This window comes from Leptodactylus fuscus, chromosome 8 (genome assembly GCF_031893055.1).
Source record: "Leptodactylus fuscus isolate aLepFus1 chromosome 8, aLepFus1.hap2, whole genome shotgun sequence".
Taxonomy (NCBI): Eukaryota; Metazoa; Chordata; class Amphibia; order Anura; family Leptodactylidae; genus Leptodactylus; species Leptodactylus fuscus.
This window is the reverse complement of record NC_134272.1, coordinates 22,204,599-22,276,687: the sequence shown is the minus strand read 5'-3', so window position 1 is coordinate 22,276,687 and position 72,089 is coordinate 22,204,599. Positions and strand designations below refer to the sequence as shown.

Sequence of the window (72,089 nt, the reverse complement as noted above, 5' to 3'; positions counted from 1 at the left end):
GTACGGAATTCGGCCAATCAGCGCTGGCTCTGCTGGAGGAGGCGGAGTCTAAGGTCGGACCTGAATGGAGACTGGTGTGGAGCGATCTTAGACTCCGCCTCCTCCAGCAGAGCCAGCGCTGATTGGCCGAATTCCGTACTCTGGCCAATCAGCGCTGGCCAATGCATTCTATTAGCTTGATGAAGCAGAGTGTGCACAAGGGTTCAAGCGCACCCTCGGCTCTGATGTAGCAGAGCCGAGGGTGCACAAGGGTTCAAGTGCACCCTCGGCTCTCCTACATCAGAGCCGAGGGTGCGCTTGAACCCTTGTGCAGCCTCAGCTCTGCTACATCAGAGCCGAGGGTGCGCTTGAACCCTTGTGCACACTCTGCTTCATCAAGCTAATAGAATGCATTGGCCAGCGCTGATTGGCCAGAGTACGGAATTCGGCCAATCAGCGCTGGCCAATGCATCCCTATGGGAAAAAGTTTATCTCACAAAAATCACAATTACACACCCGATAGAGCCCCAAAAAGTTATTTTTAATAACATTCCCCCCCTAAATAAAGGTTATCCCTAGCTATCCCTGCCTGTACAGCTATCCCTGTCTCATAGTCACAAAGTTCACATTCTCATATGACCCGGATTTGAAATCCACTATTCGTCTAAAATGGAGGTCACCTGATTTCGGCAGCCAATGACTTTTTCCAATTTTTTTCAATGCCCCCGGTGTCGTAGTTCCTGTCCCACCTCCCCTGCGCTGTTATTGGTGCAAAAAAGGCGCCAGGGAAGGTGGGAGGGGAATCGAATTTTGGCGCACTTTACCACGCGGTGTTCGATTCGATTCGAACATGGCGAACACCCTGATATCCGATCGAACATGTGTTCGATAGAACACTGTTCGCTCATCTCTAGTCACTACGCATGGGCCTAGAACATGTGATGTGGGTATGGGATATGTGACATCATGTCCCATTAATACATTGCTCAAAAAACTTAAAGGTCACTCTCATAGGAGAATTAGCAAAATTATATATGTGACTAGAGTTGGGCGAATCGGTTCATAAGGTGCCGGGTTTGTCGCAAATATCCAAAAAAATGGGAAATTGCTTTGGCTGAAAAAAACAAAATTGCCGCACTACAACAAAATAGTCACCGTCACATGTTCAGCCAGGAAATACAGAGCAGACATGACTCACACACATCTGTGACATGGTAGCAACATCTGATCTCTCAGCCAATAGAGAGTGGCAGGTTAACCTTACAGTGCTGATGTCATATATGGTGTATATAAAGCTTGTGCATTCATTTTCACCATTCAACCGATGTAAATGGTGGATATGCAAATAGATCTGTGATCCATCTGGCTATAGGCTATAATGTAAAAAAGAGAATTTTTGTTATTAAAGAATTTTATTTGTGTATTCAGTTCACCCAACATCTACATTCTACTAATAATAAGAAGAATGTGGGTGGCAACAGCAACACTTCTTCTGGTCTTGACAGCCCACAGTGTTGTTGCAATTTAGTGAGAATAAAGTGAATAAGAAATAAATATTAAGAGAGGACTCTGTGTGTTCCTGATCAACATGCAATTTACCATGCTGTCTTTCAGTACTGTCAACTATGTCTTCTCTTCTATCTTCACTCACACAGATCTCATTCTCTAGTAGTCATGTGGCATCTGCTAAGAAAGAAATTCCTCATAGACCAAGATTTCATCTTCTTCCTCCTTAGACCTTATCCTATTCAGGCATACATGTCCTACAGCCATACTCTTTCATATTATGCCCTGCCACATATGTTGCCAGATCTGTCTAGTGCATACCAATATTGCCACCACTCAGACAGCCATGTACTATGAGATCACTGAAGGAGTAATAACTCATGTAAAATATGTTCAAAGGGAACCATGAATGCACTCACCGCAGCTAAGGTCAGGACAACTAGTTTTTGGTAATTCCTGAATCCAACACAAGGGATCAGCTATTGTCTACACCCTGGGATATACTTGTAGAGCCTAGACCCTCAGATGACGCTGTAGGAGCCTTATTGTTGTTCCTCTCTCTCTGCTTCAGGGGGAATGTGGGGGGGAGGGGGGTCTTTTCTTACTGGAGAGTGAACAGATATACACTCACCGGCCACTTTATTAGGTACACCATGCTAGTAACGGGTTGGACCCCCTTTTGCCTTCAGAACTGCCTCAATTCTTCGTGGCATAGATTCAACAAGGTGCTGGAAGCATTCCTCAGAGATTTTGGTCCGTATTGACATGATGGCATCACACAGTTGCCGCAGATTTGTCGGCTGCACATCCATGATGCAAATCTCCCGTTCCACCACATCCCAAAGATGCTCTATTGGATTGAGATCTGGTGACTGTGGAGGCCATTGGAGTACAGTGAACTCATTGTCATGTTCAAGAAACCAGTCTGAGATGATTCCAGCTTTATGACATGGCGCATTATCCTGCTGAAAGTAGCCATCAGATGTTGGGTACATTGTGGTCATAAAGGGATGGACATGGTCAGCAACAATACTCAGGTAGGCTTTGGCGTTGCAACGATGCTCAATTGGTACCAAGGGGCCCAAAGAGTGCCAAGAAAATATTCCCCACACCATGACACCACCACCACCAGCCTGAACCGTTGATACAAGGATGGATCCATGCTTTCATGTTGTTGACGCCAAATTCTGACCCTACCATCCGAATGTCGCAGCAGAAATCGAGACTCATCAGACCAGGCAACGTTTTTCCAATCTTCAATTGTCCAATTTCGATGAGCTTGTGCAAATTGTAGCCTCAGTTTCCTGTTCTTAGCTGAAAGGAGTGGCACCCGGTGTGGTCTTCTGCTGCTGTAGCCCATCTGCCTCAAAGTTCGACGTACTGTGCGTTCAGAGATGCTCTTCTGGCTACCTTGGTTGTAACGGGTGGCTATTTGAGTCACTGTTGCCTTTCTATCAGCTCGAACCAGTCTGGCCATTCTCCTCTGACCTCTGGCATCAACAACGCATTTCCGCCCACAGAACTGCCGCTCAATGGATGTTTTTTCTTTTTCGGACCATTCTCTGTAAACCCTAGAGATGGTTGTGCGTGAAAATCCCAGTAGATCAGCAGTTTCTGAAATACTCAGACCAGCCCTTCTGGCACCATCAACCATGCCACGTTCAAAGGCACTCAAATCACCTTTCTTCCCCATACTGATGCTCGGTTTGAACTGCAGGAGATTGTCTTGACCATGTCTACATGCCTAAATACACTGAGTTGCCGCCATGTGATTGGCTGATTAGAAATTAAGTGTTAACGAGCAGTTGGACAGGTGTACCTAATAAAGTGGCCGGTGAGTGTATATCTAAGTAAGGGTTTCCAGATACAGAGAACAATATGAAAGGTGCCCTAACAGCCAGTCAGATAGTCCAAATAATGAACACAAGTACTAGCCTGAGAATGCTACACCATTGGTAGTGGATCTTCAGAAAGTCTTAGCTCCAAATGAAAGAGTGCCATACTGTCAGAGAGACTGCTGTGTCTATTAGTCCTACAGGCCGCTATAAAATGCAGTCAAAATTGTAGTTCCCAGGACCCTGAAGGTGGGCGCTGGCGCTTGGTATCCACGGATGAGCCTTATCTCTGGAATTGGTAGGCCAAAGGGATTCTAAATCATTGCATCACAGGTGAATTGGTTGATGATTTTGGTTTCCACTGACTGTTGAGTCATCATTTGTTCTCAAAAAAATTCCACATTTTCTCACAGTAAAGATTTGCATCTTGATCAAAAATGCATAATCTTTATTTTTCTATTTCATTGCTGTTTTTTTTTGTGAAGCAAGAACCTGGGCGTATGCCCAATTCCCATAAGGTCCATCATGAAGGATGAAATGAAGGATGTTTTCTTCCATCTTGAAGTTGTCCATCTATAGTAGACAGCTCTTTCTTCTCTCTCTGTCTTGCTTTCTAGTGTTATTGGCTTTATAAGTATCAAAACTTTTACCTATGCCCTGAGCGTTCTTCACTCTATTATCTACTGTAATACAAAGGCTCAAGATTAGATGTATAGAGTATAAGGAAATAGACAACGAACGTATTCTAGTAATTGCCCCGCTATATACCAGAGGAATCCAGAAAGTAATGAACCCAAAGTACAGTGTGATATCACTTATCTATATGAGATGGTTGCTGTTACAGTATTATGTATTGTACTATTATGTATGTTATGATATCCTGTAGATGTAGATTGCCTTCTCCCTTCTCTCTGAGAAGAGTGCAGAGCCCAGAGTGCAGGTGCGGCCCAAGAATGCAGGTGTGGCCCAAGAGTGCAGGTCTGGCCCAAGAGTGCGGATGTGGCCCAAGAATACAGATGTGGCCCAAGAGTGCAGATGTGGCCCAAGACTACAGTTATGGCCCAAGAGTGCAGATGTGGCCCAAGAGTACAGGTGCGGCCCAAGAGTGCATATGTGGCCCAAGAGTGCAGATGTGGCCCAAGAGTGCGGATGTGGCCCAAGAGTGCGGATGTGGCCCAAGAATACAGATGTGGCCCAAGAGTGCAGATGTGGCCCAAGAGTACAGTTATGGCCCAAGAGTGCAGATGTGGCCCAAAAGTGCGGATGTGGCCCAATCAGGGGAGATAGTTGTCAGCCAAACTATTGTTGTGACAACAGCTATCTATAGTGTTTGGTTGGCTATAAACATTAACCACTTCGCAATATCTGAGTGAATATTCAGGCCTCCTAGGGGCACTTAAAAAAAATATAAGAGAGAGGCCACACGGTGGCTCAGTGGTTAGCACTGTAGCCTTGCAGTGCTGGAGTCCTGGTGTTCAAATCCCACCAAGGGCAAAAAACCATCTGCAAGGAGTTTGTATGTTCTTCCTGTGTTTGCATGGATTTCCATCCCATGTTCCAAAAAAAGATATACTGATTGGGAAAAATGTACATTGTGTGCTCTATGTGGGGCTCATAATCTACATTTTTTTTAAAAAACAAAATTATATAAAAACGTATTAACTCTATATGTTTTTTATATTTGTTAAATCACCCCTATCTCCCCTGATTTCATATAAAAATAAATATAAAGATTCCCCCTTTCGGAAATTGTCCAAGTTACAAAAATCAGCATACCGTATATACTCGAGTATAAGCCGAATTTTTCAGCCCAGCTTTCGTGCTGAAAAAGCCCCCCCTCGGGGGGGGGGGTGTTTCCATGACTAGCCACAATATTAATGTATAGAATCTCCCATAAAATAGTGCAAAAAATAAAATAAACAAATAAATAAAAGTTGTAAATCCCTCCTTTCCCTAGAATACATATAAAAGTAGAAAATGACTGTGAAACACAAACACATTAGGTATCCCTGTGTCTGACAGTGCCCGGTCTACTGAATATAGGGGATCTGCAGTGCTCCTGTTCTCTCGGGAAGGGGTTAATAGGAGCACTGCAGATACCCTATACTCAGCCAGGCAGAATTCCAAGTGGGGGAAGAAAACAACAGTCCTCAAGCTCAGGGAAGGGGCAGACAGACAACCAAAACACCCCCTCCCCTTCCCCAGCAACTACTGCACCCAAAAACTCCGACCATTTTAATTTTTGAAATTTTCCAGCAGCTGCTGCATTTCCACCCCTAGGCTTATACTCGAGTCAATAAGTCTTACCAGTTTTTTGTGGTAAAATTAGGGGCCTCGGCTTATATTCGGGTCGGCTTATACTCGAGTATATACGGTAATTTTTAATTTTTTTTTCCCATACAGTGAACACCATTGTAACAAAATAAAATCAAAATGTCTGCCAACAGTAAGGAATAATTCATAATGAATTCTGCAAGAATTATATCGTCTATATTATCTATCGGAAGTCCTATTCTTCTTCTCGTTTCTCCTTCTCCTTTCTTCTTCTTCTCTCTTTACTTCCTCTTGTCTCCATTGTTCCTCTCTCTTCTCCTGGTCAGCCATGTGTATGTATTTCAGCAGGAACATCTTCCGCCGCACCCAATCTGTCTGGGCATTTCTTTGTTGCCCCAGGCGGAACTTGACTTCTTTTAGTGCATTGTGTATAATGGTCAGGATCTCTCTGGGCCTACCCTGGATGTTGATCCTGTTGATATGATCTTCCTTGGTGTAGTTCTCTAGAGATATAACTACCTCGGCTCCCATATTTCTGAATGAGTTTTCGATTGCAGTTACATCTCCACTGTTCTTTCTGGTGATGACAATGATGGGGATGACTCCTGTAATAGATAAAGATGTGAGCAGATGAGTGGAGTACAGTATGTGAGAAAAACCTGTTTTGCTTTTTTTTTTTTTGTCATCTCTTTGAACATTGAATAGTCTGACCTTGGGGTGAATTTGTTGGAACGTCCACTACAGAGTAGATTGTCGACTATCTTAAATGTCTTCTATTTTTGAATAATCTTGGACTTAGTATAGAAATGGTTTCATAATCCTTCTCAGATTGATGGGCAGCGATAATTGCTTCCCTTAAATCACTTCTGATTAGAGATGAGCAAGTAGTTAAATACTCGATATTCGTTTCGAGTAGCCCCTCAATATTCGACTACTCAAATCGAATATCGAACCCCATTATAGTCTATGGGGGGAAAATGCTCGTTTCAGGGGTAGGCAACGTTCGATCAAACTGAACTTACCAAGTCCACGAGTGAGGGTCGGGCTGGATTCTCTGAGAAGTCTTCTCCGCGCAGCGTCCCCGCGGCGTCTTCCGGCTCTGCATTCACTCTGCTAGGCATCGAGCCTGGGCAGAGACGACTGTGCATGCCCGCACTACAAGAAAATGGCCGCTTACAGTCAAAGCAGCAACTTTCTTGTAGCGCGGGCATGCGCAGTCGGCTCTGCCCAGGCCGGATGCCTGGCAGAGTGAATACAGAGCCGGAAGACGCTGTGGGGAAGCTGCGCGGAGAAGACTTCTAAAAGTAGGAGAAGAACCAGCATTGATTGGCCGACTGTATAGCATTCGGCTAATGAACGCTGGTTCTGCATCGAATATTTCCATTCGAATAGCGAGTGGTACTTGATCGAGTACGAGTATTTCGAATACCGTAGTATTCAATTGAATACCTACTCGATCGAATACTACTCGCTCATCTCTACTTCTGATGCCTTTCCTCCTTGGCATTGTATTAACACATTACTGAATGCTCCAGACCAGCAAACTGTCAAAACTTGTGTTTTAATAGTGTTAGTGACACTTGCTGATGATTAATCATCTATCAATCAAGTACCCTTCTAATATTGTGTTTACCTAATTTTTAGACTTTTTAAGATTTTAAGGACCAGGTTTTTTTTTTTTTTCAAAAATGGGGCATAAGACGTACCATTCTTTATACCTTGATCCAAATACTGGATGTAACTAAGGACACCAAAAAGTCAATTCTATCTATCTTTCTATCTATCTCTATATAAACATGCAGCTGATACAAGCCACACAGAAAGAAAGCAATGATGTTTTTGATTTTTTTGTTCCTTTATAACCCCTGCCTTCCTGATCCCTTTGTATACAGCCATAAGAATTGCCCTGATGTGGCTCCTCTTCTGGCCTGGAAGTTGCATGATCTGCCGGGGGCCAGGTACTATAGCGGCTGCTTTTTAGGTTAGGAGGCTGCATCTCTCTTGCAACTGGGATTAATGTATCAGCCCCAGTTACAATGAAAATCATCAGAAAAGTAAAAACATGGTGGAAGATAGTGTCCATTAGGTATCTTACATTGAGGTCCATGCAGATAGACACCAGATGAGGACAACAGACCTTAAGTAACTAGAGGGCAACACGGTGGCTCAGTGGTTAGCACTGCAGCCTTGAAGCGCTGGAGTCCTGGGTTCCAATCCTACCAGGAACAACATCTGCGAGGAGTTTGTATGTTCTCCCCAATTTCCTCCAATTCTACATAGACACACTGATAGGGAAAAATGTACATTGTGGGGGGCTTGGGGGGCTATATGGGGCTTGCAATCTACATTAACAAAAAAAACAAACTGATGTTAAATGACAGTAGTGGAAGCCTACAATAATACAATATTTTACCTGTCATTTTCACACAATCATACATAAATTCCTTCATTTTTGCATTTTCATCATCTGACAGGAGATTTCTGGCACTAGAAAAAAAAATCAGAAGGTTTAAAAAAATAAAAATAAATAAAAACAACACAAATATCCCCAAAATCACCAGTTTCATAGAAAAAATAATGTAGATTAATATTATTATATAATATTGTGGTGTGATATTACAAGAGTAATACTGTAGTGTGAGTGTAAGATTGCAATGTAATATTGTAGTGTAATATTGTAGCGTGATATTGTAGTGTGATAGTGTAGTGTGATAGTGTAGTGTGATATTGTAGTGTAATATTGTAGTGTGATATTGTAGTGTGATATTGTAGCGTGATATTGTAGTGTGATAGTGTAGTGTGATAGTGTAGTGTGATATTGTAGTGTAATATTGTAGTGTGATAGTGTAGTGTGATAGTGTAGTGTGATATTGTAGTGTGATAGTGTAGTGTGATAGTGTAGTGTGATAGTGTAGTGTAAAATTGTAGTGTGATATTGTAGTGTGATATTGTAGTATAATATTGTAGTGTAATATTGTAGTGTAATCACTGTAGTAATTAGTATAAAGTGTAGCGTCATCACTGAGCAGTAAGAAACGCCCCGCTCTCACTGTACAGCGCTATAGATGCTGCTGTGAGGAAGGGCGTTCCTGACTGACTGTCAGAAACGCCCTTCTGACAGTGAAGAGTTACAGTATCAGCACCGATAGCTCTTCACGGGGGGCACAGAACGGGAAAGTCAATTCTGCACACTGTCGGCTTTCTAGCGACGTATTAAACTGCATGTGCCCCAGATGGTGAAAGGTCTTGACCTGTACACTAGGATGGGGACAATGAAGTCAGAGTAATTTGGGTTCAGGGCAGCATCTTCCAATCTGTACATGATATCTGTATAGTTATCTGGCCACTCCACCTTCTCATCAATTGGGATGAAGCCTCCTGTAAAAAGCAGAAAAAAAGAGAATTATCTGCATATCAGAGTCATATAGAATTGTATACACAGCAGTGTCATCATAGCAGAGTCATATAGAGTTGTATACACAGCAGTGTCATCATAGCAGAGTCATATAGAGTTGTATACACAGTAGTGTCATCATAGCAGAGTCATATATCCTACTAATGTTATAAATGTGAAAGTTTGGATGCTTGTGTGTTTGTTACTCGATCATGCAAAAACGGCTGAATGGATTTGGATGAAATTTGGCACATAGTTTGTAACCTCAATTAACACATAGGATACTTTTAACCCGGTAACATGGCTTCACAACTGTTATGAATTTATGTTATTGGCAGGAACATTATCTCAGCTAATTGGAGGTTGCTGATAAAGCCAGGTCTGTTATCTCTCTATGTAAACACACAGATAACCCTGAGTCCATTGTGTACATGCATTTGCATATGCTCCCGGCAGTGCTGACACACTAGATGGTAAAACACCTTTAATCCAAATTGTCAGTTTCCCAACTTTAAACATGCCGGGGACAAAGAAAATCTAATTTGTTGCAAAATTCTAAAACAACGAGAGCTATGAAGTTAACTAGAAGTCACAGACTTCTCCTCAAGCGGAGCTCAGGGGGATCATCAACGCTAACAACATTATATGGCTTCCCAGTGAGCTGCTGAGATGCCAGAACAATCACAGGCACGGTGTGAGGAACAAGTTAAGTGGCAGGCCAGGTTGACAGCTGCCGAAACGCCGGAGCAGGCGGATCATCGACGCCAACAACATGCTCATTGTATGGAAGCCCAACGAATTGCTGAGATGCCAGAACAATTATGGCACAGCGCGAGGAACAAGTACAACTTGAGAGTTGCTGAAACCCCGGAGCAGACAAACCATCGACAGAAGCAATTTGCTAAATAAAGGCTGATCATTGACACCAACAACAAGCAGACAAAGTCGCGGGCAGAGGCTAATATATGTATACATTATAGTGTCAGCATAGCAGCAGTCATATTACTGGAGATTTTATACCATGTTGAATGAAGCTATAGATGTTATACCTGAGTGAGCGCTGTGTGTACTGTGGCTAAGTACAGTTTCTGTGCACCGGAAGACAGGGCAGAAGATATCAGATAGTCACCTTGCAAGATCACTTTGTAGGGCACCTGTTCATGTGACAGAGGATAGTAAGGCCAATTCTATAATTTTCTATCCAAGTTGCTGTTAGGGTTACTCACCCAATTGGGCGTAGATCTCCGCTCTCTTAAATCTGCTCATGTCATCCAACCCTCTGTTGTCCACTATGGTGACATTCTGTGTGAGTTTATAGGCTCTTCTTTCCATGGTCATGGCTCCTCCATCTTTTTCTCCAGCTTCTGCGTATTCTATGAATCTTTCTGCAACATTGATAATGTATAAGCAGGAGTTGATGAAGGAGGATTTCCCATGACCGATGTAACCAAAGAGCTGCAGGAGGACCCGGGAGTAGCCCTGATTCCCATGAGGACCATCATCTAGGCTGAAGTGGAGGATACTTTCTTGTAGCTGTAGGTTGTCCATTTCTTCTAGTTGTCTCTTCTCTCTGTCTTTGTTTTCTGGTGGCTTTGACTATAAGAAAGCTATACTTCCATCTATACAATATGTCATTTACTCCTCCGCTCCTGAGTACTCCTCCCTTTATTATTTACTAGGGCACAAAGGTGATAAGATAAGATGTACGTATACAGTAGAGTGCATGGAACTACAGAGAAAGTATTCCAGGAATTGTCATTTTCAGCATTAAAATACGATGACACCTAAAAAAAAAAGAGTATATACAACAAGGCGTTCCCTTGTGCAGAACCATAAGGAGTATGGAAACAGGTTCTAGAGATCTTCTTGTTTGGATGGATCCAAGTTACAACAGATACAGTCACTTATCACCTGGAGAATAGCGGTGCTGCTGTTTTTAGGTTCTCACCATAGTTCTACCAGGCAGTAGATATACTAAAAAAGTTGGCATTACAGACAGATGCAATAAAAAGTCAAGGTATTTGCTCCAGGTATACCCTGCAAAATCTATATGAGTCCTCTAGGACCCAGAAGCAACTAAAGTTCTCAATCCCTGGTGAATTACAGACTCACCAGGCTTGAAGGAAGCTACGTGATAGCGGATTCTATAGCTACACACACAGTGCTCAATGGAGCATATTTATTAAGCCTTGTAGATGTAAGGGAATTGCTAGTTTAGCAATTCCCCAGTGCTGATGCTGAAACCTGGGAGGAAAGAAAAGATAGAGACAGAGAGTCCTAAACCGAACCCATCTCCTGTCCCTGCCTACTTGCCTCACTGCCCTAGGTAACAACAGACAACTGGGTGCCAGTGCCTTCTTAGATAAGCGACAACACAAAAAGTGAACATGGCAAACAGCATGGAAGAGGAGTCAGCAAGCCAGGGATTGAAGCCAGAAAGACAAAGTACCAAATCACAGGTCAGAGTCAGTAATAATATACCATAGCAAGAGAACAACTTAGGAGGACAGAGTCATAAAAGCCAGAAACAGTGTGGGCTGATGGACTGTAAATAGGAAGTCAGAAACCGCCCCCGGAGTGATTGACAAGGTTGAGGTTAACTATTAGGCTGGGTGCACACAGGGTTTTTTGGTCAGGTTTTTGAGATGGAATCCTGACCATTATAGTCTATGGGGTCCGCGTGATTTTAATGCACAGTGCTTGCAATTGCGTTTGGCATTCCATTTGGGGGGCCCCATGTGGGACGTCAAGTTTGCAGCCTTAAAGAGAGAGAACTCCTGTGGTGGTTAATCGATTGTGCACTTGACAAAGGACCATCACATGTCCGAAATGCATTGTGCTATGTTTTATTACCATTTAAGAAGATTCTTGGAAATTGCCTGGGTGAGCGCTGTCCTTCGGCCTGATATCTCATCAGGTTGGTCCATGATCTGCTGGTTCATATCACGTTCATGTAACGTTCCTTCAGCTGTTGCCCTGTACACTGCCCTGTCCTGCCCAGGATCTACTCGTGTTTAAGGCTCTTTTGGGTTGTTGTGACTTCCCATCCAGGTGAGCAGGCACTTGTCTGTCCCATCATTTTTGCTCACTTACCCAGTGATAATACACGAGGATCAGCTCGGTATCTTTTTTTGATTGAGTCTTTTATACAGTTGACAATATAAGAGAGCCGTGACAATATAAGACAGCTGTCTTTAATGGTGGTAACGGCTTGATTTGAAGCGTCTAAGGGCCCCTTCACACGGCATAAGCGCACCGCTCATTTAGACCCGTACATGCGAGCGCTTCAAAACACATCCCATTCACTTCAATGGGAGCGCGTGTAAAGCCGGCTTTACGCGCGCTCCCATTGAAGTGAATGGGATGTGCTTTGAAGCGCTTGCTTGTACAGGTCTAAATGAGCGGCGCACTTACGCCGTGTGAAGGGGCCCTAACTGGTCTGTAGGAGCCAGAACTCTTAATGGTTGGTAGGGGATCAAATGCTTATTTCTCTGTGTAAAATGCAAGTACAATTTACAAAGTGCAATTTATAAAATTTATACAATGTGATTTTCTGGATTTTACTTTTGATATTCTCTCACTGTTAAAACTAACCTACCCTTAAAATTATAGACTGTTCATGTCTTTATCAGTGGGTAAATTTCCAAAATCAGCAAGGGATCAATACATATTTCTTTCACTGTATCTTCTAGCACTCTAGGACTCATTTTTAGAGATGAGCGAACAGTAAAATGTTCGAGATTCGATATTCGTTTCGAGTAGCCCCTCAATATTCGACTACTCGAATCGAATATCGAACCATATTATAGTCTATGGGGGGAAAATGCTTGTTTCAGGGGTAGGCAACATTCGATCAAATTATACTTACCAAGTCCACGAGTGAGGGTCGGGCTGGATCCTCCGAGAAGTCTTCTCCGTGCAGTGTCCCCGCGGCGTCTTCCGGCTCTGAATTCACTCTGCCAGGCATCGGGCCTGGGCCGAGCCGACTGCGCATGTCTGCACTACAAGCGGACATGCACAGTCAGCTCTGCCCAGGCCCGATGCCTGGCAGAGTGAATGAAGAGCCGGAAGACGCCGCGGGGAAGCTGCACGGAGAAGACTTCCAAAGGTAGGAGAAGAACCAGCGTTGATTGGCCAACTGTATAGCATTCAGGCAATCAATGCTGGTTCTGCATCGAACTTTTTCATTTGAATAGCGAGTGGTACTCGATCGAGTACGAGTATTTTGAATTTTGAGTATTTTTAAGTATTCGATTGAATACTTACTCGATCGAGTACTACTCGCTCAGCTCTACTCATTTTGTTGTAGATTTAGCATTTCAGCTGTACTTATCCCACCTACAGTTGTGCTAAAAAGTTTCCATACCCCGGCAGATTTTTTTTGGGGTTTTTTTTTGGCCTTTTTTCTAAGAATGTAAATGATACCACAAACTTTTTCTCCACTCATGGTTAGTGGTTGGGTGAAGCCATTTACTGTCAAACTTCTGTGTTTTCTCTTTGTAAATCATAATAACAACCAAAACCATCAAAGTGACCCTGTTCAAAAGTTCACATCCCCCAGTTATTAATACCGTGTATAGCCCCCTCTAACATCAATGACAGCTTGAAGTCTTTTGTGGTAGTTGTGGCTGAGGCTCTTTATTTTCTCAGATGGTAAAGCTGCCCGTTCTTCTTGATAAAAAGTCTCTAGTTCCTGTAAATTCCTGGGCTGTCTTGCATATCCTGCACGCAAGGGTGGCTCAAAGATATTGAGGTCAGGAGACTGAGATGGCCACTCCAGAACCTTCACTTTCTTCTGCTATAGCCAATTACAGGTTGACTTGGCCTTTTGTTTTGGATCGTTGTCATGTTGGAACGTCCAAGTACGTCCCATGCGCAGCTTCCTGGCTGATGAGTGCAAATTTGCCTCCAGTATTTGCTGGTAACCTGCTGTATTCATCTTTCCTTCAACATTGACCAAGTTTCCTGTGCCTTTGAAGGTCACACATCTCCACATCATCAGTGATCCACCTCCATGCTTTACAGCAGGGATGGAGTTCCTTTCATCGTAGGTCTTCTTGACACCTCTCCAAATGTAACGTCTATGTTATGTATGTTATGGTAGCAATAAAAACCACAGCTGTGCAATAGGAAAGTACAACTAGTCATGCAAAGAATAAGCCCTCACATAGATATGTCGACAGAAAAATAAAAAGGTTCAGAATTTTGGAGGGCGGGGAAGGAAAATATTAAAAAAAAAATTGTGAGTATTACTGTACAAACTACCCTGCGCCCTTAAAGAGTTAATGAATATGTCAGTGATCTTATTGTATATGATGTCAAAAGGGTTCATCATCTTCAAAGAGGTGGAGACTAGAGCGAGACCTCCTCAGTACTATAGTCGTGACTTGTGAGTGACACATCCTCGCTCTATCCAAGGAGACAATAGTAAATGTGACCATTGCATGAGCGAGGCCAAAACTACACTGAGACTTTTTGTAGCTACTACTTGGTTTAACTATTAAGCTACCACTGCTGTCAACATGAATGCGCTGGGATCCTTCTGACTGGCAGGTTATACAAGAGATATACAAAAGCAAACAAGGGCAGAACCTGCTGCAAGCGAAAGTGAAAGTAACAGAAGTCAGAGACAACCTGACGGACAAGGAAGGGGAAGGAGAGACTGGAAGAGACCCCTCAGTATACAGAAGACCCTGACCCCTCACTGATAGGATCCTCAGGAAAAGACCAGAGAACCAGGAGGAACAAGCAGGAGGAGCCCGAACACCAGTCAGGGGCCACACAGATAATACAGGAGGTAGAGACAGAGAAGGGGACGACATAGAGACACCTCCAGGTATATCCTGATATAGAGACATCAGGTATATCCTGATACAGAGACACCTCCGGGTATATCCTGATACAGAGACACCTCCGGGTATATCCTGATACAGAGACACCTCCGGGTATATCCTGATACAGAGACACCTCCAGGTATATCCTGATACAGAGACATCTCCGGGTATATCCTGATACAGAGACACCTCCGGGTATATCCTGATACTGAGACATCTCCAGTAACAGAGGGGGGTGAGATGTCTGGAGATAACAGAGATACAACGCCACCTGCAGGTAAGAGGGAGGAATTACTAACCAAAGATAAGAGTGATAGTGATAGACTGGGTATAGCGCCATCTACAAAAACCATCTATAAAGATAACCATGATACAGCGCCACCAGCAGATAACATGGATACAGCGCCATCTACATCTACAGGTTATATACAGCTAGAGGATAACTGTTGTGTATATATGGGCTGTAGTTACACCAGTCTTATATTTTACTCGTTGAGCCCAGAGTCTGGTGTATTCATGATCTACAGACTGCCCCGCAGAAGTAGGTGACAGGTCCACATTAAATAATTATATCGTGTATTTTCTAATAGGGACCTCTTACATTGTCAGATAAACTATCCTAAAGCTGGTGTGATATACAGTGTTGACCAACAGTATTGGCACCCCTGCAATTCTGTCAGATAATACTCATTTTCTTCCAGAAAATGATTGCAAGCACAAATTCTTTGGTATTATTATCTTCATTTAATTTGTCGTCAATTGAAAACCACAAAAAGAATTGTCAAAAGGCCAAATTGGATATAATTCCACACCAAACATAAAAAAGGGGGTGGACAAAAGTATTGGCACTGTTTGAAAAATCATGTGATGCTTCTCTAATTTGTGTAATTAACAGCACCTGTTACTTACCTGAGGCACCTAACAGGTGGTTGCAATAACTAAATCACACTTGCAGCCAGTTGAAATGGATTAAAGTTGACTCAACCTCTGTCCTGTGTCCTTGTGTGTACCGCATTGAGCATGGACAAAAGAAAGAAGACCAAAGAACTGCCTGAGGACTTGAGAAGCAAAATTGTGATGACGCATGAGCAATCTCAAGGCTACAAGTCCATCTCCAAAGACCTGAATGTTCCTGTGTCTACCGTGTACAGTGTCATCAAGAAGTTTAAAGTCCATGGCACTGTGGCTAACCTCCCTAGATGTGGACGGAAAAGAAAAATTGATGAGAGATTTCAACACAAGATTGTGCGGATGGTGGATAAAGAACCTCGACTAACATCCAAACAAGTTCAAGCTGCCCTGCAGTCCGAGGGTACAACAGTGTCAACTAGGGTTGAGCGATCGTGTTCAGAAAAGATCAGATTCCGATCGGCGATCGAGAAAATTTCACGATCGCCATCGGAATTCCAAACACAATCTTTTTATGTGGGATCGAGATTTTTCCCACAATGCTTTGCTTAGCCTTCACACTGAGTATACGCTGTATATTCAGTGTGAAGGCTCCGCTGCAGTTCCATAGGAATGAATGGAAACAGCCGACACACAGCCTTAACCCCCTGCGCGCCGGCTGCCTCCATTCATTCGAATGGAAGGCTAAACTAAATCTCTAGCAGCTACTTACCTCTAAAGATTGCTGCTCCGGTGCCCTCCTTCTTCTTGCCTCACTGCCCCGCCTCCCAGGTTAGTGTTTAAAGCGCTAGGTAGGCAGAGCTTGTGGCTTAGAGTGTGGGCGGGTACAGGGTGGGGAGACGTGACGTCTCCTCTCCCAGTACCCGCCCACACTCTCCTAACCCGCCCACACTCTCCTAACCTGGCAGGGAGGGGGCAGTGAAGGAAGAAAAGCAGCGTGGAGCAGCAGCGAGGCGAAGAATGAAGGCACGGGGCACAGGACCAGCCATCTCTGGAGGTAAGTGGACACCAGGGGCTAGGATTGCTTTTAAAATCCAATCTCCGATTAATACAAAAATCCCATTGACTTGCATTGGGATTGGAATTGGGATCGAGATTGGGTTCGAATGAAAAATGATCGGAAATCGGATTTTAAAATCGATCCTGAAAAGTCAAGATCGGCTCAACCCTAGTGTCACCCTGTACTATCCACCGGCGTCTGAATGAAAAGGGACTGTATGGTAGGAGACCCAGGAAGACCCCACTTCTTACCCAGAGACATAAAAAAGTCAGGCTGGAGTTTGCCAAAACTTACCTGAGAAAGCCAAAAACGTTTTGGAAGAATGTTCTCTGGTCAGATGAGACAAAAGTAGGAAAAGGCATCAACATAGAGCTTACAGGGAAAAAAAGAGGCCTTCAAAGAAAAGAACACGGTCCCTACAGTCAGACATGGTGGAGGTTCCCTGATGTTTTGGGGTTGCTTTGCTGCCTCTGGCACTGGACTGCTTGACCGTGTGCATGGCATTATGAAGTCTGACGACTACCAACACATTGTGCAGCATAATGTAGGGCCCAGTGTGAGAAAGCTGGGTCTCCCTCAGAGGTCATGGGTCTTCCAGCAGGACAATGACCCAAAACACACTTCAGGTCAGCACTAGAAAATGGTGGTGAGAGAAAGCACTGGAGACTTGTAAAGTGGCAGCAATGAGTCCAGACCTGAATCCCATAGAACACCTGTGGGGGAGGAGAGATCTCTTGATGGCAGTTTGGAGAAGGCCCCCTTCACATCTCAGGGGGGACCTGGAGCAGTTTGCCAAAGAAGAATGGTCTAAGATTCCAGCAGAGCCTTGTAAGAAACTCATTGCTGGTTACCGGAAGTGGTTGTGCGCAGTTATTTCATCTAAAGGTTGTGCTACCAAGTATTAGGCTGAGGGGGCCAATACTTTTGTCCGGCCCATTTTTGGCGTTTTGTGTAAAATGATCAATGATTTGACTTTTTTTTCATTCTCTTTTGTGTTTTTTTCATTGCAAGCAAAATAAATGAAGATATTAATACCAAAGAGTTTGTGATTGCAATCATTTTCTGGAAGACAATGAGTATTATCTGACTGAATTGCAGGGGGGCCAATACTTTTGGCCAACACTGTATAGCCAGTATAGCTTTACCACTGATCCTATATAATTCAAAGAAATCACAATAGCACAGGATACAATATATCCAAAGCTTAACATGTACTAATATTCCTTACAATAGTTATGTATAAACACATAATAAGTGTCCTCGTGCTCAGAACCAGCGCTCAAATATAAAAAGAACCATCTTACCAGGACACGACAACACAGAGCTGGGAACCGTAATGTATCATCACAAACATCTCAGGGTCAAGGGGTAAGGGGTACATCCCTATCAAACACTATCACCATGTAAACAGGGTGCCAATGATCAATACAGCTGAATGATCTTAGTAGTGACTGTTCCTCCCCCATTGACTTGGTATTGACCTTTGTAAACTGACTCATACAATGGAGCACAATTCTATGTGTATTTTGTCAAGCGCTGCACACCACGCCCAGAGAAGCTAAGTTATAAGGCAGTTTTGAATGTTTCACCTGCAAATATAAAAGATACAGTGTTACCTATAGATAACAAGGATACATTGTCACCTACAGATAATAAATATGTAGTGTCTCCTACAGGTATCAAGGATACAGTGCCACCTGCAGATATCAAAGACACCGTGTCACCTATAGATAACAAGGATACAGTGCCACCTATAGATAACAAGGATACAGTATCACCTATAGATAGCAAGGATACCGCTCCACCTGCAAATAACAAGGATACTGCGCCACCTATAGATAGCAAGGATACCGCTCCACCTGCAAATAACACAGATACCGGAAATAATGTAGAACAGCAGAAGACACTTAAGGAAAGCGCCGTCCCATCATCCACTGCTGAACCAGGGTAAGCAGCCTCCAGTCACCATCCTGGGATTCTAGATGGGTTTTACTGCAAAATAGACCTAGATGGTTCTTACTATTTCTATTGACAAATTGTCTTATTTCACATATTTCCTATATATATATATATATATATATATATATATATATATATATATATATATAAAAACATGTGATGGGATTGTGATAAAATGATGACATCATCACTCCACAGTGACCTCATCTCCTATTATAGCATCGTGACTAGTAAAATACAGTCCTATGAAAAAGTTTGGGCACCCCTATTAATCTTAATCATTTTTTGTTCTAAATATTTTGGTGTTTGCAACAGCCATTTCAGTTTGATATATCTAATAACTGATGGACACAGTAATATTTCAGGATTGAAATGAGGTTTATTGTACTAACAGAAAATGTGCAATATGCATTAAACCAAAATTTGACCGGTGCAAAAGTATGGGCACCCTTATCATTTTATTGATTTGAATTCCCCTAACTACTTTTTACTGACTTACTGAAGCACAAAATTGGTTTTGTAACCTCAGTGAGCTTTGAACTTCATAGCCAGATGTATCCAATCATAAGAAAAGGTATTTAAGGTGGCCAATTGCAAGTTGATCTCCTATTTGAATCTCCTCTGAAGAGTGGCATCATGGGCTACTCAAAACAACTCTCAAATGATCTGAAAACAAAGATTGTTCAACATAGTTGTTCAGGGGAAGGATACAAAAAGTTGTCTGAGAGATTTAACCTGTCAGTTTCCACTGTGAGGAACATAGTAAGGAAATGGAAGACCACAGGGACAGTTCTTGTTAAGCCCAGAAGTGGCAGGCCAAGAAAAATATCAGAAAGGCAGAGAAGAAGAATGGTGAGAACAGTCAAGGACAATCCACAGACCACCTCTAAAGAGCTGCAGCATCATCTTGCTGCAGATGGTGTCACTGTGCATCGGTCAACTATACAGCGCACTTTGCACAAATAGAAGCTGTATGGGAGAGTGATGAGAAAGAAGCCGTTTCTGCACGTACGCCACAAATAGAGTTGCCTGAGGTATGAAAAAGCACATTTGGACAAGCCAGCTTCATTTTGGAAGAAGGTCCTGTGGACTGATGAAACAAAGATTGAGTTGTTTGGTCATACAAAAAGGCGTTATGCATGGTGTCCAAAAAAAACAGCATTCCAAGAAAAACACTTGCTACCCACTGTAAAATTTGGTGGAGGTTCCATCATGATTTGGGGCTGTGTGGCCAATGCCGGCATCGGGAATCTTGTTAAAGTTGAGAGTCGCATGGATTCCACTCAGTATCAGCAGATTCTTGAGAATAATGTTCAAGAATCAGTGACGAAGTTGAAGTTACGCCGGGGATGGATATTTCAGCAAGACAATGATCCAAAACACTGCTCCAAATCCTCAGGCATTCATGCAGAGGAACAATTACAATGTTCTGGAATGGCCATCCCAGTCCCCAGACCTGAATATCATTGAACATCTGTGGGATGATTGGAAGCGAGCTGTCCATGCTCGGCGACCATCTAACTTAACTGAACTTGAATTTTTTTGTAAAGAGGAATGGTCCAAAATACCTTCATCCAGGATCCAGGAACTGATTAAAAGCTACAGGAAGCGACTAGAGGCTGTTATCTTTGCAAAAGGAGGATCTACTAAATATTAATGTCACTTTTCTGTTGAGGTGCCCATACTTTTGCACCGGTCAAATTTTGGTTTAATGCATATTGCACATTTTCTGTTAGTACAATAAACCTCATTTCAATCCTGAAATATTACTGTGTCCATCAGTTATTAGATATATCAAACTGAAATGGCTGCTGCAAACACCAAAATATTTAGAACTAAAAATGATTAAGATTAATAGGGGTGCCCAAACTTTTTCATAGGACTGTATCTCAGTAAATTGAATCTCTAGAATTCTTCTTTGCTGACAATTAGTTGAATATTTCGTTGTTGGCTTCAGGAACTTAGGCTACTTAGGTTTCTCCGAAAAAAATCATTGGGACTTTTAAACGGATAACCTGAAGCTCCTGAGCCCAAAAACAAGTTGTGTAACATAGACCTCTACCTACTGTGTGTCGGTCATGTTGTCAGCAGCTCCTCATGGTGTGTAGTGAGAAGTCTTCAGACACCTGACTTTGCATAAGACTTTTCTCCAAACCTATAGCTACATACTAGTAACATAACACTGGTGAAATGGACGCCTGAATTTCAAGCACTCCTTAAAGGGGTATTCCCACATCGCATACTCACCAGTCTTCGATGCTGTAAATTCTTCTTTCTTCCGGCTTTGTTGCGTCATTGGTGGGCGGGGTTACATATGCAAAGCCAGCGGTGAGAAGACGTCGCTTCTATGCCGCTGGCCCTGCGTGTGCGCTCCCGATGCAGTTAGGCATCGGACGTACAGCCTTCACAATGCAATACTCTATTACAGGGAATGCCGGGTCTGTATTGGTGGCCCCTCCCCCCCCCAAAGTGAAAACTACCCCCCTCCCCCTCCAGACTTGCTTCCATGCACTTAGCCCCTCCTCTCTCCCCCTGAGAGCAGCAGATACATCACTTGACTTTTGAGCAGATAAGTCAAGGGATGTGTCAACAGAGAAATGAATAAAGTAAGATAGTGGACAAACAAAGCAGTTTTGCTGAAGCAGTGTATTTAGGAAAAGGCTTACATCCACATTAACAAGCAGTATAGATAGGATCCTTGTGATGGGACAACCCCTTTAATATTTATTTGTTGTTTCCCTGAAAATATTTACTGGAGGGGTCATATAGTATTGTTGTGTGGCTGATATTTTTGAGGGATACAAGTTTTTAAAGATCCCAATAAAAGTTTAATTTGAATTGTTTGTCTGGAATAATGTCTCTTTTTCCTCTTCTGTCCTTCCCTATTGTTTCCTTTCTCATGACTTCCTTCTTCACCCCCTCCCCTCTTTTATCCTTGTCTCATCTTCTCCTTTTCCCCCCTCCCCTTAATACTCTGCTTTCACTTCTCTCTTTGTCTCTTTTCTCATTTTCTTCCTTTCTCTACCTTGTTTTACATCAGATGTTTCTTCTTTTTGTTTTTCTTAGAAGCCGCAGTATTGCTAAATCTCTTGGAATCCTCAACTTGGAGACATATATAGATACATGTCCACTGGTGACGTATCTGGCAGATGACATTGGCCCTTGCGCTGTAATACCGATCTCACTGGACAATGAGAGAGACTGGAGACTTATAGAACGATTCGCTTCAGCCATAATAATCTACACATCACAGACATCAGTGTCCTGCCTGAAGAGATTCCGGGACTTCTGCTCCCACACACTCGGTATGAGACATCACTGACTACTGGAATAATTTTCCTGATAACTCTGTCTTACGATAATAAGATCTCGTATTGTTGTCATTGACTGGATACATTCTTGTTTCCAATCTGAACCAAATACGCAAGCAAACCTAGTTCAGCTCTCACAGCTGTAGGTTTGTTGTACTGTAAGGGTATGTTCACACAGCGTAAAATGGATTACGTGATGCAGTGCACCAGCATCCCGTTGCAGCAGTCCACTCTGGATTAGGCCCGAATGAATGGGTTTAATCGGGGTGTTGTCCCGCGCCGCGGACGTGATGGCGGAATCCGTGGGAGGAAGGGGCATGTTGCTTTTTTTCTGCTACTAGCTAGCGGAAAAAAGAAGCGGGCAGATCCCATTCAAGTCAATGGGAGACGTTTTTGGCAGCAGATTTTGAGGCGCTAAAAGTCAGCACCAAACACGGCTATTAACCTTTTATATGCCACAGTCAGTGATGACAGCATCTAAATGGCAGGTGAGTGTGGACGCTGCCATATTGCCACCGATCATAGCCCCTCTATGTGTCATTAGTTTCACCCTCAGATTTGTGTTTAATAGAAGCAAAGATATTGTATAAGATATGGGGGGGGGGGATAAGTTAAATGGTATAAACCTAGAATAGACAATGTAAAGAAGAAACAGATTTTCAAGCCCTGAATCTTACTAGAGCAGTAGACTAAAAAAACTACATCAGAATACCAAGTGTGAAATGGGTACAAGTCCAATAATGTCTTACTGCACTGCCTACTGACAGTTTAGTGTTCAATAAATGATACATTTCCCCTAATATCTCTATTATACTACTACGATAAGTAAGATGGGCCCATATTATTATACCTGCTCATAGCTCCTCTGATATCTCAGTATCCTGATCCCCCTCCCCTCAATGATATGGACAGCAGAAAGGGGCACAAGGTAAAAAAGTGTTTGAGCCTGGTAATATAATCTATATATAGAAATCAGTTACTGTATACGTTGTATAAAATATAAATGATACCTTGTATAAATACATACTACATTACAAGTGAGCAGCAAATGATACATAGAGGCAATAAATAATCCATTACTTACACTGTACATTGTATCATCTGAATGTAGAATTTTTGTTCACTTTGTAAAGGATCAGAAAACATGGTAATGGTGAGAATAGATCTCGAAGATACGGAATCTCTGGAAAGAAAAAAATCTCTATTGGAAAATGATCAATATCTCCGGTGTCCTCTGGTGACTCTAACCAAGACTGAGTTGGATGTGATGAATACAGATTCTGTAGAGAAGAGAATGGCAAATAAAATAACTGAGATGAAGAAGATTCTCCGGCATGGTAAATGTCATATATAATGTCCTGTTTTCTTTTTTGTCTTCTGTTTTGCAGATTATGGTTGGACTATGTAGTGACATACTTCCCAACCGTCCCGGATTCTGCGGGACAGTCCTGGATTGTGGGTCCTGTCCCATAGTCCTGGTCAACGGGTCCTAGATTCAACTCATCTGCGTCCGAAGAGGAATTTGTTTTAATTTTGCCTGAAGTTAAAGGGGTATTCCCACGCCGCATACTCACCAGTCTTCACTGCTGTAAAATCTTCTTTCTTCCTGGTTTCTTGCATCATGTGGTGGGCAGGGTTTCACGTGCAACCTGTCGTTTAGCTCCGTCCCCAAATTCGCATGTAGCTCCGCCCACCCATATTGGACTATGAAGTACAGGCAGCAGCAACGCCATTTTGTGTTACATACAGAGACTGCCTGTCTCTGCCATAATGAACACAATTGAATTAGCTAGCCTGATAACTGGGAGAACAGAAGAAATGAAAGCAGCTCCTCTCCCCTATCTGAGAGCAGGGAGCTAGGTCATGTGGTGCAGACACAGGAATAGCTAGAAACACAGGCTCGCTCCCGTGCACTTAGCCCCTCCTCCCTCCCCCTGAGATCAGCAGACACATCACTTGACTCATGAGCAGATAAGTCAAGGGCTGTGTCAACAAAGAATTGAATAAAGTAAGATAGTGGACAAACAAAGCAGTTTTGCTGAAGCAGTGTATTTAGGAAAAGTTTTAAATCCACATTAACAAGCAGTATAGATAGGATCCTTGTGATAGGACAAGCCTTTAAGGCTGTATTTTGTTTTCGTTCATTTGTGCCTGAAGTGAAGGTTTCTTTATTTTCCTGTTTTTATATATAAGCCTGTTTGCTGCACTTTTTGTTCCCCTATCTTGGCTGTTTCGATCTGCACCACTGATTCTACCCACCTAACGTCCCCACACCGTTGACTTGCATAAATGATAATAAATCTAGCGCACCGTCTACTCCTTGGTCCACCCATGGAACTGGTGTGGGCAGCGCAAAGCAAAAAAAGTTGAAAATTTTTGTGCAAAGCCAATTTACACAAGCATTTGTGATTTTTTTGGATTTGTACGCCATATCACTAGCATACAAGGCAACAGGAATCAGCGCAAATGAGTCTTATAGGTTATTGAATGGGACAAATTACTTATCTTTGTCTTCTAAGAGATGAAGCTACAGACGCAGCTTTCTATTTTGGAAATTGGAATAATTTGAATATTTTTTTCCAAAGGAAAGACTCCTTATGTCTACTGGTACTCTCTATGGGGAGACATAGCGCCCTCCAGACTGGTTTATAATAAATAGCATGGTGACTGGTTAACCCTGTCCTGACCACTGCCATGTACTGCTCAGAACTACAGTACATCAGTGTCTCTTGTACTTATCACCTTTCTTTCTTTTTTCCCAGAAGGGTTATCTGGTCGATTCCAGCGACTATGGGTAAGAAATAACACACAAGATCTATACACTATATAAAAGGTGGCCATAAAATAACCTCAGGTGTTTGGAGTCGTGTGCAGGCTGACCCAATGGACGGAATTGCCTGAAAATGTGTGTGTGTGCTAATCAAGGCATGGGGAAATGAACGCCATGAAAAAAATGTAATACAAAAACTCCCCACCAGGGGATAATGTGGCGCTGTACAGTGAGCACGCGGCGCAAAACCCGTCTGTCGATACTTGGGGATGTCCCATTTGGACCACCGACTAGCATGACTGTTCAATGTGGCCGCCATCATGCATGGTGAGCATGGTCGTCCTATGCAGAACACGCTCGACACTTGTGTGTAATGTCTCTGGTGAGATGCTGCGCACTTCCAACGTGATGCGGTCTTTGAGGTCAGGCAGGGTTTCGACATTCCCCCGATAAACACGCTCCTTCAAGTGTCCCCACAACCAGAAATGACAAGGAGTGAGATCCGGAGAGCGCAGTAGCCACGCTGTAGGGAATGAGCGGCTCAAAATCCTGTCATCGGGAAAATGTGCACAAAGAGCGTTCTTCACAGGATTTGCAATGTGAGGAGGGGGCTCCATCCTGCATGAAGGTGATTGTCTGCAGACTCTGCCGCTGTTGGAGTTGGGGAACGACCACTGTTTCCAGCATTGTCCGGTACCTCACTGCTGTGACGGATTTTTTTTTTTTTTTTCATGCCGTCTGTTTCCCCATGCCTTGTTTAGCACACATACAAATTTTCAGGCAATTCCGTCCATTGGTTCATCCTGCCCACGACTCCAAACACCTGAGGTTATTTTATGGCCGCCCTGTATAAATCATCAACAATATGAGAAAGAAGGAAGATCCAAGATATTCTAGAAAAATACCAGTAATATCACATCAATGCCGCGCCCATCGCCTTCATCACATACCCCAATAACTAGAGTAACATACAGAGATAAATGGCCTACAACACTCTGAGTAATCATTACAGTAATGAGAAGCTATCATATAGGGGTTTCCCAATGATGACATTTAATCCCTAACCACAAGAGAGTGAACACGTCTGACCTCTGGGACTCCGGCAATCATGAGAACAGGGTCTGTAAGCGCACTCAAATACCTATGTGAACTGATTCTAATGATAGAATCCCTTTTTCTACAAAGACCACATCAGAATAGCCTTTAGAAAGGTTATTCCTCTCCTGCCTTTCTCCTTTTGATCCACCCGCCGTACCTGAGAATTTTCTTTTTTATTCCTTATGCAAATGAGTCTTCAGAAAGCACAAGGGCGCTCATCGAAGACGCTCCAGCGACACCTTTGTCTTCTTCTGCCAATGCCTCTCCACCACGTCATCAGACTGCGCCAATTCATTCAGCCATTTTCCTGTGGCCAAATGGACACTCGTGTAAGAGGCCACAGGAACATGGCTGAACAGACATGCGCAGTCAGCTCTTCCGGCTGATGATATGGCACAGAGGCGTCAGCAGAAGAAGACAGAGGCGACACTGGAGCGTCTTCGGTGAGCACAGGGAACACCCTTTAAAGAAGCCCTTTAAAGCAGAATTGCAATTTTTTATTTTACATTTCTCCATAATAAAAAATATGACAAAATGAACTGATGCGTTTGCCAAAGAAAATAAAAATGCCAAAAAAATGCCAAAATGCCAAAAAAATACAATGTTATGGCTATCAAAAAGTGGAATAGCAAGAAAATAATAATAAAAATGAGATTTACACTAATAAAACACCTACATTTAGAGCAGTAACCAAAAAATTTAAGAACAAATTTTACATCCAGAATCTCCTTCTGTACCTTAGATAATGGTCACGTGACATTTGTTTCCTCTCTTTGGTACTGATGATAGATTAATATACCAGTGCGCCCTGTGTGACTAAGCCGTTCACTACTGGTATACAGTATATTGGGTAAGAGAGAGAAGTCAGGACATAGGGTAAGGGGGGCGCTGTGACTGTATCACCTAAGGGCGCACATATACAATATCTGAGCATATGGAGATGGCTATACCTATCGGCTCATCTCCTCCCGCTCCATAACCTCCTGACCACAGGTGAGACTTGAGGTTCAATAGGACAGCGTTCCTTTAATCCTGTAGGGCTTCTTTAGTATTATTATTCCACAATTATACACTCGCTGATAGAAACAACCTTTCTTGTGGTATTTTTAATCATTCACTTTAGCTACAAAGAAGACCTGTTGTCGGGATCTTCTCCAAAGATGCAGAGAGTCAGTATTCCTGGCTGGTGACCGCACTCACATCAGATGTTTTCAAGAGTCACATTGGTGATGTCCGGCTCTGTCATATCAGTAATTCAGGGTTCAATCAGTTCTGTGAGGTCGTATCTCAGTGCACATATGGGATCTTGTATCACAGCAAGACCAGAGGAAGAGTCAATGTGACGGATGTGACTGGTTCTCTGTATGATGAAGAACTGAAGTATCTCTGCTCTAAACTTGGTAAGTGATGGATAATTGTATGGCCTAGAGTGATGGTCCTATGTATGTGGATGAGCTGGAACATCTCTACTCCAGTTATAGTAAGAGATGGAGGATTGTGTGGATGAAAGTGATGATCCTGTGTTTGATTATAAACTGAGCATCTCTTCTCTAGACTTGGTAATAGATGGCAGACTGAATAGATGAGAGTGATGGTCCCATGTATGATGATGAGCTGGAGCACCTTTACATTACACTGTTTACCAATAAGTATTTGGACACCAGCGGTAGAATAGAAAAACAACATTTATTGCTATTCAATAGTTGGTAGACCCAGCAGATGCTTCCTTACAGATGGGATTGAGTGACACAATACTCCCGGATGCCTGGTGACACTCCTGGTGTATGTGAGCCATCGGTTGGGTGCGGTTTCTCTGTCCAGCACTCGTTGGTTTCTGTCTCCCAGTTTCGGGGTCTGCCGACTCGGCATATTCTGACAATCACCGTTCACCTTCCACTTCATAATCACATAGGCCACTGTCTATTTTGAGTAATTCAGTTAACTTGCTATGTGCCTTAAGGATCGGCCATTTCTGTGGTACCCCACAATTACCCCTTTCTCGAATTTGGACAATTCTGCACTTCGTGGCAGCTTGCCTGCGACTAATGCCAATGCTGTTTCCTATTTAATGGTGGAAGGTGTGCCGTACATCACCACCGCAGATATCTTCATTTGTATGGGTGTCCAAATACTTATTGGTAAACAGTGTAGAATTGAATGAGAGCAATGGTCCTGTGACTAAGATGAAGGAATGTGTCTATGATAAGTCCCCAGTTGATAAGATGGGCGTATTGGTTCAAACCTAATATTCCAAATTGTTCAATTTTGTGCTAAACTAAACAAATGGAGATTTGTATAGTATAAAAAAATAGCTGCTACATTATACTGAGATGTGTGGTTATTAATACAACCAAGGTGATGGCGGTGACCGGTGAGATGTGATGTGTGGTTATTAATACATCCAGTGTGATGGCGGTGACCGATGAGATGTGATGTGTGGTTATTAATACATCCAGTATGATGGCGGTGACCGGTGAGATGTGATGTGTGGTTATTAATACAACCAAGGTGATGGCGGTGACCGATGAGATGTGATGTGTGGTTATTAATACATCCAGTGTGATGGCGGTGACCGGTGAGATGTGATGTGTGGTTATTAATACATCCAGTATGATGGCGGTGACCGGTGAGATGTGATGTGTGGTTATTAATACATCCAGTATGATGGCGGTGACCGGTGAGATGTGATGTGTGGTTATTAATACATCCAGTATGATGGCGGTGACCGGTGAGATGTGATGTGTGGTTATTAATACATCCAGTGTGATGGCGGTGACCGGTGAGATGTGATGTGTGGTTATTAATACATCCAGTATGATGGCGGTGACCGGTGAGATGTGATGTGTGGTTATTAATACATCCAGTATGATGGCGGTGACCGGTGAGATGTGATGTGTGGTTATTAATACAACCAAGGTGATGGCGGTGACCGGTGAGATGTGATGTGTGGTTATTAATACAACCAAGGTGATGGCGGTGACTGGTGAGATGTGATGTGTGGTTATTAATACAACCAAGGTGATGGCGGTGACCGGTGAGATGTGATGTGTGGTTATTAATACAACCAAGGTGATGGCGGTGACCGGTGAGATGTGATGTGTGGTTATTAATACAACCAAGGTGATGGCGGTGACCGGTGAGATGTGATGTGTGGTTATTAATACAACCAAGGTGATGGCGGTGACCGGTGAGATGTGATGTGTGGTTATTAATACAACCAAGGTGATGGCGGTGACCGGTGAGATGTGATGTGTGGTTATTAATACAACCAAGGTGATGGCGGTGACCGGTGAGATGTGGTGTGTGGTTATTAATACAACCAATGTGATGGCGGTGACCAGTGATCTGGAATTTGCTCTTAGGTAAGCAGAATGTCATTGTGGTGATAGATGACTTAGAGGACAGCAGTGACCAACAGAGAAATAGAATCCTGGATCAACAGCCGAGTATGAGGGAAATGGCACAAAAGCTATTCCTCATTAGCCCGGAGGAGAAGACATCAAACTATCAGAGACATCTCAGGGTGAACAGAGAGGAAGTGGAGAGGAAACTGCGGAGGCTCGGAGACATCATTAGAAGGTGGAAAACTGGTAAGAGTATAACAGATGGTTATTGTAAATGGTTTCTCTGCTTATCTATTTCTGCTGTTACATTTTCTTCACTACACACAAATCTTAACATGTAGAATCCACAAGAATGAACATCCAGCAGGACAACGAAGTTGTGGAATAAAACTTCTTTTTATTGTAGAAAAACTGAGGAAAAATTGCAGCCATAGAGATTAAAACTATTCCGCCTGGTCAATCAAAAGAGCATTCAATATAGCAAAAAATACTAATAGAGAAGATCTACTACATGGGGAACGACCAGATAAACAAACCAACAAGGAAGTATTTTTCACAACTAGGTATAGTCTTGAATATGACAAAATAGTGAAAATAATAAAAAACAACTTGCCGATTTTAAATCAAGATCTAACGTTAAGAAACATAGTTAAAGATGGCTGCAATTTTTCCTCATTACGAGGGAAAACCCTAGGTAATCACATCTCTCCAAGTTTAATTATGGACAGGAATGACACCAAACCAAAAACATGGCTTCACACAACAGGTTTTCATTAGAGATGAGCGAACAGTGTTCTATCGAACACATGTTCGATCAGATATCAGGGTGTTCGCCATGTTCGAATCGAATCGAACACCGCGTGGTAAAGTGCGCCAAAATTCGATTCCCCTCCCACCTTCCCTGGCGCCTTTTTTGCACCAATAACAGCGCAGGGGAGGTGGGACAGGAACTACGACACCGGGGGCATTGAAAAAAATTGGAAAAAGTCATTGGCTGCCGAAATCAGGTGACCTCCATTTTAGACGAATAGTGGATTTCAAATCCGGGTCATATGAGAATGTGAACTTTGTGACTAAGAGACAGGGATAGCTGTACAGGCAGGGATAGCTAGGGATAACCTTTATTTAGGAGGGGAATGTTATTAAAAATAACTTTTTGGGACTCTATCGGGTGTGTAATTGTGATTTTTGTGAGATAAACTTTTTCCCATAGGGATGCATTGGCCAGCGCTGATTGGCCGAATTCCGTACTTTGGCCAATCAGCGCTGGCTCTGCTGGAGGAGGCGGAGTCTAAGATCGCTCCACACCAGTCTCCATTCTGGTCCGACCTTAGACTCCGCCTCCTCCAGCAGAGCCAGCGCTGATTGGCCGAATTCCGTACTCTGGCCAATCAGTGCTGGCCAATGCATTCTATTGGCGTGATGAAGCAGTGCTGAATGTGTGTGTTTAGCTCAACTACACCGGTGGAGTAGTTGAGCTAAGCACACAGATTCAGCTCTGCTTCAATCAGCGCTGGCCAATGCATTCTATTAGCTTGATGAAGCAGAGTGTGCACAAGGGTTCAAGCGCACCCTCGGCTCTGATGTAGCAGAGCCGAGGCTGCACAAGGGTTCAAGCGCACCCTCGGCTCTGATGTAGCAGAGCTGAGGCTGCACAAGGGTTCAAGCGCACCCTCGGCTCTGATGTAGCAGAGCCGAGGGTGCACTTGAACTCTTGTGCACCCTCGGCTCTGCTACATCAGAGCTGAGGGTGCGCTTGAACCCTTGTGCAGCCTCAGCTCTGCTACATCAGAGCCGAGGGTGCGCTTGAACCCTTGTGCACACTCTGCTTCATCAAGCTAATAGAATGCATTGGCCAGCGCTGATTGAAGCAGAGCTGAATCTGTGTGCTTAGCTCAACTACTCCACCGGCGTAGTTGAGCTAAACACACACATTCAGCACTGCTTCATCACGCCAATAGAATGCATTGGCCAGTGCTGATTGAAGCAGAGCTGAATCTGTGGGCTTAGCTCAACTACTCCACCGGCGTAGTTGAGCTAAACACACACATTCAGCACTGCTTCATCACGCCAATAGAATGCACTGGCCAGCGCTGATTGGCCAGAGTACGGAATTCGGCCAAACAGAGCTGGCTCTGCTGGAGGAGGCGGAGTCTAAGATTGCTCCACACCAGTCTCCATTCTGGTCCGACCTTAGACTCCGCCTCCTCCAGCCGAGCCAGCGCTGATTGGCCGAATTCCGTACTCTGGCCAATCAGCACTGGCTAATGCATTGTATTGGCGTGATGAAGCAGTGCTGAATGTGTGTGTTTAGCTCAACTACGCCGGTGGAGTAGTTGAGCTAAGCACACAGATTCAGCTCTGCTTCAATCAGCGCTGGCCAATGCATTCTATTAGCTTGATGAAGCAGAGTGTGCACAAGGGTTCAAGCGCACCCTCGGCTCTGATGTAGCAGTGCCGAGTGTGCATCAGATGTGTAGTTGAGCAGAACTGGCTCAGCACTGCTAAGTCTCTGCATTCGCATAGGAATGCATTGGCCAGCCTTCGGCCAATCAGCGCTGGCTCTGCCGGAGGAGGCGGAGTCTAAGGTCGGACCTGAATGGAGACTGGTGTGGAGCGATCTTAGACTCCGCCTCCTCCAGCAGAGCCAGCGCTGATTGGTCGAGTTCCGTACTCTGGCCAATCAGCACTGGCCAATGCATTTCTATGGGGAAAAGTTAGCTTGCGAAAATCGCAAACTGACAGGGATTTCCATGAAATAAAGTGACTTTTATGCCCCCAGACATGCTTCCCCTGCTGTCCCAGTGTCATTCCAGGGTGTTGGTATCATTTCCTGGGGTGTCATAGTGGACTTGGTGACCCTCCAGACACGGATTTGGGTTTCCCCCTTAACGAGTATATGTTCCCCATAGACTATAATGGGGTTCGAAACCCACTCGAACAGTGAGCGGCTGTTCGAATCGAATTTCGAACCTCGAACATTTTAGTGTTCGCTCATCTCTAGTTTTCATAAATGTGGTTCAAATCGGTGTAGTGTCTGTAAATGGGCACATCATAATACCAAATTTACAAATTCGGATTCAACTCGCTGTTTTAACATCAAATGCTTTATTAATTGCAATAGTAGCCATGTGATATATATGATTACCTGTAAATCTTGCAAGGTACATTACATTGGCAGTACAATAAGGACATTAAAAAATCGCATTTCCGAACATATACAAGACATAACTAATGAGAATAGTATTAGAAGCACGGGTGTTTCCAAACATTTCAAAAACAAACATGCAGGCAATATTTCAAGTTTCAGCTTTATGGGCATAGAAGAGGTTACTAAGCCCATTAGAGGGGGGAACTGGGAACACCAGTTAAGAATACGTGAAGTTTACTGGATACTCAATGTAGACACGCGGTTTCCTGTAGGTCTAAATCAAAGGAATGATGTCTCGTATATTTATCATATTTAGTTACAAGCAATATTCAAGGAAGGGTAGTGTGCAAAGTGAATCTGTTAGGGGGTGACATGTAAACAGATCATGCTGTATAAATCTTGTAGACAGTTCAGTATTGGTTTGTTTTTATTGATATCATTCAATAATAAAACACTCATGCCCAACTAAGATACCATCAAATAACTGTATTTGTCATCATGGTGTAATGTAAAATGTATCTATATATACATATGTATACCAGCAGTTGTCATTTGTCAACATAGGGCAATGTAGAATGTATCCACATATACATATGTATACCAGCAGTTGTGGTTTAGTGAGAATCGTGTGTAATAACAACTTTTGCAACCCGGCAGAAGCCAAATAGTACGTTATAATAACCCAAAGAATTAAGCAAACAACAGATACTTCTATATTGTTTAGACATAGAATTTAAATAATGCTTGTAGTTCTAACATCTATGTTTTTACTTACCCTTAGTTCCTAAGTTTGGGGTTTAATCAAGTTTGACCAGTGGACTGCTTGGATAGTTGTTTTTCTTCTTGAGCATGCGCATTCCTCCAGTTTGAAAGAGAATCGTCCATCTTTACTTTGGGCAAAGGAGCTGTCAGCCCGACCAGTGATAAAAGTGAACTCTATATACGTGATTGGCATACAATAAAAGTGGACTCCAGACATGGGATTGACATATAATGTTTATTGTCTATTTTGTCCAAATATTTATTCAAAGTTATGGCAGTTCTTGTTTTGATTTTAAGCACAGTAGCTGTTTTTATTGAAAAGCCAGGTCTTTCTAGATGCCCCGCTTGGAACACATAGTAGATACAAAAACAATTAATTCCTATCAGGTGTTCGATTGCGAGGACTATAAAGAGTTGGCTTTTCTTCACTTGCGTACAGAATTTGAAGAAGGATAGACATCCGAAACGCGTCAGTCTGACGCACCCCTTTTCCCTGTGACATGTGTTGATTACGAACTTTTTTGCAACAAGTTTTTCTACAATAAAAAAAGTTTTATTCCACAACTTCGTTGTCCTGCTGGATGTTCATTCTTGTGGATTCTACTATTTTTGCTCCATGCCGAGGGAGTTCCATCCGGGCAGAACTATTCAAGAAAGTACAAGAGGAAGCAAGTATATACTTGGAAGACAAGTGGGCTGAGTATATTTTCCTTTTCCCTTTTCCTAGTATGTTACAAATCTTAACATGGTTTGTCAGGATAAGATGCCACCAGGGCCACAATCAGGGTTGTAAGGCTAGTACTGTAGGCAGGGACCTGACTATATACAGTAGATCCATATATAATACAGGGGACCTGTCCACTCCCAACCCCACCCATAACCTACAGTAGCTAGTGATATCCTATTTGTGCTAGAGGACCGCTGCAGGGAATCCCAGGTCTTATCAGGGGCCTCGTGACTGCTCAGATGTGCTGCATGTGAAGAGGTGATTGCTGAGGCCTGTGATTGGCGGCAATGATCACTTTTTTGCGCTACGGCATTTTACAGTTCCTATAAAGTGGACGGGTTTCTGACTAATCCCATCCACACTTTGCAGAAAATAATCCACAGCGATTTTCCGAATTGCAGCATTGCAATTGTACTTGCAGAAATGCTGGCGGTTACCGTATAGGTGTAATTGAAGCAGAAAGTCTGCAGTTTTTTTTATCTCACTACCTGTAAAAAGAGCTGTGGGAAAAAAAAAATGGGCGCTATGTGGGGCCATAGCCAAAAGGATCTGCTTTGTTGGGTCTGAATTAATATAAAGGCTATGGTCAGAGAATTGAATTTCTTTAGGCCTAGTTCACATCTGCGTTGTTAATCCGTTAGGGGGAGTCTGCATGGGGACCCCCCTGCATGGAATACCAAATGCATTGGCAAGCAGTGTGCAGTGAAAGCACACAGACCCCATAGACTATAATGGGGTCCGTGTACTTTCCGCACGAAAGATGCAGACAGAAAAGTAATTCACAATCTACTTTCCTGTCCACATGACTAGTGAGGAGACCATGCGGAAAGCACATGGACCGCATTATAGTCTATGGGATCTGTTTGCTTTCACTGCACACCACTTGCCAATGCATTTAGTATTCCATGCAGTGGGGTCCCCATGCGGACTCCCCCGAACGGATTAACAACGCAGATGTGAATGAGGCCTGAATTAATATACAGGGTATGGTCAGAGATCTGAATTGCTTTAGACAATTGGTCTGAGGTCTGAATTAATTTCATCACCCGGTCTTGAGAATATGAAGGTGTTGTGGGTGCAGTGCTTGTAGAGATTTCATCCAGGCGTGCCGTGCAAGTGAGGGATCCTAGAGACTGTAGGATTGAGGAGAAACAGTAGGCACTACATTTTCGTGAGTGAATACCCTGAATTGTCTGCCTCTTTCCCATTAACATTCTTGTGACTCCTTGGCTGACATTTGTCCTGGATGCCCCTATGGGACCTTCCTGATGAGCATCTTTTCGATTTCTTCTAATCTTGTAGCAGTGGATCAAATCCATATTGAGGAGTCCTGTATTCTTGGACGCGGTGGATTTGGGACAGTATATAAAGGACGGTTTCGAGGTACAACTGTGGCTATTAAAAAACTCAACTGCAAAGATGATGGAAGCAGAAATACCATAATACATGAAATCAAAGTAACCATGTAAGTGATGTGACTCCTGGTAGATTTCAGTTTACACCAGTTTTTAGAATTGACATCTACATAATAATCTATAGACAGTGGTTTGTGTTTTTAGCCTCTAAGCCTGCCGACTCATTGGTCTGTTTAGTGGATGCGAACACAAAACGGGAGGATATGCTCAGGCAAGATTATTTACAAAAATGCGTTGTTTTTGATCAGATTTACTAACCCTGTTTAAGGCCGGGGCACGTAATGCCCCGGAGCAAAAAAGTACGGGGGAAAAAATTGTGGCAGCAACGCATTGCGGTTTTTCCCACAGCGCTTTTTGGAGAAAGTCCACAGAGGTTCCCTCTCTGGATTTTTTCCTTCAGTTATACCTATAGGGAAACCACCAGCATTTCTGTATAATTGACATTCTGCGATTTCCAAAACCGTAACAGTTTTCGAAATCGCAGTGTGCCTGCGCGCTTTTTTTCCCACGAAGTGGGGATGGGATTCACTAGAACTTAAAATACTGCTAGTTTTTTTGCGCCATTTACACCACATGTAAAAGTTAGATAGTGCAGACTTAGACTGGACAGTCTTATACTACACCAGATTTATTACAGTGACTGATGCTGTTTTATAAATCTGTCACATTATTCAACTGTCTAGAGCAGGGGTGCCCAATACGTCGATCGCGATCTACTGGTCGATCGCAAAGGACGTATGGGTCGATCGCGGGATGCAGCCAGGGATCCCCAGTGTCTGCTTGTTCACAGTGCAGGCTGAGAGTCGACTCTCAGCCTGCGCTGTGAACAAGCACTCCGGACACTTGCAGGCCGGGCAGCAGCAGCTCCGGGGGATGACGGGCTCCCCGCTCTTAGGGATGGAGGGAGCCGGGGTGCTGCTTGTTCACAGTGCAGGCTGAGAGTCATCTCCAGACACAGCCTGCCAGTGTCCAGAGATAACTCTCAGCCTGCGCTGTGAACAAGCAGACACCGGGGATCCCTGGGCGGCCACAGAACGCCGCTGTCTCCTGCTCTCATGAGCCGCCCACACCCGCCCACATGCCAGGCCCCACCCACCAACATGCCCCACCCACAGGCTGCCCCGGCCCCGCCCACATGCCCGCCCCGACCCCGCCCACAAGGTGGGTAGTAGATCTTTTACCTTGGTCAGCTAATAAAGTAGCTCACACGCTGAAAAAGTGTGAGCACCCCTGGTCTAGAGTAACTTTGCAAATTCTATTGGCTGGCTTAGTTTGGCGTAATTTGGTGTATTGTTTGGCACATGGTATCACATCTAAGGCTATTGTATTGCACTATATTGTAAAGTCTATTCACTTCTACTACAGTATATCTATGGTCGCCTGTAATTGCAATATAGTGAAGACAGGCCCAGGGAACCTTCAATAGGTTCCTTGCGGTAGGAAATGTATTGCCAACCCAAATCTTGCTTCGGGGAAGGCTATCTAGTAGGATATGGTGGCACCTTCATACCACTAATGATCAGATGCCACAGTTTGAGAGGACTTGCAGGTATAGCAGTCAGTTCCCTATGGCACCTGCTCAGCTCTTATTTAATGTGACAACATCTACTGTATTATTATGGTGGATGATAGGATTTGGTTAAAAAGGTGGAAAAAAAAGGCAGCTGCACTACAACACATAAACCTCCTGACAACTGAGCCCTTTTTTTTTTTTAATACACTATGAGCCAAAATAACAAGTCATAAAAACAGCACAAAAATTGTGCAAATCTTAAATGACCCCCATTGTAAGATCAGATAGTGGCCAGCATCTACAGTTCATATTTATCCAGCTATCAAATGGATGGGGAATCATTGGTATGAATATCGAAACTGAGCTCAGGAGAAGCCGTGTGACCATGTGTGCGCTGAGCTGTCAATAGATGTAATGGGTTTCTAACTAATAATGTGTATGTATATTGGTTTCTTTATAAAGGAAATTGCATCACCCTAATATAGTCAAGTGCTTAACAGCCTCAGAAAAGGACAAAGACATCCTCCTGGTCTTGGAGTACATCCCTGGAGCGAGTCTGGATAAAATTCTGTACAAAACAAGATGTCCTATAAAGGTAGAGTTTGACCGCCACATGGTTCGGAGTCCTTGGTCTGTATCATCACTGGGGCGACAATGGGTTTTGTTTGAAGATGAGTACATTGATGGTTAAAAATCTAATGTAAGGAACACAATTCTGTTATCTGAGCCCTCAAGATTACAAACAAGGCTTCCCCCTATCCTGTCCACGGTGCAAGGGCAGAATCGCGGAGCTTTAATAATAGATTAATAATCCTGTGTAGTATTAGACAATGTAAATGTAGACAAGAGAGTCTTACACTTATGACTGATGCTGGATGATACATAGTACAGATTACTAGTCCCATGTAATATTACACAGTATAACCTTAGACTTAGCAGGTTTATACTGTACAGATTTATCACAGTGTCTAATGCTGCATGATACATTGTACATATTACTAATACTATATAGTCTTGTGCAGTGTAACCTTAGACTACAGTCTTGTACTACACAGATTTATAACAGTGATTAATGCTGGATGATACATTGTACAGATTACTAATTCTGTGTAATATTGGACAGTGTAACCTTAGACTAGACAGTCTAAGCACTTATTCATGTGACTTTCAGGGACAAGTGTACATCCGAGGGTAACCCGGTTTTACTGATCTCTCAAAGATTTTAGTTTATTGACAGATCCGTGAAAACAGTCTGATATATAGCAAGTTCTATTAGTTCATGGATTAGTCACACAGTTAAAATTATGATCATGTGACCGGATCCTGTGTTTACAATGACGCCATTTACTGACCATAAAAAAAAAAGTTTAACACATGGACATAAAACCCTGTTGTGCAAATAAACTCTTATACTGTGCAGATTTATTATAGTGTTTAATTCTGGATGATAAGTCTGGCAAAAGTTTCCACTGTCTTGTTTGTCCTTCCCTGCAAAGCCACAGCCCTTTTTCATACAAATCATAAATATGTCTAGAAAAATTGTCTAAAACACTTGATAAATGAAGCTCACGACATGAATTATGTGTATTAGGTCATTAAGACTGGAAAAAAAACTCTTACGATGAATAAATGAATAATGTAAGTAGACCCATCACTGTACATTTAGTGGCCGCTACTCCTATCTAATGCTGCCCATAAGATAGTGACTTGTTCTCCTAAGAGTCAGTGCACACAGAGTATTTTGGTGGTGAATCTGCCTTAAAATCAGCCTCCAAAAAAGGCCTCCTAATAGAACTTTATTGGGAGGTGTCCATGTCCTCATAATCTCCCGCTTAGACTACTCTAACACCCTTCTCCATGGACTCCCAGCAAACACCCTCGCCCCCTCCAGTCCACCTTAAACTGCGCTGCTCGCTTAATCCACCTCACCCCCCGATCTTCACCGGCTGCTCCCCTCTGCCAGTCCCTCCACTGGCTACCTATAGCCCTGCGAATTGAGTTCAAGCTACGAACTCTAAGATACAAAGTCATCCACAACCTGTCCCCTCCATATATCTCCGAACTAATCTCCCGCTACCTGCCCACACGTAACCTCAGATCCTCCAATGACCTCCTGCTCCGCTCTGCTCTCATCCGCTCCTCACACAATCGCCTCCAAGACTTCTCTCGTGCATCCCCCATACTCTGGAACTCCTTACCAAGACACATAAGACTGATCCCCACAATCACAGGCTTCAAAAAGGACCTGAAGACTCACCTATTCAGGAAGGCCTACAACCTCCAATAACACTATCACCGCACTGCCATCTGTACAGTCTCCCCCTCTCCTTCTGTCTCTATCCCTCTTCCCCCATAGACTGTAAGCCCTCGCGGGCAGGGCCCTCTACCCCACTGTGCCAGTCAGTCACTGTTAGTATTATATCTACCTATATATTCTGTGTATTGTATGTAACCCCCAAATGTAAAGCAACAGCCCAACAACTCTGTCCCCTTTGGGCACCTCTGGAAGTGACCTCTCCCCATGAAGAAAGAGATATCTACTTCAAGGGAGATTCAGGAGGCCCCCAGGTAGTCAGCTGATCCCACCAAAATTGTTGGATTTGGCCAAAGATCAGTTAATGTGTATTGGCTGGTTTAGATGTGTTGATCTCATATCATTATCTTACTATTACAGTGGGGCAAAAAAGTATTTAGTCAGTCACCAATAGTGCAAGTTCCACCACTTAAAAAGATGAGAGGCGTCTGTAATTTACATCATAGGTAGACCTCAACTATGAGAGACAAAATGAGAAAACAAATCCAGAAAATCACATTGTCTGATTTTGTAAGAATTTATTTGCAAATTATGGTGGAAAATAAGTATTTGGTCACCTACAAGCAATCAAGATTTCTGGCTCTCACAGACCTGTAACTTCTTCTTTAAGAGTCTCCTCTATCCTCCACTCATTACCTGTAGTAATGGCACCTGTTTAAACTTGTTATCACTATAAAAAGACACCTATGCACACCCTCAAACAGTCAGACTCCAAACTCCACTATGGTGAAGACCAAAGAGCTGTCAAAGGACACCAGAAACAAAATTGTAGCCCTACACCAGGCTGGGAAGACTGAATCTGCAATAGGCAACCAGCTTGGATTGAAGAAATCAACTGTGGGACCAATAATTAGAAAATGGAAGACATACAAGACCACTGATAATCTCCCTCGCTCTGGGGCTCCATGCAAAATCTCACCCCGTGGGGTCAAAATGATCACAAGAACGGTGAGCAAAAATCCCAGAACCATGCGGGGGGACCTAGTGAATGAACTGCAGAGAGCTGGGACCAATGTAACAAAGCCTACCATCAGTAACACACTACGCCGCCAGGGACTCAGATCCTGCAGTGCCAGACGTGTCCCACTGCTTAAGCCAGTACATGCCCAGGCCCGTCTGAAGTTTGCTAGAGAGCATTTGGATGATCCAGAAGAGTATTGGGAGAATGTCCTATGGTCTGATGAAACCAAACTGGAACTGTTTGGTAGAAACACCACTTTACATGTTTGGAGGAAAAAGAATACTGAGTTGAATCCATCAAACACCATACCTACTGTAAAGCATGGGGGTGGAAACATCATGCTTTGGGGCTGTTTCTCTGCAAAGGGGCCAGGACGACTGATCCGGGTACATGAAAGAATGAATGGGGCCATGTATCGTGAGATTTTGAGTGCAAACCTCCTTCCATCAGCAAGGGCATTGAAGATGAAACGTGGCTGGGTCTTTCAACATGACAATGATCCAAAGCACACCGCCAGGGCAACGAAAGAGTGGCTTTGTAAGAATCATTTCAAGGTCCTGGAGTGGCCTAGCCAGTCTCCAGATCTCAACCCTATAGAAAACCTTTGGAGGGAGTTGAAAGTCCGTGTTGCCAAGCGACAGCCCCAAAACATCACTGCTCTAGAGGAGATCTGCATGGAGGAATGGGCCAACATACCAACAACAGCGTGTGCCAACCTTGTGAAGACTTACAGGAATCGTTTGACCTCTGTCATTGCCAACAAAGGATATATAACAAAGTATTGAGATGAAATTTTGTTACTGACCAAATACTTATTTTCCACCATAATGTGCAAATAAATTCTTACAAAATCAGACAATGTGATTTTCTGGATTTGTTTTCTCATTTTGTCTCTCATAGTTGAGGTCTACCTATGATGTAAATTACAGACGCCTCTCATCTTTTTAAGTGGTGGAACTTGCACTATTGGTGACTGACTAAATACTTTTTTGCCCCACTGTATATTATATTATATCAGTGATATCATTAATGTGGGCTGAGACAGTGACAATCCCTCACATGTGACATACAGGCTGGTTGTGGGTACTAACACATACTGTAGTATAAGGTGTGTAGCTCTTTTAGCTTGTAATGTAATATGTGACATACCATAATAACTGTAGCGCCTTCTTCTCTGGCGATATAAGATACAATCTGCTCTTCATCTGCTTACTGCGTGTCTTACAGTTGTCTGAAGAAGATAAAACGTCTGTATGTTTGGATGTCCTATCAGCATTAGAATACGCTCACTCCCGAAATATCATCCATCAAGATATAAAACCTGCAAACATCCTTGTAAGTTGAAAAATACAACTAATCTCATAAAACCTATGTCCTCATATGGCTACATGGACGAAAAAAATTAAAGTTATAGATTTTGGGATTTGACAGGAAAAAACAGACAAACAAACATTGTGTCCTTAAGGTGATATATTTTTTTTTTTAACTTTGGTTAGAAGGATTTAAAGGGATTCTACCATTAAAACATGTTTTTTTCTAATGACCATGTCGGAATAGCCTTAAGAAAAGCTATTCGTCTCCTACCTTTTGATGTGGTCTCCGCCGCGCCGGTCATCCGAAATACAGGTTTTTCCCAGTATGCTAATGAGTGTCCAGCAGCAATGAGGGCAGGCCCGAGCGTTCATACGCCGATGGAGACGTTCCCACTGCTGCCGGAACTGGGCAATCCAGCCACGCCTTCTTCCTGATCTGCCTCCTCCCCTTCTGTGTCCTCTTCTTTCGTCGTCATGGGTGACGCATGCGCTGTCGGCTCTGGCAGCAAGACCCTGTTAGAGCAGACTGCGCATGCCGGCCGGCAGCCATATTTGCGAGGCTGCAATTGCGCGCATGCGCAGTACGCTCCGCAAAGTATTTGCCAAACAGAGTGTACTGCGCATGCTCAGTAAGGTCCGTACAGTCCTCCGATGCCTGGATGAGTTCACTCGCGCGTCGGAGGGCTGTACGGACCTTACTGAGCATGCGCAGTAAACTCTGTTCGGCAAATACTTTGCGGAGCGTACTGCACATGCACGCAATTGTGGCCTCGCAAATATGGCCGCTGGCCGGTATGCACAGTCAGCTCTAACCGGGGTCTCGCTGCCAGAGCCGACTGCGCATGCGTCACCCATGACGACGAAAGAAGAGGACACAGAAGAGGAGGCAGATCAGGAAGAAGGCGTGGCTGTATTGCCCAGTTCTGGCAGCAGTGGGGACGCTTCCATCGGCGTATGATCGCTGGGGCCCGCCCTCATTGCTGCCGGACACTCATTAGCATACCGGGAAAAAACGGTATTTCGGATGATCGGCGCGGCGGAGACCACATCAAAAGGTAGGAGACGAATAGCCTTTCTTAGGGCTATTCCAACGTGGTAGAAAAAAACATGTTTTAATGATAGAATCCCTTTAAGTTCTGGTTTCTGCCCTGATAGAAACCAGTGGTTTAATAGCAATCCTCCACCTATACCCCAGCCTCAACCTGTTCCCAAAAATACTATAAAATACTGAACCAAAATGTTTTTGTTTTAGATTGACCAGAGAAGCAAAAAATCTCTTCTCACTGACTGGGGCTTGGCCAGTATTCGAGTTACTATATATGCTACGGTGAAAAGGTCTGAGAGGATCGGACCAGTCGGGGGAACCTTAATGTACATGGCTCCTGAAATTATTATGGAACAAAAATGTCTTCCAACCAAGATGTCGGACATGTGGTCTGTTGGGGCAACATTTATTGAACTGTTTACTAAACAATCTCCATGGGAAAGCCTCAAAGTCATGATGAACCATATGTACATAAAGAAACCGCCACGTACACTGGGTTTATTGGGCAGAAAAATGTATCCTGTCATTGGAGGTTGTTTGTCTTATAAACCGCAAGAGCGTCCAACGGCCTCCAGTATGATCGCAGCAATGCCACCAAAGAAGTAAATCTCTGTCCTACTACTATAGTCTGGTCATACATGGGACAATTTCCCCCTAATCTCACCAGTATCTTTTCAAGATCATGTCCATATCAGGGACAGGCTCAAAATAGATATTTCCCATCATAAGACTAATTGTTTCCATGATGGAGACATGAGACCCTGACATTATCTCCTAGTATGATGGAGAACCCAATGGTCACCAAAACATGATATCAGTGGTACATGAGTATAATGGCTGACTGGTATTGTTTATGAACATTCTTGTTGTGCATGGAGTGATGGGTCTGTATAGATTAAAACATATTTCATTATATTTAATAGGAACGCTGGACCAGTTGATTATTGGATTTCCAGTATATTCCAGTATACTGACTCCTGTTTGCAGTCACCACTTTAAGGTTTCCATGGTCTGAAAACCAACAACTCTTCCCGGGTCTGCAAAGTCTGTCAAAACATGCACAGACCGAATCCCAGATCTGCCTTAGGATTCAATTATGCATAGTTGGGAAATTTAAAGGGAGTCTGTCAGCATGAAAATTGACATTCATCTACTCACATCACAGTGTAGGGCTTCTGAGATGGTTTCCAAATATGCCTGTGTTATATTGGACTGCTGCTCAGTTCCTGAGAATTTTGGTGTTTTATAATTATGTTAATGAATTAAAAAGGGTTTTAGGGGCTTTTACTGTGCAATGTGGGCTTCTGTATGTGTTGTGGGGTAAAGCCCCTAAAGCCCTTTTCAAGGCATTAAATATACTGTACATGCCCACCAATGTCATCCTCCACCCACTGATGTCATCCTCCACCCGGAAGCTTATACAATGGTGCCTTTGTGTTGCTCTATGAACCCATTACCTTCTTGAAGTGTGTTTGCGTCTGACTGCTGGGATCCGTAGTGTGTGTCTGGGATTCCTATTAGAGTTGAGCGAACAGTGAAATGTTTGATTCGAGTAGTTGCTCAATACTGGACTGTTCGATCAAACATCGAACCCTATTATAGTATATGGGAAATAAATACTCGTTTAAGGGGGAAACCACTATTCGACTCAGGAGGGTCACCAAGTCCACTATGACACCCCAGGAAATTATGCCAACACCCTGGAATGTAACTGGGACAGCAGGGAAAGCATGTCTGGGGGCATCTAACATGCCCAAGTCACTGTATTACGTTGGGATCCCTTTCAACTTGAAATATACGCATGTTATGTCAGTCCAGGTAGCTGCAACGGGGCTAAGGGATAGCAGTAGGGAATCTCGCCCTGCACTACTCCCACTAGCTATCCCGGTCCCTGCCTCACGGGTGTGGGTCGGCTGTACTCAGGCTAAGCCTGACCCCGACAGCTCCTCTCTCACTGATTCCGTAGGCCTAGAGGGAAGTGGGAGAAGGAATGCCCTATAAGACCTCTAGGGACTGGAGACTAAAGGGGGTCACCCCTAACGAACAAGTGAAGCTGCTACTGACAGGGACTGACAAGGGTGTGCGCTGACTAACAACACAAGCAGCACACAGGAAAAATGTGGGAAAGGATTCCCCCAAACCAATATGGGAAGGAACCTTACACTAGGAAACAAACACAGGGAAACTGAGTAGAAATCAAAGGATAACGCAATTCACTCACACAGTCAATTATACACAGAGGGAGGATTGGTGAACACAGAAGGGAAAACACACAAACCAACTCGTTCACCCAAACCTCCCAAAAATCAACCACGGAACTTCCTCTATCCCAGAACACCACCTACTCCTCCTGCTAAGGCCTAGCTCTGTAAAAGCGACACTCAGCACAGAACCATGGGAGGCATGGGTTTAAATACAGAGTAGAGACCACTCCTCCCAGGTGCAAATGGGAGGACAGACTAATCAACCAGGAGATAAAGCTGCCTACCAGCAGTGCGCGCGTGCAAGTCAGAAGGTGTGCACCAATACTCACGACAGGACAACCCCGCAGCGCCAGGATGCCACCCCAGACACTGCGCAGCCAAAAACTCCCCAGGTAAGAAAAATAGAAAGTAAAGAACCTAAATACTCCTAACAGGATCCTCCCCTCAAGGAGAAGACTCCGGATTCTCTAGGAGCATCCTTCTTTGGGAACTCCTTGTGGAATTTCTCCACGAGTCTGGGAGCTGACACATCCGACTCCAGGACCCAAGAATTATCCTCAGGACCGTATCCCTTCCATGCCACCAGATACCATAGCTTCCCCCGAACATATTTGCTCATACTCCCCGGACTCAGAAACTGGTGGAACCTTAACTGGAGACGTTCCCTTCTTGGCCTTCTTTAACAAGGAGACATGGAAGACCCGGTTTATCTTCCACCTTTTAGGTAGTTGCAGCTGCGCCGCCACTTCATTTACCATCTTGATGATCTTAAAAGGACCCACAAACCTGGGACCCAGCTTCTTGCTAGGAACCTTCAACCTGATATTCTTGGTGGACAACCAAACCATCTCACCAGGGAAGAACTGCAACTCTCCTCTCTTCCGATCCGCCTGGACCTTAGCCTGGTGCGACGCCCGCACCAGATTCTCTCGGATACGGGACCATACCCCTTGCAGCTTTTTAGAAAATAGCTCCTCCTCCGGAACTGGGGAAGAAATGGAAGAAAATACTCCGAAAACAGGATGTCTACCACCGGAGCAAAAAAAAGGTGTGGTACCTGTGGCATTGGAATAATGGTTGTTTAGGGAAAATTCTGCCAGGGGGAGAAAGGCAGCCCAATTATTCTGGTTCTCTCGAACAAAACATCTCAAAAACTGTTCCACATCCTGATTCTTCCTCTCTGTTTGTCCGTTAGACTCTGGGTGAAACCCGGAGGAAAACGACAGTGTAACTCCCAACCTGCTGCAAAAAGCCCGCCAGAATTTAGCCACAAATTGCGGTCCCCTGTCCGAAACGATCTCCTCAGGAAGACCATGCAACCTTACAATTTCTTTAATAAACGCCTCAGATAGTGTCTTGGCACATGGCAGCCTGGAAAACGGTATCAAATGGCACATTTTCGTGAAGCGGTCAACGACTACCCAAATGACCGTGAAACCCTTAGACACCGGAAGGCCCGTGATGAAATCCATAGACAGATGAGTCCAAGGTGCCTTAGGAGGTTCCAATGGATGTAGAAGACCGTGGGGACGGGTATGCGACGCCTTGGCTCTTGCACAGACCGAACAATTTTGAACAAACTGCAAGACCTCCTTACTCCACCCTGGCCACCAAAAATTCCTAGACACCAATCTCATGGTCTCTGAAACACCCGGGTGACCGGCAAGAACCGACTCGTGACACACCCTCAGGAGACTTTGTCGGAGAGTAGTTGGGACAAAAAGCTTGTTTCTAGGTATCTTGGAAGATGCAGCGTGTTGCGCTTCGATCAAGGCCTTCTCCAATTTTGCGCCCAATACTGCTACCACCACTCCATCCCCAAGAATAGTGGCAGGCGCCTCTCGTTCCTCCTCAGTCGACATATACCGGGATAAAGCATCAGCCTTAACATTCTTTGAACCCGGCACATAAGTCACGTTAAAATGGAACCGCGCAAAAAATAGAGCCCATCTGGCCTGCCGTGCATTTAATCTCTTCGCCGACCCAAGATAAATCAAATTCTTGTGGTCAGTAAATACCTGGACTGGCCTTCTGGCCCCCTCCAGGAAATGACACCAATGTTCGAACGCTAGTTTTATTGCTAGTAGTTCCCTATCTCCGATGTCATAATTCCGTTCAGAGGCAGAGAATTTCTTAGAAAAGAAGGCACAGGGATGCGTACCCTCCTCGAACTCCTGAGAAAGTACTGCTCCCACCCCCACCGAGGAGGCATCCACCTCCACTCGGAAGGCCAACCTCTCATCCGGCTGTCTCAAAATGGGAGCGGACGAGAATCGCTTCTTCAGTTCTTCAAACGCAGCTAGCGCCTCTGGCGACCACTTAACACAGTCAGCCCCCTTCTTAGTCAAGTCCGAGATAGGTTTCACAACCTCAGAAAATCCCTTGATAAACTGGCGATAATAGTTGGAGAACCCCAAGAAGCGTTGGACCGCCTTTAGGTTCTCGGGTCGAGGCCACTCCAAGACTGCCCTGACCTTCTCAGGGTCCATCTCGAACCCCTTGTCCGATAGGATATAGCCAAGGAAACATAATTTATTGACCGCGAACACACATTTCTCCAGCTTAGCACTTAATTGGTTAACCCTCAGGAGATCTAAAACCTCTCTCCCTCTCTCCCAATGAGTCTCCAAATCCGGGGTGTAAATGAGTATATCGTCCAGATAGACCACAACCCCCCTCCCTATGACGGCACTTAGTACATCATTAATAAAATTCTGAAAAAACGCAGGCGCATTGGTTAGACCGAAAGGCATCACAAGATTCTCAAAGTGTCCTAGGGGTGTGTTAAACGCTGTTTTCCACTCATCCCCCTTCTTGATTCTCAGCAAGTTATACGCCCCACGTAAATCTATTTTACTAAACCAGCAGGCTCCCGTAATCTGGCTGAATAGATCCGAGATCAACGGAATGGGATAGGGGTTCCGCACCGTGATTTTGTTAATCTCCCTAAAATCCAAACAAGGGCGCAACCCTCCATCTTTCTTCTTTACAAAGAAAAACCCCACTGCTACTGGGGACTTAGATGGGCGAATATGCCCCACCTCTAGACTCCCCTCAATATACCTGGGGTTATTACTCTCCTTGGCGAACCATTCTCTGGAGGGGCATACCCTTGCTACATGTCCCATCCCTCCACACACAAAACAGCGTACTGTGCGGGACCCTTCACTCTTGGGTCTTGCACTTCGCACAGTGGCCCCAATCTGCATGGGTTGGTCCCCCGGGTCCTCTCTAAAAACAGAGAATTGAGGAGGGCTAAGCCCCCCAGGACTCTTGTCTCCACGCTCCCGGAGGCGCCGTCCAACTCTAATTGCCAGCTGCATGGCCTCATCTAGATCTCCCGGAACAGGGTGAGAAACTAGATGGTCTTTAACCTGGTCCGAGAGCCCTGTCTCAAACTGACTAAGTAGAGCGGGGTCATTCCAGTGTACTTCTGCTGCCCACCTACGAAACTCTGTGCAATATTTCTCTATAGCGTGATCCCCTTGCACCAAACGTCGTAGGTTATACTCAGCCGTGCGTACCCTGTCTGGGTCGTCATACAGTAACCCCATTGTGGAGAAAAACGCCTCTACAGTTAGTAAGCAAGCTGAGTCGGCTGGTAACGAATGTGCCCAGATGAGGGAATCATCTCTCAATAAAGTAATAATAATCCCAACTCTCTGTACCTCAGAACCGGAGGAAAACGGCCGTAGCCGGAAATACAAAAGACAGTCCTTTTGAAATCGGAAAAAATCTGACCTCTTACCTCGGAAGGGTTCAGGTAAGCTGACTTTTGGCTCCAGAGGCTGACCCACAGGGGCGCTACTCACCTGCCTCTGTATGCCCTCCACCTGAGAGGCTGTGTGTTGAGCCAACTGCTGTACTTGAGATACGCCAGAAGCTTGGATGGCATCCATTCGTAGCTTGATCCCCTCCATCTCAGTGGAAATCTGCTGCACCGCCTGGTACAACTGTTTCAGGTCCGTCATAATGCAAACGAACCTTTTTTTTTTTTTACCGGCTGAGTGTACTGTTATGTCAGTCCAGGTAGCTGCAACGGGGCTAAGGGATAGCAGTAGGGAGTCTCGCCCTGCACTACTCCCACTAGCTATCCCGGTCCCTGCCTCACGGGTGTGGGTCGGCTGTACTCAGGCTAAGCCTGACCCCGACAGCTCCTCTCTCACTGATTCCGTAGGCCTAGAGGGAAGTGGGAGAAGGAATGCCCTATAAGACCTCTAGGGACTGGAGACTAAAGGGGGTCACCCCTAACGAACAAGTGAAGCTGCTACTGACAGGGACTGACAAGGGTGTGCGCTGACTAACAACATAAGCAGCACACAGGAAAAATGTGGGAAAGGATTCCCCCAAACCAATATGGGAAGGAACCTTACACTAGGAAACAAACACAGGGAAACTGAGTAGAAATCAAAGGATAAGGCAATTCACTCACACAGTCAATTATACACTGAGGGAGGATTGGTGAACACAGAGGGGAAAACTCACACACCAACTCGTTCACCCAAACCTCCCAAAAATCAACCACGGAACTTCCTCTATCCCAGAACACCACCTACTCCTCCTGCTAAGGCCTAGCTCTGTAAAAGCGACACTCAGCACAGAACCATGGGAGGCATGGGTTTAAATACAGAGTAGAGACCACTCCTCCCAGGTGCAAATGGGAGGACAGACTAATCAACCAGGAGATAAAGCTGCCTACCAACAGTGCGCGCGTGCAAGTCAGAAGGTGTGCACCAATACCCACGACAGGACAACCCCGCAGCGCCAGGATGCCACCCCAGACACTGCGCAGCCAAAAACTCCCCAGGTAAGAAAAATAGAAAGTAAAGAACCTAAATACTCCTAACAACGCAAGCTGACTTTTTCCCATAGGAATGCATTGACCAGCGTTGATTGGCCGAATGCCATACAGACTACAGCGTTCGATCAATCAACACTGGTTCTTCCGGAGGCTCGTCTGTGAGGAGGCGGAGTCTAAGATAGGACCAGAACGGAGACTGCTGTGGACCGATCTTAGACTTCGCCTCCTATGGCAGAACCAGCGTTGATTGGCCGAATGCTGTACTCTGTATGGCATTCGGCCAATCAACGCTTGTCAATGCATTCCTATGCCGAAATGTAGCAGTGCTGGCCGTGTGCTCAGCTTGACTACTCCGGAGATGAGCCGAGCTGAGTGCATGGCCAGCACTGCTACACTGGAGAACCGCTGCTACACCGGAGGACCGCTGAACCCTGCTGCACACTCAGCTCTGCTGCATCAGAGATGCGCTGAACCCTGCTGCACACTCAGCTCAGAGATGTAACAGAGTTGAGTGTATGCTGAACCCTGCTGCACATATCCGATCGAACATGTACTCGATCGAACGCTGTTCGCTCATCTCTAATTCCTATAGATCCTGGATACAATAGGTGGTGTCAGCATGTATTTGGGGTGCGTGGACTGTGTTGGGGTGCGATTTACACTCACTTTGCAGCCTGAGTGAAGGGTGAGTGCCACATTGATTGAATGGAATGAGTTGACCATTGACAGCCGCACCCGTGGGACGTGCCAGGACGGTCTGTACGTGAAGCCCAAATGACTCTATTGAGTATTTTCTCTCCTTTGACATTGGGAAGGAGCAATAATTAAGATGAGCCCAAAGAGGGATTGTGGGTAATTTTACAAATAGATATAAGTCCCGTCTATTTTACCTAATTCAGCCTTTGGCTAAAGCAATTATTTTGGAAACAAGTTTAATAAAAAAAAAAATCAGCAAGGAAGACCCAGTGCACCCCTCATAGATAGAAAGTCCTTACATAATGGCTCATCTATAACTAGTGAAGAAATCACAAAATGTTAATATAAAATACTCAAAAGGTCTCATCATATAATAAGTCCTGGGTTTGAATCCAGACAAGGACAACATCTGTGAGGAGTTTCTATGTTCTTCCCGTGTTTGCGTGGGTTTCCTCCGGGTACTTCGGTTTCCTCCTAAACTCCAAACACATACTGATCGGGAATGTATATTGTGAGGCCTATAGGGGACAGTGACTGACAATGTCTGTAAAGCGCTGCGGAATAGGATGGAGCTATATAAGTAAGAAAAATAAATAAGAAAAATAATATTAATTATTATTATTTATATTATCATCATCATATTATATTATTATTTGTTGTTAATAACCTTTGAGAAATAAAATATTCTTTCCACCAACACAAATCAATGTTACGCTGGGTTCACACCAGCGTTCGGGTCTCCGTTATCAGGTTTCTGTCTTCTGCAGACAGAAGACTGAAACCTGTCAGACCGGGTCCAGCCATAAGCGCCGGTGAGTGTTTTATGCTCTCCCTGGCGAAACCGTTTTTTTCACCAGTTTTTTAGCACCAATAACTCCCCATGTCTAAAATAATCTCGGCCCTTCAAGGTGCCCCGTGAGGCTGAAGTGTCCCCCGGTGAGATGAGTGTGACACCCCTGCTCTAGAGAACATAATCTATTCTTTATCATTTTTATTTTTTTGATCTTACTGGATACCAAAGACATAAAGGCTTAGCCAGTGCTCTCGGCACCTGTATATATCGCTATATATATATCACTCTATCAGATACAGGAGAGAACCTCATACAAGACGGACTGAATCTGGCACAAAGTACAACTGATCTCTATCCAAGGAAAAATAATGGGAAATGTGAACATCGCATGAGCTAGGCCAAAATTACTCTGCGGCTTGGTTTTAACTATTAAGCTACCACTGCCGCCCGCATGAATCTGCTGGGAGCCTTCTGACTAGCAGGTTATACAAGAGATATACAAGAGTAAACAAGGGCGGAAACTGCTGCAAGTGAAAGTGAAAGTAACAGAAGTCAGAGACAACCTGACAGACAAGGAAGGGGAAGGAGAGACGGGAAGGCTCAGGGGGAAGAGACCCGTCCAAGTGTACAGAAGATCCTGACCCCTCACAGACAAGGCGGAGGAAGAAAAGACGTGGGAGCTCGAGGGGCAAAGACCCCCCAGTATACAGAAGACCCTGACCCCTCACTAATAGGATCCCCAGGAGAAGACCACAGAGAACCAGGAGGAACAAGCAGGAGGAGCCCGAACACCAGTCAGGGGCCACACAGATAATACAGGAGGTAGAGACAGAAAAGGGGACGACATAGAGACACCTCCAGGTATATCCTGATACAGAGACACCTCCAGGTATATCCTGATACAGAGACACCTCCTGGTATATCCTGATACAGAGACACCTCCAGGTATATCCTGATACAGAGACACCTCCAGGTATATCCTGATACAGAGACATCTCCAGTAACAGAGGAAGTGAGATGTCTGGAGATAACAGAGATACGCCACCTGCAGGTGAGAGGGAGGAATCACTACCCACAGATAAGAGTGACATTGATAGACTGGGTACAGCACCATCTACAAAAAACATCTATAAAGATAACCATGATACAGCGCCACCAGCAGATAACATGGATATAGAGCCATCTACATCTACAGGTTATATACAGCTAGAGGATAACTGGAGAGCAAACTCCTTTGAAGGTAAGGCGTGAATCATATTGAATATACAGTATATAGATAAACGTGATACAGTGGCTGCTTTACATCACACCTTACTTCATACTTTCCACAGCAGCGTACAGTGACTGATATATCTGTTGTGTATATATGGGCTGTAGTTTCACCTGTCTTATATTTTACTTGCTGAGCCCAGAGTCTGGTGTATTCATGATCTACAGACTGCCCCGCCCCCTGCTGCTGATTGACAGCTTTCTCTTTATGTATAGTAATTAGGACAAATCTGTCGATCAGCAGCAGAGGGGTGGGGGATGGTAACCATTAATATCCCAGAGTGGGCAGCATGAAGTAGGTGACAGGTCCCCATTAAGTAATTATATAATGTGCTTTCTAATACGGGACCTCTTACATTGTTCGATAAACTATCCTAAAGTCGATGTGATATACTGTATAGCCAGTATAGCTATACATAGCATAGTATAGCACTGATCCTATATAAATCAATGAAATCACAATAGCAAAGGATACAATATGTCCAAAACTTAATATTTACTAATATTCCTTACAATAGTTATGTATAAACACAAATAGTAAGTGTCCTCGTGCGCAGAACTGCGCTCAAATACACTATAATAGGAATCGTCTTACCAGGACACAACAAAACGGAACTGGGAACCATAATGTATCATCACAAACATCTCAGGGTCAAGGAGTAAGGGGTACATCCCTATCATCCCATACATAACTCCTGCCCTGACACAGACAGTCCCAATCTAACCATGTGACTATCCCTCGTAAGATACATCTATTCAAAGATCCCTACCCGACGTGTTTCTTACTCCCCCATTAATAGAGAGTATTCATCAGGAGACTAGTTCTAGCCTCAGTAGAGGATTCTTACAAGAAAGGCTATCGATGGCTGATCACATTGTTTAAGTAGCATAAAAAATAGAAGATTATTAGCAGCACCCCGCCAGAGTAAACAGGGTGTACTGTATGATCTTAGTAGTGACTATGCCTGCTCCATTGACTCTGTATTGACCTGTGAAAATTGAGTCATACAATGGAGCGCAATTCTATGTGTATTTTGTCACGCGCTGCACACCACGCCCAGAGAAGCTAAGTTATAAGGCAGTTTTGAATGTTTCACCTGTAAACATAAAATATACAGTGTTACCTATAGATAAAAAGGATACATTGTCACCTACAGATAATAAAGATATATTGTCACCTACAGGTAACAAGGAAGCAACGTCATCTGCAAATAACAAGGATACTGCGTCACCTATAGATAACAAGGATACATTGTCACCTACAGATAATAAATATATAGTGTCTCCTACAGGTAACAAGGATACAGCGCCACCTACAGATAACAATGAATCAATGTCATCTGCAAATAACAAGGATACAGCGTCACCTATAGATGACAAGGATACACTATCACCTAAAGAGAATACGGCATCACCTGCAAATAACAAGGACACAGCGCCACCTGCAGATAACAAGGAGACAGTGTCACCTATAGATGACAAGGACACACTATCACCTAAAGAGAATACAGAGTCACCTGCAGATAACAAATATACAGAATCACTTACAGATAATATGTATGCGATGTCACCTACGTATAACAAGGATACACTATCACCTAAGAAGGATACAGCGTCACCTGCAAATAACAAAGATACGGTGTCACCTATAAATAATAAGGATACAGTGTCATCTATAGATGACAAGGATGCAGAGTCGCTTACAGATAATAAGTATGCAATATCACCTACATATAACAATGATACACTCTCACCTAAGAAGAATACAGTGTCGCCTATAAATAACAAGGATACAGAGACTCCTTTAGATAACAAGGATTCAGTGTCAACTATAGATAACAAGGACTCACCTATAGATAACAAGCATACAGAGTCACCTACAAATAACAAGGACACCGTTTCACCTATAGATTTCAAGGATAACAAGTGTTCAGACACATCTATAGATAACAAAGATATAGTGTCACCTACAGGTAACAAGGATACAGTGTCACCTCCAGATAACACAAATACCGGAAATACTGTAGAACAGCAGAAGACACTTAAGGAAGGCGCCATCCCATCATCCACTGATAAATCAGGGTAAGCAGCCTCCAGTCACCATCCTGGGATTCTAGATGGGTTTTACTGCAAAATAGACCTAGATGGTTTTTACTATTTTTACTGACAAATTGTCTCTTTCCACATATTTCCTATATATAAAAACATGTGATGGGATTGTGATAAAATGATGACATCATCACTCCACAGTGACCTCATCTCCTATTATAGCATAATGAATAGTAAAATATCTCAGTAAATTGAATCTCTAGAATTCTTCTTTGCTGACAATTAGTTGAATATTTCATTGTTGGCTTCAGGAATTTTGGCTAATTAGTTTTCTCAGAAAAAAAAAAAAGTCATGGGCCAATTAGAGGGGTAACCTGAAGCTCCTGAGCCTCAAAATAAGTTGTGTAACATAGACCTCTACCTACTGAGTGTTAGTCATGTTATGGGCATCTCCTCATGGCTTGTGGTGAGGAGTCTTCAGATACCTGACTTTGCACAGGACTGCTCTCCAACCCCTATAGCTACATCCTGCCGAAAAATAAAGAATAGAATGAGGAAGAAGAGAAAGGGAGGAGAGGAGAAAAGAAAGGTGGTGAAATGGGGAGAAGAGAAGGATGGTGAGAAAGGGAGAAGAGAAGCATGATGATAATGGGAGATGAGGGGAAAAAGATGGTGAAAAGGGGAGAACAGGAAAAGAGTAGAAGAGGAGAGGAGAAGGATGTGAGAAGAGGAAAATATAAGGAGGGAAGAAGAGAAGGATGGTGATAGGGAGAAAAGGAGATTAAGAGAAGAAAAAGTTGGTGAGAAGAGTAGAAGGGCACAGGAAGAGAAGATGAATAGTGGAGAAGAGAACAAAAAAAAGAGGAGGGGAGGAGAAAAATGAGAGGTGGAAAGAGGAAGGAGAGAAGTAGAGTTAAAAGAGAATCAAATGGGAAAAATTACTGAAAGGAAAAGGAAAAAAGAAGAGGGGAGGGAAAAGCAGAGAAAGAAAAAAATTGAGATATAAAATAAGGGAACGGCAGAAGAGGAGGAAAAGATGGGATGGGAAGTAAGAGAAAAAAGACTGGAGGTATTTAATACTTAAAAAAAAAATAAAACCACAAAAACATTTCTTCTTCTTCTTCTTCCTCTTCCTCTTCCTCTTTCTCTTCCTCTTCCTCTCCCCTTCTCTTCTTTTTTTTTTTTTTTTTTTTTGTATTCGCACTGTGAAGACTAGACTGGTCTATGAGCGCGCACGCAGGGCCAGCGGCATCTCGCCGCTTGGCTTTGCATATGTGACCCCGCCCACTAATGACGCAACAAAGCCGGAAGAAAGAAGATTTCACAACAACGAAGACTGGTGAGTATGCGACGTGGGACAACCCCTTTAAGTGCTATCATGGTGTCTATCATACATTACTATCATACACATATCATTATGATAGACACCATGATAGTACTTATGTGATGATGATAGTGATGATGCCTCCTGCACTAAGACCCGGTGGCTCTAAACCAGCCCAGGATAGGTCTGCTTGGTTTGTTTTTACAGGGGCCTTGTCCTGTGCTAGTTTAGAAAATATTTTTTTTTTTAAAAAGTGAAATTACCATGTCTGCCCCCTCCAAAAGTGCCGCCTGAGGCGGCCACCTCACATCGCCTCATTAGAGGTGTGGCCCTGAGCACACGGTGTGGTCATCGCTTTAGGATCTTACATTTTTATTGATACAAAAAACAAAAAAAATTGATTGCATTAAGGGTGACAGTGAAGGATACTGGTCACTGTGGAGGATACTGGTCACTGTGGAGGATACTGGTGATGATATGAGTTACTGGTGACTATAGAGAATAATGGTGACTGTAAGGGCTACTGGTAACTGTGGAGATTACTGGTAACTGTAAGGGCTACTGGTAACTGTGTAGGATACTGGTGACTGTATGGGTTTATGGTGATTGTACAGGTTACTGGTGACTGTAAGGGTTACTGGTGACTGTGGAGGATACCGTTGACTGGTAAGATTCTGCTGACTGTAGAGATTGCTAGTGACAGTGAAGGTTACTGGTGATTGGTGAGGATACTGGTGACTGTGATGGATATTGGTGGCTGTGACGGATATTGGTGGCTGTGATGGATACTATTGACTGTAGAAGATACTGGTGACTGAGATGGTTACTTGTGACTGTGGAAAATACTGGTGACTGTGGGGGTTACTGATAACTGTGGAGGATACCGTTGACTGGGAGGATTCTGATGACTATAGAGATTGCTAGTGACAATGAAGGTTACTGGTGATTGTAAGGGTTACTGGTGACTATAGAGGATACTGGTGACTGTGATTGATATTGGTGGCTGTGATGGATACTGTTGACTGTAGAAGATACTGGTGACTGTGAGGGTTACTGCTGACTATATGGGTTCCTTGTGACTGTGGAGGATGCTGGTGACTGTAGAGATTACTATACCATGTTTTAGATCAAATGTTTCTTTTATTTTTTTTAGAAGCCGCAGTATTGCTAAATCTCTTGGAATCTTCAACTTGGAGACATATATAGATACATGTCCACTGGTGACGTATCTGGCAGATGACATTGGCCCTTGCGCTGTAATACCGATCTCACTGGACAATGAGAGAGACTGGAGACTTATAGAACGATTCACTTCAGCCGTAATAATCTACACATCACAGACATCAGTGTCCTGCCTGAAGAGATTCCGGGACTTCTGCTCCGACACACTCGGTATGAGACATTGCTGACTAATAGAATAATTTTCCTGATAACTCTGTCTTACCATAATAAGATCTCATATTGCTGTCATTGAATAGATACATTCTTATTTCCAATCTGAACCAAATACACAAGCAAACCTAGTTCAGCTCTCACAGCTGTAGGTTTGTTGTACTGTAATATTTCAGAGTAGACACAATTGCATGACACAATGGGGAGGGAGTGGTTATTTATTAAGCTACATTTGCCACAATTCTGGGGTATTTTGCACCAAAAAGTGTCTAGCATACTGTGTGCCACACTTATCAATTGTCCCAACTGATACAAGGCATTGCCATGCTGTGGGAAACGGGCGTTGTCTCTGTATGCCACAAATATGCCAAGAACGTTGAAGACAACTAATGGGAGGTGTAAACTTGGATTACACAGTGTAGGAATACACTAGATTTATCAAACAGTATCAGATACTATGAAAAATCCGGTGTAGTTTAAGATTTTCTAGTCTGGGTTTGGTTGTCTAGCTTTGAGACCCTTTTGGGATAGAAATACTAATTTGGCAATTAAATCCACATAATGATTAAAAAGACTTTTTAACTGAGTCATGCATGATGTTAAGGATGCTGCCCTCTAGAGTGCACTGTTCTCCTAATTACATCCTGGAGAACAGATTTGCATATTTTGTACCCAGAATCCCTTGCGGAGCAGGAATGACTTGCAAGTCTCCATACTACCTATGTAGGCAAACACTCTCCCTGATGTGTATGATTATCCCCTGACCCTATAGTCTCTCACTCTGCCAAATCAGTATCCCTACGCTATACTGAGGAGGCCCAATAGACCAAAACAGCGCTGCCCATAGCTGTGTATCTGTTCCTTTTGGGATAGAAATACTAATTTGGCAATTAAATCCACATCATGATTAAAAAGACTTTTTAACTGAGTCATGCATGATGTTAAGGATGCTGCCCTCTAGAGGGCGGCGTACAGAGTGCACTGTTCACCTAATTACAGCCTGGAGAATAGATTTGCATATTTTTTACCTAGCTTTTAGACAGTATTATATATAGGCCAATATATCACATTATAATGAAAATATCAGTAGAGATGAGTCAATCATTTTGGCAAGAATCATAGTTGTTACAACTATTCCAAATATTTCCAATTTCAGCAAATTTGAAGTTTTTTGGATTAGTCTCACAAGAATCCTCATTGATTCCAGTGAGATTAATCCAAAAAACTTCAAATTTGCTGAAATTGGAAATGTTAGTATACATTTTCATTAATGGTGGGCATTATTTTTCATATCAGAAGAGAGAAAGAGGAAAGAACTTCTCTCTAATGTCTTGTGAGCACACTTCCTCTAAAGCAGCCAAATGATGAAAGGCCATAGGTGTGACAAACAGATTACTAAACGGCCAAACCAGTGCCGCTGGCCATGACCATATATGCTGCTGTCATTTTCATGTTGCTACTCCTGTCTTCATAAATATACCTCCTTTCCATATGAGCCTTTTACAGCTGTATAATACTGCTGGTTCCAGCACTAACTCAGTAATAGCAAAGTCTAACAATGAAAGTATCAACCACTAAAAGCCACAAACAACTCCTGCACCAAACATGGCTATTCACCTTTCAGATGCCGCAGTCAGTTGTGACCGCAGCATCTAAATGGCAGGTATGTGTGGGCGCTGCCATACTGCCACCAGTCATAGACCCTTTATGTGTCATCAATTTCCATGACAGCTGTCTAGGTTCCCCCTCCTCTAAATGATATTGACAGCAGTAAGGGGCACAAGGTAAAAAAGTGTTTGAACCTGGTAATATAATTTATGTATAGAAATCAGTTACTGTATACGTTGTATAAAATATACAAATGACTATAAATGATACCTTGTATAAATACATACGACATTATATAAGTGAGCAGCACATGATACATAGCGGCAATAAATAATCCATTACTTACACTGTACATTGTATAATCTGAATGTAGAATTTTTGTTTATTATGTAAAGGATCAGAAAACATGGTAATGGTGAGAATAGATTTCGAAGATACGGAATCCCTGGAAAGGAAAAAATCTCTGTTGGAAAGTGATCAATACCCCCGGTGTCCTCTGGTGACTCTAACCAAGACTGAATGGGATGCGATCAATAAAGAATCTGTAGAGAATAAAATGGCAAATAAATTAAATCAGATGAAGAAGATTCTCCGACCTGATGCAGGTAAATGTCAAATATAATGTCCTGTTTTCTGCCTCTTATTTTTGTCTTCATTATGAGAAGCTTCTGCTTTGCAGATTATGGTTGGACTAAGTAGTGATGTGGACAGGAGAGGACCGGTCTGGTGCTGGGGGTCTAGGAATCATCTACTATATGGGGTTTGCTTATTAGCTCTTTTTGCAGAAAGGAAGCTCTGTCCCTAGTGCAGCTATAAGTCAGCGTTCACCTCTTATATAGTGTTTGGTATATAACTTACAATGTTAGTCACCCCAGACGCTTGTCTGCAGACCGCTGCTTTACAATTAATAGAATAGCTTAATTTACAATCAAACTCCAAATAAGAGGTATATAATCAATATCTCACACATACTATGTATAAGGAAAATGTTTGTTTTTGTACCATGTTAGCCAGTGGGTATAAAATATATATATATATATATATATATATATATATATATATATATATATAAAAAAAAAAAAACAGCAACTGATTCATGAATACAAGTGCATGACCCTATTTAAAACTCTGGATAATGGAATGAATGCATCACATGGGTTCATGTCATTCTATACAAATCACTGAACTAAGACAGCCATAAAGATAAAGAACCTGGGAACTGGGAATTGTTTATTTGTTTTTATATGTATATAGTAATAAGCCTCTTCCCCCTCCCTCCTGAAATCCTATCCCTATGTGTCCAGTTGTACATATATATGCAGCCTGCAGAAAGTGTTTTTAGATATATCTGAAGAAGAAGCCAAGAAGCTTCGAAACGTCATATTCTGTCATCATGATGAGTTAGCTATTAAAAATGGTATCACCTACTGAAGACATACTATGTAGTACACAAGCACAGTATACAGTAAAGGCAGAGATCCTACGCTATACATTACGCCTCGCACTATATCTACATTATAATAAAGCTTTACGCAACAAATGAGTGATGGGAAAATGGAGGTGCGGGAAGGGAGTTGGTGGGGAACCATAGGCCAAAAGTTTCACTGAAAGGCAGATTGCCAAGGGGAGAGGGGTGAGGAGAAGGTTTTAAATCCTCTTCTTCATTGATGTCCAGACCTTACATGATGGAATACTTTCTGAGCAGGTTGAGGATCGGCCTACGGCATACCTGGGTGGACATCTTATTATAACCAGACGTCCTTAAAGGGGTTGTCAAAACTAAAATTTTAGTTTTAATTACACCAGGGGAGATGAAAAAAAATAAATCTTAGCCTGGACAACACCTTTCATACAGTTCATAAGATGTTAGGCTTCTTATATAGCCTTGATGCATATTTTCCAGGGCATCCAACAGGTGTTACAAAATTTTTGACCTTTTTCTGTATATAGCAGAGGTCTTTTGGGGGGATTATTTTTCCATTTGGAGAATGGAATAGGGATAACGGGGATATTTATGAAGACTGGCATATTCATTATAACTAAGTAACATACAAGGCATCATGAATCAGCGCAATTGAATCTTATAGACCATTGAATGGTTGTCTGGGTAAAAGGGTCAAATTGTCTCATCGTCTTCCAAGAGATGACGCTACAGATGTAGGTTTCTATTTTTGGAATTGGGATAATTTGAATATCTTTTTCCCAGGGAAAGACTCCTTATGTCTACTGGCGCTCTCTATGAGGAGACATAGCGCCCCCTGACTGGTTTACCATAAATAGCATGGTGTGTGGCTAACCCTATCCTGACCACCTCCATGTACTGCTCAGAACTACAGTACATCAGCAAGGATATGCATGTTATATTGTAGTGTCTCTTGTACTTATCACCTTTCTTTCTTTCTTCTCAAGAGATTTTTGGTCATCGTATATCCTGGCTATCATGGGTAAGAAATAACACACAAGATTTATACACTATATATAAATCATCAGCAAAGTGTGAAAAAGAAGGCGGATCTGACATATTGTAGAGAGACTTGTCATATCTATAAATCTCTGCTTGTGATAAAGCCTCCTATCACCTCCTAACTAGAGATGGGCAAATTGGTTAGTAATGAATGAATATTCCAAATTATTTGATTTTTAATGAAACCGAACAAATAGTGATTTGCTTTGGACAAACAAAAATGGCCTCGCTACAAAAAAATGGCTGACAAGGAAATACAGAGCAGACACAGTGTGACATTGTAGCGGCAGCTGACAGCTTCTCATCCAATAGACAGTGGTGGGTGGAGCTTACAGTGCTGATGTCATATGGAGTATAAAAGCTTGGACACTAGCGATCTGCCATTAGTTGCTGTAAATTGTGGACGTACGCATAGGTCTGTGATCCATCTCACTGTATCATAGGATATAGCACAGTTCAGAAAAAGCAATAGGAATTCTAGCAATGGTTATGGGACTAGGAGAACTTAAAGAATAAAGCAATTACACAGGCAGATTAAAGGGATATTGTCACTCCTTGGGGAGAGACCACCATATAGGTGTGTGGAGATGTATTAAGCCTTTAGCACTCCACTTCGCAAGGAACCATGGGAAAAATATGCAAATCTGTCTTCCATGATGTAATTAGGAAGACAGCTTTTGCCTCAGTGTTGCAAACCAATAGAGGGCACTCACTGGAATGTGCAAGCCTGTCTTCCCTGATGTAGTTAGGAAGACATAATTCCAGTGAAATAACCCAATAAAGGCTGCTCCCTTTAGCATCATGGAAGACAGATTTGCATATTCTTCCCATGGTCCACTGGCAGATTAGTGAGAGAATTCAATAGCGATAAGCAAGGATCATAGACTGATTGACTGGAGGAATCTGCTTTTGCTGCTGCTTAACCCTTTCATTGCCAATGGTCTAATTTTGTCTGCCACTTGTGCAATGGAGCAGTTTTCTCTACATACTTTTTGACTGACAAGACAATGCAGTTAGTGAAAAATGTTTTGTTAAGGACTTTTTTTTCGGCACAAGTTTTTTTCATTTTTTCATTAAATACTTAGTGTTGCTTTAACAGCAAAAAAAATCTTAAAAAGAAATTCTAAAATCTAAATTGGAAAAAAAATTTACAAATATTATTCCAAGTGGAATAGCAAGAAAATAATTAAAAAATACACTTACACATTTTACATCCTGCAGTTACTTCTCTCCCTTAGGGCTAGTTCACACGTGGGCAAAGGGGAGGTTTTTGACAGCGGAATTCGCTTCAAAAACCTCTCCTTTAACATGGTGGTCTATGTAAACCACTAGCTTTTTTTTTCCTCCTAGCGTTTTCCGCCTGAAGAAGCGACATGACCTTTCTTCAGGCGGAAAACGCCTGAAGAATTGCATAGAAGTGAATGGGAGGCGAAAACCGCGCGGTAAAAAACCGCGCGGTTTTTTGCCTGCAGTTTCTATAGCACATATAGGAAAAAAAAACCCTAGCGAAAACCGCTAGCGAAAACCGCGTCAAAAACCTCGTCAAAAACCGCGTGGAATGCAAAAAACAGCGTCAAAAAAACTCCCCGAGGTTTTTTACCTCGCACAAATAAGCTAGGCGGTTTTCACGTGTGAACTGACCCTTAGACATTTTTTCTCTCATTGATACTGATGATAGATAAATGTACCAGTGCGCCCTGTGTGACTAAGCCGTTCACTACTGGTATACAGTATATTGGGTAAGAGAGAGAAGTCAGGACATAGGGTAAGGGGGGCGCTGTGACTGTATCACCTAAGGGCGCACATATACAATATCTGAGCATATGGAGATGGCCATAACTATCTGCTCATCTCCTCCTGCTCCATAACCTCCTGACCACAGGTGAGACTTGAGGTTCAATAAGACAGCGTTCCTTTAATCCTATACCCTGTAGGGCTTCTTTAGTATTATTATTCCACAATTATACACTCACTGATAAAAACAACCTTTCTTGTGGTATTTTTAATTATTCACTTTAGCTACAAAAAAGACTTGTTGTCGGGATCTTCTCCAGAGACGCAGAGAGTCAGTATTCCTGGCTGGTGACCGCACTCACATCAGATATTTTCAAGAGTCACATTGGTGATGTCCAGCTTGGTCATATCAGTAATTCAGGGTTCAAGCAGTTCTGTGAGGCCGTATCTCAGTGCACATATGGGATCTTGTATCACAGCAAGACCAGAGGAAGAGTCAATGTGACGGATGTGACGGATTCTCTGTATGATGAAGAACTGAAGTATCTCTGCTCTAAACTTGGTAAGTGATGGATAATTGTATGGCCTAGAGTGATGATGGTCCTATGTATGTGGATGAGCTGGAACATCTCTACTCTAGTTATAGTAAGAGATGGAGGATTGTGTGGATGAAAGTGATGATCCTGTGTTTGATTATAAACTGATCATCTCTCTTCTAGACTTGGTAATAGATGGCAGACTGAATAGATGAGAGTGATGGTCCCATGTATGATGGTGAACTGGAGCACCTTTACATTAGACTTGGATGAGAGTAATGGTCCTATGACAGCAAAAGATGAAGGGACATGTCTATGATAAGCATCCACCAAAGTATCCTTCGTAGAGATGGGCGTATTAGATGTATGGTTATTAATACATCCAGTGTGATGGTGGTGACCGGTGAGATGTGATGTGTGGTTATTAATACATCCAGTATGATGGCGGTAACTGGTGGAATTTCCTCTGTACTTAGGTAAGCAGAAAGTCATTGTGGTGATAGATGACTTGGAGGACAGCAGGGACAAACAGAGAAATAGAATCCTGGATCAACAGCCGAGTATCAGGGACATGGCACAAGATCTATTCCTCATCAGCCCTAAGGAGAAGACATCAAACTATCAGAGATTTCTCACAGTGAACAGAGAAGAAGTGGAAAGGAAATTGCAAAGGCTCAGAGGCATCATTAAAAGGTGGAAAACTGGTAAGAGTATCATCCATTACAGAGTACTGACTAGTACAAACATAATACTTACTAAGACGCTCAGACTATGTGTTTCTGCAGCACTGAATGACTTTTCCACTACAATATCACCGATGGTAAACTTATGGTAAGAGTTAGTTGTCAGTTGTCATTGTTAGTCTTATGGATTTCCTATTTTTAATATACTTTTGGATTTGGCTATAAATATTACATCATAAAAGCTGATCAAAACCTGCAGGTGTACAAGCAACCATCAAAGAAAAAATTGCAGAGAAACGATGTAGTTGTTATGCTTAGATGCAAGAAGTCAATAAAAGCAGCAGCTATCTACAACTAGCAAACCTCTGTGAGCCAAGACAGAGCTCTAGACGCCTTCACCAGGGCTTACCACAAGGAGAGATTGTCTTTGCACTGCTGCAGAAACTAACACAAAGTCCAGAAAACTTACAAAGAAGCAGGGAAGTCATATAGCAGAGTCAAAACCCAGGCGGGCACGTAGTAAGCAGAGAAGGGAGACAAAAGCGATAACTGAGATACTAACCAAGGGTCATAAATCCAGCTGGGAACGTCACAACAGAATCGAGATGCAAAAGAGGAATCCAAGGAGCAAGAAGTCAGTAATCAAACAGGTATACACAGACAAGATGAGAGCCAAACTAAGAAGCAAACTGATTAGCAGGCACCTGTATGAAAAAGAAGCAGTTTATAAAGGCCTCTTCAGCTGCTGATAGGTCAAGGAATGGAAGTATAAAACCGAAAAGTTTCCCTATATGGTCACGGCAACCTTTAGCAGCAGCCAAATAGACATTTCTGACACTAGTCTTCCTGTTTCTACTTTCTAACTTACTCCTAATAAATTCTATGTGGTTATTCTACCCTTTCTCCTTCCCAGTGTTTTTAATTCTGTAGCTACACTTTGACTAAGTGACTCCATACTCCTACCCTGTAGGCGTCATCTCAAATGCAATAATTTAAGAACCTTTTGCTATAAATAGTAAATATGGTTTCACCTTTTGTTTTTAAAATCTATCCTCATTTTCTTATACGTACTAATGCACATATCCAAAAGTTCATCACTAGTGATAGCCCATAAATATTACTGATGAATTTCAGTTACCATGTTGCACTATGGTGAAATGGAGTTTGGGGCATTTGAAAAACGCATCCGACCAGTCAGTCTTTGCCTTGTTACATTTTATAAATTTCTCATCTGATTTATGTGCAATTTTGTGCTTTAAAGTGTTCTATACATCCTATATACTATATAATATACTGTATAATGTACTATGTGATGCATTATGGGATTTTTTTTAGATAGCATACTCATAATGTGTGCTCTGGTCCATTCTGATATTTATAGAGCATGTCTAATAAAATATTGCAACATAACGGAGTATTGGACAAGCCTCGGGCTGCACACTGAGTTGTATGTCTTCTTAAAGTTTCACATAGGGCCCCATTGTATGGAGGCGGATTTTGAGGCGAAATCCGCTCCATTGGCCCCGTGTGAACTAGAAGGATCTGCCAGCTTCCATTGGCAAATATAGGTCACATGATGTGATATGAATATGTAATATGAATATGATGGGAACCATAGATTGCTAAATCTCAGAAGTGCCTGATTTATCTATGTGCCATATTTGGTGCAGATTGGTCCACTGGTTTGGCTGTGTATAAAGAACAGACATCAGGGCTCTCCACCTCCTGTTCTATATAAAAAAAAACACTACAAAACTCCCTAAAGAGGTGATGTCAGTCACTCATGTGCCATTTGTGTACTGGTACAGCTCACGATTGGCTGCAGCGATCACATGACCACGAATGAAATGTCATTGCTTCCACTCCAGATAGGATCAAAAATAGTGAAGACCGCCACTGCTAGTGCTGGAACAGTGGTTTTTTATATCATAAGTTATGGTTAATGTTTTAGTTTTTTGATCCTTGCTATTGAAACATGAACTTAACTCTGATCATTCAGCTCAATATTAGATCCAGAAATACTTGTGGAATGCATCATTTGACTCGAGTCAATCTTTAAATTTGACTATCCAATATACTTACCGTAAATGGTCCCATTGAGACCACCCTGACATATGTCTTACATAAGGCAGAAATGACCACCATAAAGTGGCTAACTGATGGCTGTTCAGGGGCTTAAAATGTTCCCATATTCATTCTAATACGGTACTGCTGTGGGGGCCAACAACAGGCCAGTGTAGAAAATGTCCAATAACACATAATCTTCCAAGTCCAAATCCGTATCCACATTACTACATAGATGTCCCAATTCTTTTATTTCCTGTTTTTTAGAGATTAAAAGTAGTCATGGAATGAGCCACATTTATTAATGTAAGGCACTTTTTATTTTTATTTTTTATCAAATGCTTTTGAAAATATGCCAGTCAAGAGGGGGCTGAAAGATATCTAACGCGTCTAAGTGCGCCATTATACAGAATTCACCACTGTGATACGATTGGTGTAGTTCCTGTCTAACACCTTGTCTAACAATTGGTCTCTTTTCTCATTTCAGCTGAAACCAAAAAAACTGAGAAATCAGAGGATGGAGAATCTAAAAAAACCACAGGTCATGACACCCAGGGTGAGATACCTAGTGTTACTATTCTAAGTATTTGTGTTTGGGGCATAGACTGTCTACTGTAGAGTAGACCCTGAATACCACCAAGACATGGCAGGCTATCCTGGTGCTATCCTGATCAACAACAGACCAGTATAGAGCATGGATAAGCTGTGACCTCCTGATCAAAAAAATCATCACTATTCAATTATAGAATAAAGTTCTTACATTAACGCTTTATTTTTTAGCTGTAATTTTTATTGCAAAGCAATTTTCAGGTAATAAACGTTATATAGAGAACAAATGAAATATTATAGAATATTACAAGGCTGTCATTAATATGTTACACAGAAATATAAAGAAAGGCATTAACCATAAGGTTAGTGTAACATTAATCTTATATAATGGCTAACAATTTGTCTTTTCATTTTCAGTTGATGCCAAAAAAGACGAAAAATCAGAGGATGAAGAAAAGAAAAATGGCACAGATCAAGTTTCCCAGGGTGAGATCCTTAGTCATAGGCCTTTTGCACACAACCAAGTATGAAGCTCAAGGCCCCTCCAACTTGTGCTCTGGTGGTCCGTTCCTATCTGATATTTAAAGAGTAGGTCCTTATGTCTGTATTCAGCCTGACACATACAACTCTAAATGTTGTATTTTCCTGTCAGTGGGTTAACTGATTTATTGCCTCATTCTGTGTATTATCAGCTTCCTATCTACAACTTAGCAGTGTTTATAAAACAAAGAACAGCAGAGTGTAACAGCAGCAATTATTTGAGTGTGTTTTCTAATCCCCTTCCCCTTTTTATAGACTAATATGGAGAAAGTAACTGTCTGAAAACTGGAGAAGAAAACATATTTCATTAATAAGATGTATTACAAAGTTTCTTAATTCCACTTGTACTATACATTTCTAGTAGTAATACTATAGTATATATTTTGTCAAACAATTTGTCTCTTTCTCTTTTACTTTCAACTGATACCAAAAAAGCAGAGAAAGCAGAGGGTGGAGAAGCTGAAAAGACAAAGGATCATGTTTCCCAGAGTAAGATCCATAATGTTACTGTTTCCCCAGTAGTTGTGCTTGGGCATAGACTGCCGTAGTATAGACTCTGCTATGGCGGCCTATCATGGTGCTATCCAAACAGTAGGTTAGTATAGAGCATGATGAGCCATGACCTCCTAATCTAAGATCATCGTTGATTTTACTGAAACCCTTCCTCCCTACAGTAATTTCCTTTCTGTTCTATGGGGATCAGTGGCAGACCTATCTCATATTTACTGATTACATTATATATTCTCCTAGTGCTGCATCATTTTCTCTTTCCAACCACATTGTGATTCTGCTTTGGTATACGCCATATATCAAAGCGTTAATGTCTAGATTAAGATTAATCATTCTAGATTGATAATTTTTATTAGTTAATAATGATTCATAGCTATATCAATAATATTGTATAAATATAATCATATTTTATATTGCTATTAATCTTTTATAACATATATTAGGTGAGGAGGATGGAAGATCGATGGCGGCATCTGGAGGAAGTGAAGACGCAATATAAAGAGGTAATAAGATATTAAACTGCATGAAAAACCTAATGGAGAATGTAGAGCAGGGGTGCCCAATACGTCGATCGCAAAGGACGTATGGGTCGATCGTGGGATCGGTGTCTGCTTGTTGACAGCGCAGGCTGAGAATCATCTCTGGACACTGGCAGGCCGGGGCCTTGCACTCGTTCGCAGTCAGGGCTGTGGCGGCCCCCGCCTGCCAGTGTCCAGAGATGGTTCTCAGCCTGCATTGTGAACAAGCAGACACCGGAGAGCTGTCTCCTGCTCTTACGCTCTGCCCCGCCCACAAGGCGTGGGTAGTAGATCTTATCCCTCTTATCCCTTGGTCAGTTTATAAAGTAGCTCACATGCTGAAAATAAATATCTCAAGGTGTGGTCTGACCTGTAGTAATTCTCTTTTGGGATCCCATACAGGAAAGAAGAACGTGGTTGTGGTGATCGATGATCTGGAGGACGCCAGTGATCTAGCAAAAGAATCCTCAGCCATCAGCCCAGGATATGGGAACTTGCTCAAGATCTAATTCTTGTGATGTCATCAGAGGAGAAGATGAGGGCAAAGAAAGATGCCATAAAAATCTCTTTATTGACAACTAGTCAACAAGACACAAGACTCATCATGGCGTAGCACCCAACTCCTTGGAGATCCAGTCACATCTATATATTGTATGTCAGAACATGAGGCAACATCAGCTCAGATCACGCCATACATGGTGGTAGACATCTCGGCCAGATCTCCCTTGTTAGAGTCAGCCACATATTATAGTAGTAATGGTAGCTATAAGACAGGTGATAGGGGGTTCTTTAGTTTAATGAGATAACTAATAACTGGTGAGACGTCCACATGGCATGAATACATTAAATGATCTTGTAAGGAGTCAGTCCCAGCGATCTGAGGTTGGTCGGCCAAAGCACTGACTCACACTCTGACTCCTTCATACATAATTGACAGCCACAGTCAGTCAGGAGCTTCAAAGCCCTTCTATTGTAATTGATTTCTATGAATGTAAATATATAACAAATTATGTATCTGATTAATCATACAATATTCATATTTATATAATATAATTGAAACAAATTAGTCATTTTACTTAATCATATCACTTTAAGGCCAAGGCCCAACGTTGCGGAAACACAACATTTTTTTGTTGCAGATTTTCCTGCGATTTTTTAACCAAAGTCAGGAGTGGATATAACAGAAGGGAAACGTCTACGTGTTTCCTTTACATTTCTCATTCCATTTCAAGCCTTTGCTCACAAAAACTGCAGCAAAATCTACAACAAAAAAATGCTGCGTTTCTGCAATGCTGCACCTTATTCTGAAGCTGGAATTGATCACTTTTTCCGTCTCCACCCAAAACTGGCCCAGACTCACCTTATATTTACATCACCAAGATTCACCCGTAACATTGACAATCAATATCAGATTCAATCTTCTTACAATACTCCAGTGAGGTTTGGTCTCCAGTTAGTTAACCACTCCCGGACCGCCCATAGACTATAAACGCCTGGATAGTGGTTGCCTAGTTCTGACAGGACGTACCGGTACGTCCAGTCAGAACACAGTAGCTGCACAGAGATCGTGCAATTGCTTTCACTGGGAGCCGGCTGTAACTTTAGCCGAAGCTCCCAGAGAGAAGTCAGGGAAGGTTTATTCCCTTCCCTACCTTCACGATCGCTGTATACACGGCTATGGGCGCAGCCATGATGGGCCGCCCTCTGACCCGGCGATCACCCAGTGTCTTACAAGAGCTGCTGGGTCCTACAGGACCCAGATCAGCTCTGTAAGTCTAAAGAACAGTGCACTGTCTGCTTTCACGATCTGTGCCCTGGGTGAAGAGCTATCGGTACTGGTACCATAGCTCTTCACAGTCAAAAGGGCGTTTCTGTCTCTCTGTCAGGAACGTCCTTCTCCACAGCAGTACTGTGAGACTGGGGAGGAACAGTAAACTTGTTGTTGCACTCCACACTCTTTCAGAAAAGTGCCAAGACCACCACTCGTGGCAATTGTTTGACACTTTTTTATGCCACTAAGATGTTTAACTTAATAATTGTACCCAAATGAGATGTGTAACCCCCTAGGTGGACATACTGTATATACTCGAGTATAAGCCGACCCGAATATAAGCCGAGGCCCCTAATTTTACTACAAAAAAACTGGGAAAACTTATTGACTCGAGTATAAGCCTGGGGGGGGGGGAGGGGGAAATGCAGCAGCTACTGGAAAATTTCAAAAATTAAAATGGCCAGAGTTTTTGGGTGCAATAGTTGCTGGGAAAGGGGAGAGGGTGTTTTGGTTGTCTGTCTGCCCCTTCCCTAAGCTTGAGGACTGTTTTTTTTTCCCCCCACTTGCAATTCAGCCTGGCTGAGTATAGGGGATCTGCAGTGCTCCTATTAACCCCTTGCCGACAGAACAGGAGCACTGCAGATCCCCTATATTCAGTAGACCGGGCACTGTCAGACAGAGATACCTAATGTGTTTGTGTTTCACAGTAATTTTCTACTTTTATATGTATTCTAGGGAAAGGAGGGATTTAGAACCTTTATTTATTTTATTTTTATATTATATTTTTTTAAGCTTTTTCTTTTTTTTTCTTCACTGTTTTATGGGAGATTCTATACATTACTATTGCGGCTGGTCATAGACTCCCCCCCCCCCAAAAAAAAAAAATAAAAAAAAAATTGAAAAATTCTTGACTCGAGTATAGGTCGAGGGGGGCTTTTTCGGCACAAAAACTGTGCTGAGAAACTCAGCTTATACTTGAGTATATACGGTTATAGGGAAGTAGCATTTTCAACATCCCCGGTCTTCATATCTCCTGTGCCTCATTTATGATGATGTAAACGCACTTTAAAGAAATGCACCTTCCACTGGTCCATGCAATACTTACCCTGAAATCTATAGCTGCAACTAAATCTACACCTGTACCGAAATTTACACCTCGGCCGAAATCTACACCTCTACTGAAAATTCCATGCACACCGTGCCCTTTGTCATGCTCTGGGGGAGGGCACAAACATGGAAAGATGTGTTTCATCTGAAGGTCTTCTTTAATTAAATCAATGGGGATCATATCTGTATGTGTAGATGATATTTATGGATGGTATGGATTCACTTCAGATATCTATGTCTTATATCTCTTCACATTGATATAATATAATTGTACTCTTCCATGAAGGTCCGTGTCTTTGTAGACATGTTGTATAGTACATGTTGGATAAATAGAGCTACGTTTCCTGAGATTTGGGTGTCGTGTCTCATTTCTTTCCATTCATTCTTCATTTATAGGTGTGACTTTCATGTCGGTGGTGCAGTCTTACAGACTGGACATACTGTATAGTGAATGGGTTGTACACTATTCATTCTCATGCACTATACATTCTTATTTATGGTTAATTTTTTCTAACCAAATAAGCACGTGTCCAATTTCTTTGGACCACCACCCTATTTTTGTCTGTCATGGTGATCTGCAGATCACTTCACCAACAGGAGGTAACATCCATTATAATTCCTTAGCAAAGACTGTCTAAGGGGGAATTCACACATAGTTTTTTGGTCATAATTTTGAGGCCGAATTCGCCTCAAAATCCTAACCAAAAAGACGACTCCCACTGAAATCAATGGGAGCCGGTCAGCTCTTTTTTCCGGGAGCCATTTGTTACGACTCTCGGAAAAAAGAAGCGACATGCTCATTTTTTCTGAAGACGCTCCCTCCCGACTAGGCTCATTCATTAGGCCTAATCCGGAGCAGAGTGCGCGACTGGATGCTGGTGCACTGCAGCGGCATCCAATCGCAGCTACGCATTTTTTGGTCCGGAAACTGAGGCGGCCTCATCAGTCGGCACAGGATGTCACCTCTGTTGTAACACTGTGACTTTAAGCCAGCATTCAGCACTTTCCTCCTCATCCTTCACCTCTGTAAGAATTTTTGTAATGTCTGTTATATGCCCGTTTT

The 72,089-nt window shown here is 43.0% G+C and overlaps 3 protein-coding genes across 6 annotated transcripts; all 3 read left to right on the top strand.

The window, feature by feature from the left end:
- Positions 1–14,962: 14,962 nt before the first annotated feature.
- Positions 14,963–33,334, top strand: LOC142217569 (uncharacterized). Its single transcript, XM_075285861.1, has 8 exons — positions 14,963–15,099; positions 18,408–18,678; positions 21,757–21,995; positions 23,135–23,338; positions 24,764–24,795; positions 26,993–27,269; positions 29,232–29,459; positions 33,146–33,334. Exons 1-8 carry the CDS (start codon positions 15,063–15,065, stop codon positions 33,163–33,165), a joined length of 1,308 nt encoding a protein of 435 aa, XP_075141962.1. The 5' UTR covers positions 14,963–15,062; the 3' UTR covers positions 33,166–33,334.
- A 1,844-nt stretch (positions 33,335–35,178) lies between these two features.
- On the top strand, positions 35,179–43,073 carry LOC142216794 (putative serine/threonine-protein kinase DDB_G0277449). Its single transcript, XM_075284824.1, has 4 exons — positions 35,179–35,318; positions 37,244–37,376; positions 41,284–41,391; positions 42,622–43,073. Coding segments are annotated over exons 1-4 (642 nt in total). The 5' UTR covers positions 35,179–35,316; the 3' UTR covers positions 43,021–43,073.
- Positions 43,074–51,474: 8,401 nt separating this feature from the next.
- On the top strand, positions 51,475–70,471 carry LOC142217554 (uncharacterized). Of its 4 annotated transcripts, none has more exons than XM_075285841.1 (12): positions 51,475–52,148; positions 53,470–54,259; positions 56,704–56,942; positions 58,946–59,155; positions 60,960–60,994; positions 63,034–63,310; positions 63,761–63,988; positions 66,519–66,587; positions 66,998–67,066; positions 67,556–67,609; positions 68,074–68,133; positions 68,551–70,471. In XM_075285841.1, exons 1-11 carry the CDS (start codon positions 51,926–51,928, stop codon positions 68,127–68,129), a joined length of 2,250 nt encoding a protein of 749 aa, XP_075141942.1. In that variant the 5' UTR covers positions 51,475–51,925; the 3' UTR covers positions 68,130–68,133; positions 68,551–70,471. The 4 variants fall into 4 exon arrangements, with proteins under 4 accessions (XP_075141942.1, XP_075141941.1, XP_075141940.1 ...); XM_075285840.1 differs by having other exon boundaries at positions 53,458–54,259; positions 67,559–67,609; XM_075285839.1 differs by having other exon boundaries at positions 53,458–54,259.
- The last annotated feature ends 1,618 nt before the right edge of the window (positions 70,472–72,089 follow it).

Bases quoted from the DNA above. Each gene is read 5' to 3' on its own strand.
- LOC142216794 (XM_075284824.1), top strand. The intron at 37,377-41,283 runs GTAGAGTTTGAC...CGTGTCTTACAG, and splicing joins AAACAAGATGTCCTATAAAG to TTGTCTGAAGAAGATAAAAC. The intron at 41,392-42,621 runs GTAAGTTGAAAA...TTTTTGTTTTAG, and splicing joins TAAAACCTGCAAACATCCTT to ATTGACCAGAGAAGCAAAAA.
- LOC142217554 (XM_075285839.1), top strand. From the start codon at position 51,926: ATGTCTGGAGATAACAGAGATACGCCACCTGCAGGTGAGAGGGAGGAA. The intron at 52,149-53,457 runs GTAAGGCGTGAA...ATAAATATATAG, and splicing joins GAGAGCAAACTCCTTTGAAG to TGTCTCCTACAGGTAACAAG. The intron at 66,588-66,997 runs GTGAGATACCTA...TTTCATTTTCAG, and splicing joins CACAGGTCATGACACCCAGG to TTGATGCCAAAAAAGACGAA.
- LOC142217569 (XM_075285861.1), top strand. From the start codon at position 15,063: ATGTCTGGAGATAACAGAGATACAACGCCACCTGCAG. The intron at 23,339-24,763 runs GTAAATGTCATA...CTTTTTTCCCAG, and splicing joins GAAGAAGATTCTCCGGCATG to AAGGGTTATCTGGTCGATTC. The intron at 29,460-33,145 runs GTAAGAGTATAA...ACTTACCCTTAG, and splicing joins CATTAGAAGGTGGAAAACTG to TTCCTAAGTTTGGGGTTTAA.